At 41.0% G+C, this 72,089-nt stretch overlaps 1 protein-coding gene across 1 annotated transcript; it reads right to left on the reverse strand.

The window, feature by feature from the left end:
- Positions 1–6,784: 6,784 nt before the first annotated feature.
- LOC308286751 (suppressor of tumorigenicity 7 protein-like) lies at positions 6,785–60,409 on the reverse strand (the record flags this gene model as incomplete). Its single annotated transcript, XM_080727873.1, has 15 exons — positions 6,785–6,950; positions 14,173–14,312; positions 15,592–15,684; positions 18,644–18,794; positions 46,647–46,749; positions 51,846–51,918; positions 52,035–52,149; positions 53,176–53,276; positions 53,696–53,784; positions 54,171–54,249; positions 55,841–55,956; positions 56,686–56,740; positions 57,095–57,254; positions 58,505–58,587; positions 60,241–60,409. 15 exons carry the CDS (start codon positions 60,407–60,409, stop codon positions 6,855–6,857), a joined length of 1,623 nt encoding a protein of 540 aa, XP_080583999.1. The 3' UTR covers positions 6,785–6,854.
- Between the last annotated feature and the right edge of the window lie 11,680 nt (positions 60,410–72,089).

Consider the following 72,089-nt stretch of genomic DNA (forward strand, 5'->3'; position numbering starts at 1 on the left):
ATCCTTGTGTGATTTCTTTTAAATTAACAACTTGAACCCTCGCATCCCTATTCCGAGGAGAACTTTAGCCAAAAATAGCAGATCTCCAAGCTCTCAACGCCTCACACTGTGAGGCGTTGAGAGCTTTTAGATCGGCTATTTTCGGCAAATAGTTTTGGTGGAGAAGTAAAAAAGAGCAGACCAAGTACATAGTGAAAAGTCAAAAATATACAAAATATCGACGATTTAAGTGGTTAAATGTGGGAAAATACACATTAACATTAATCCAGTCAAACAAGTCTATGAATCTATCATTGAAATCGATGAAAATCTGCATCACACATTTATACAATATGTAGAGGGGGTCCCTGCTTCATCTCTCTCTCAGCTAAGGGGTCCTTGGCCTGAAAACATTGAAGCCCCCTGACAGTGATGCGATTCACCGGGAGGATGTAACACATGCAGAGGAACACACTCCCCCTGCCAGTTCCGCTCCTTGCTGAACAGGTACCACAACCAACCTGTGGGAGTCATTAGTGCAGCTACAGAGATTCCCACCCAGGAACCCTGCCACAGGGATTCCATATCGCCCACAGTCTCCACAGTGGCGATCCGGTTCAATTTAACCCAGATGCCCTTTTTAAACCAGCTTTCTCGTGCTTAATTTGTACTTCACGTTTATCGCTTCAAAATCTCTCAATTTCCGCAAGCAACAGCGTTGTGAGATGAATTGAAAATTACGCTGTACTATTGCCAGCAACATTTACCCTGAACTATGATACAATTTGGGACAAGCTGACACATATATATATATATATATATATATATACACACACACACGCGCACACACTCTATTATAAGTGATCCCTGTAGCCTATAGTTGCACACACAGGGGCCATCCCACAGTCCTGTGTTCTTCTTGAATTTAAAATGGAAAATGGTAACTGAAAAGATTTGAATCACATGAATGCAAAAAAAAAGAACACGCAACACTCAGGCACATGCATAAAAAAACATTGAATCACATAATGCGCGCGGGCGCACGCACGCACGTACACACACACACACACACACACACACTTACCTGTTGACCTCTAGGAGGCCAGACCGTGTCATTGTTCAGATAGGAGAGTTTATAGTAACCCATACAGGTGATGACCTTGCAGGGACATGAGTGGCAGGGCTCCCACAGTCCAGAGGCTTCGTGGTGTATTAGCACGCTGTCTGTCCGGGTGAGATTACCGGCCTGGCGGCAGAGGATTAGCACATAAAAACCTTTATCTAATGAGTCAACTGTCAAGAATGCATCTCTCCACTGGAGTTATTTAGCATTTTGTTTATGTACTCTGTATGTACTGTATATGTACAGTAGGTATATGTAGGTTGTGGTTTCCAAGAGAATGAGGAGATAAAAGGATGCCTAGTGCCATTATCGAGTATGGCTGGTTGGTTTCTCACAATAGTCCAAGAACGAAAATTCTTTCACTGGAGATTCCAGTTACCAGTGTAGCACTTCTATGGTTACATAATGTACATGTATGAGTCATACATGATTGACAACTCCTGGCTTCTGGAGTTAGATAGATCTGTTTGTTTTGTACCCATTTGCCGAGTCCTAATTGTCTAACTACAGGGGTCTTCACTTTCAGGTCTGTATGCATTGCTTTGGAGGCATTGTGAGCATTTCCTATTCTCTACAACAGTGGTTCTCAACCTGTGGATCGGGACCGCCTGGGGGGTCTTTTTTAGTTTGTATTAAGTTTATAGAGGGTATCTGCACATTCTAAAGTGAAAATTGAAGGACTTTTTAATACCTCTAAAATATCAAATTAAACATTGGCCAAATTGTCAAATATTAGAGGCAGAAACAGAACCGTGTTATACAAAATGTAATGCCTCGACTCTTAGTGCTCGTCAGGGTGGGGGGTCCCCAGTTAAAATATGATTATTTTGGGGGTCGCGGCCTGAAAAGGTTGATAACCACTGCTCTACAGAACATTTCCATTGTTGCTGCTTGCCAATTCAGCCTCAAGTATAGGAAGTATAACTATGGAAGTATCACTGGATGTCATTGTACCGTTCTGCTGAGGGTACTAGTGTGGTATAATTAGAACTAGGAGCATGGTGAGTTTTAAGGAAGAAGCGAGCCGACACTACCCTGTTAGGAGACAATAATAATGTACACCTCACTTCACTTTTTTTTTTAACAATCAAATCAATTTATCAGCTCCTTGTAAAGTTCACTCAACAAAGTGTTCGGCACTACATGGTCTGTTTTGCACCTGTTGTGCAGTCTTGGCACCTATAGCTGCAGTATGAAGACTATATATATAGATTTAACATCCTCAGATTCAACGTACTTATTTGGGAAATACCCCAAAAATATGAAATATGTAAGAGAACACTAGAATCTGACAAAACTTTAAAACATGGGAGCCCCAGTATTTCACCAGGCAGAGGCTTACTACACAAAGGCTGAGCTGGCTCAGGTTTGAATACGATTTTGTAGCAAAGGGCATTTGCTGCACGTCATCTCTTCTCTCCCCCCGCCTTTCCTCTTCTCTATTCAAATAAAGCAGAACATTGTAAAAATAAATTGAAACACAACCCATGGCATTACATTCAAACACCAATTTATTGTGAGTTTTGTTTGCAACTCATCCAATGGTAGTTACATCAGGTCAACTATGCTCTCCCATCTTCAGCATTCATCTTTGCTTCCAGTCTCACCAGAATACGATGCATATCATGAGACATTTTCCATGTCTAAAACATAAAACATTCAATATCACTTGTTGGATGATGGAGTGGACATGTCAAACAGTCTTTGTGGCATTGATAGAAAAATGTTAAAAGTCAGAACAAAACTATTAGTAAGACAATTCAGTTTGCACCATGGTAACCATACGTTGACAGGGTACTTCCTAAATACAGAAATCAACATGTCACTTAGTCACTTCTTGGCTGGTTTAACTACACAATAAATGCCACTGGACAATTGACCATATTCACACGGAAATGTCATACCAAGTAGGACGTTAGAGACAAGTATGATCTAAGAGCAAAATGGCCACCGAGTGAATATCAACTTCAACTTTATTGTCACATCACAGGCCAGATATAAAAGGTGTGGGTGAAATTATTTTGTGTAAGCTTCCTATAATAATAATTGAGTTCCCACTTCTTTGTGGTATTTCTTTGTCACTGATTAATGTGAAATGTGTCCTCTGCAATCCATTTTACCCATCCCCACTCTTACAATACAGTGCCCCATGGAGCAGTTATGCTCAGGTAGACTGAGTGGTCCGAGGGTTGAACCGGGGACCTTCTGATTCCTAGAGAGCCTACCCAATAGCATTCAGCTACTGCCAGCCCTCTTACGAATTGCAGTATGCAATTGCAAAATGGTCAATTGTCAGAATTGCCAATTGATAAATTGTGTAACAACTTACATTTCAGAATGCATAAACACAAAGAGTACATTATGCTTATCGCTCTAAAATATCAGAAGTTGAACTTGTATGGCCAACACAGTTGAGATCATCTCTAGGTACAGTGCCACATCAGTGTGCTAAGCTAATGACATAGAAGGCACTTTGACTACACCAGCATCACGTATGTAGTGAAGAGTTGTCCGTTCTTCATCAGTAAACCTCCTGCTAGTTCCTGGGTTGACGGCTTTCATACAGACATGAGCTTTTCTTTTTTCTTTTTTATTGTTGTAACTGCACATGAACCCTAGCATCCCTATTCTGGGCATGTCATAGGTGAACATTCATTCGTACTGTAGTAAACAGCAGATCCACAAGCTCACATGTCGCAATGTATTGTGCTTGTAGGTTGGCTATTTTCAATGAAGAGATTGGGACAAGGATAGAACCTTGAGGGACTCTGGTTGACTCACTTCATTACTTGAAGGACAACATTTACTCGAAATATACGGGGCCCAGTGAGAATTTTGTACTGCCAATCACTTTGTAATTGTTTTTAATGAGAACCCTTTAATACTGTGTAAGCTGTCCCTCTATATGACCATGTTGCTGTTTTTATGTAATGTGCACATCTAAAGTTTAAACCTTATATACTTTGTTGATGAACAAAGTATATTTTTTAGGCCCCTCTTTTTTTCCCCTCTACACCAAATCTCTAGCCCAATTTTGACGATTTACGAGCTCACGATCAATCGTGTAGTCAACTTGTGGTTACGCCGTTTTCGCCAAAATGTTTGCCTGTTATGACAAGCCCAGAAAATGGACGCTATATTCATGTGGTCAAGTACAGCACCGCAGTGGAGTTATTGTTGTGCCACAGGCGTGCTCTACAGAATGCAAATTTCTGTATAACCAATGCCTCAAGTTATTACCTCCTGGCCACATATACTGTACAGTACAGTAACCAGTGGTTTTCAAACCTTTTATGTCAAGGACCCACAATTTAGTAAATTGTACTGTAACTGGCCGCGCACCTCCATCTGAAAATACTTTGTGCCAGGGACTCCTGAAAATACTTTGTGCCAGGGACTCCCATACAAGCTTGTGTTGTTAAAAAGTATCAAAAATACTTTAAACTTTCACCTTTTTTTTTAAGATTTTTTAGAAAATAGCCAATTTAATTTATATCGAGTTAAAGTGGTTGAACAGATTTTTATACAACATTAACTTATATACCTGGGGAACACCCCTGGAAGGTCCCCGGACCCCACTTTTGAGAACCACTGCAGTAACAACATCGATTAGCGGCACTAAAGCCTTGAGTGAGCCTTAACATGACTAGCACCTTGTTTCCATTGAGCTCTGTGATGTCTGTATTTAGAACATTTATTTATGAGAACGTCCATGATCGCCGAGTGCTTGTGCAACCGCTCCTTCCATTTTTACCCCCCCCCCCCCCCCCAGGCGCATTTGCCTTGAGTGCGTTAGAAGAATTTTACTTTTTTTTATGGATTTCGGAGAGACTGTAAGCATTGTGAGAAGCAGAAGACAGTCATTAGGTTCAGGTTCTTGAATGTGTAACATAATTAATATTTTACTTATAGGAGCGCTTTCAGGGTACCCAGTTGTACTTTACAGTAATTAAACATTATCAATACATCCATAAAATGAATGCATTTCCTCGTGTTGAACACTAGAGGCTTTTCGCCCTTAAGGCGTCTTATTGGTGTACATTAAACCGGAATTACAGAGTTAAATGGAAACGAGGTGTAACCCTCTTTGCATTTGGATAGGCAGGGTTGGGGGTGAGGGTGCCAGTGAGGTGAAAGGGGGTTGCAGGGGGGGGCTGAGGTGTGATCATGCCATGGCAACAACTGTTGAACCACAGAGGGGCGTTGTATATACACTGCAGGCACTTCAAGGCTGTAAATCACAGCTCTGTTTTTAGGAGGGTCTCGCAAACATTAAATCTGTCTAGCGGGATGAGCCGACCGTGACACCAGGGATTCTGTCCCACGTGGAATCTGGGATCTCATGTATATGGAATGAGATCTCAAAACTCTCTGTTGCACATATACTGTGATCAATTGTTCCTTTTCAAAAGCTTTGGACAATACCGTAAAAAGGTGGAGTAAGTGATATCTTTTTTTTGTTAGTGTTAAATAGCTCTGTATTCTGATAGTAATCATTGCTATAGAGTGTTTGTTCAGTAAGAGGGGTCTCTTTGGTGAGCATCCGTCACTCCAAATGGCCTAGAGGGCGGCGCCATTTCCCCTCCTGCTGGTTGCAGAAGAAGTTTCACTCCGTTTAAGGCTGTGGTTATTTGACACGGTTTTATTACCGTAGTAAATCATTTTCATAAACAATTCGTTTTCAGTCGCTAATTTGACGTTTTCTTATCATCATCATGATATTCATTTTGGTAAATTATGATACCATAATTGTTTTAGTAATTATAAAGAAGGGTTTTGCATCTACTGGTTCTACCGAGTTAAGACCCACCCTCAGAAACCAATGAATGGGTGACGTCACGGCTGTCCATTATTCTTTACAGCCCATGATTTGACCCAATCACGAGAGATAATTCATACTGGATAAACAAGTGAAATCGGAAGTAATGACACAAAGGAGTGAGCAGACAAAATTGGGACTGGAATGCTACAGAATTGAATCTATAAAAGGGTCATATTTCCTCAAGCTGAAATTGGAAAACCAACTGAAAATGCATTTTTCTGGACAACGAGGAGAGGCCTATTACTGAATGAAAAAACATCATAGCAATGATTACTATCTGAATATAGAGCTCTAACCTTTTAACAAAAAAAAAACAAAAAAAAAAGTTTTAATAAAAGAATACCACTTACCCTACCTTTGACAGTGACAGCAGGAGGTCAGGTAGATCACGATATAATAATAATAATAATAATAATAATCATCATTTCATATGATAAAATGTCCAGATTCAGACATTCACACAATCCCAATTTCCCACCGTTCTCCGGCGTTAACATAATGACAGATGAATGAGTGTGTGAAATCCTTGTGAATGGTATTTGCTAAAATCTGTTCCTGGAGAAGGAACAGGCTGCAGTGTGGGAGAGCATCTTAGGACTGGTATTGCTGTGTTGATACAACCTCAGCCAACATAATCAGTAACAATGCGACGAGTGGACACAAAAAACTCAGGGTTAATGGAACTCAGAAGAGCGTACGACTGGAACCAAATGGACCCGTAAGGGTCCATTTGGTTCCAGTTGCACGCTCTTCTGAGTTAAATTAACACTAAGGATTTACTGTGCAGCAATGCTGAAGACAGGAGAGCAAACATGTTTTTTCCTTCTTTTCTGTGCGTTTGGAGTGTTGTTGGAGTGTGTGCGTGTGTGTGTGTGTGTGTGTGTGTGTGTGTGTGTGTGTGTGTGTGTGTAGACACTGGGCGGGCGGAGGTCAGATTCGAGTCAGCTGGTGCCAAAAAGTGGGCGGTATGAAGCTTTCCATCTTGTCTGCGAAGAAACCCAGGGGTGCAAAGAGGGTGCTGAAGAACTGAAAGCAAAAGAACAGCACAAGTCTTAAAACTAAATCAGAGAAATCTCTTCCCAGCTCCCCAACCATAATCCTTAAAACCTACTTATTAACGTGGCCCATTCTGCTATTTGGCTTGGAGCGTACATTCTCTGGCTCAAAGCGCACAGTAAAAAGTTACGTTTCAAAATGCATAGTGCTCGCTTTTTTGGCATTTTTTATGCAAGCGTGATTATTATTAAACCCACTTGGTCTAACCACCAGAGTCTGTTCTTCTTTGCTCTGCTCTTTTGCAACCTGAATGCAGAGAACCACAACCATGCCACGCTGAGGTCTCGGTTCTCCAGTTCAAACCGTCAACAATGGCTATGGTTCTCTGAAACTCACTGGATCGTAAATATACACTTTTAATGTGTTTATGAAGCAATCTGTTTCACTGAAGAACACGCGGGCGGCTCTGTCTGGGAGACCGTGGGACTGTTGACCTCGCTCGAGGCTGCATGATCTCTAAACGTAGGAGAAAGTCTCTGACTCACAGACATGAATGGAGAAAACAAACTCAACAAAAGTAATACGGAAAGAAGACAAGTTTTCTTGATGACATGGAGATGACTGTTTAACCTTTGACCAGTACTTTACATCATCTTTGCTTTGTTATACCACCGGAAAAAAACTCCAGGGAGTTCCAGGAAAACTCTTGATACAACTAACATTTTTGTTTTCATTCATTTGCATCTATGAGCATGACATGAAACAATTAAGCGAGGATGGAAAGCAGACACTGACATAAAGCCTTACTGTACAGGCCTGTGCTCCAGTAGAGCAGCTTCATTTCTAAACAACAGCCTGCCAACAATGTCCTGAGAGTTATTAAATGAGAATGAATGAGATATTTTAGTTCCAAGTAACCATCAACCGGTATGTTGTACTGTACATATGCACCACAGTGTATTCCTTGGGGAAAATATAACAAATTGGAAACCTTTGGTGTCCATCTTCAACTGCTTATCCGGAGTCAGGTGGCAGTGGCAACAGTTTCAGCAGAGCGCTGACAACCTTTGGTGAAATATACTGTATGTCTCAGAACACTGGGGGAGAGCAAAGCCAACCAATGTTGCTCTTGTTCCTTGAAATGCATTCAGCTACAACAGTATTTTTAAAGCGGATGTGGTACACCCAGATTTTAGAACAGGCACAATGCGGTGAATCGCTGTAAACCACAGCCTCGCGTGGATTATTGCTAGTATAAATACAGTAAATTATGGCAAATCGTAATTTTGGCATATCGTAATTTTTGGATATGCTACAGTACAAGAATTTTTACAAGAAAGTAGTCCCCCACTCCCCCTGAATAGAGTTAAGAAACATTTAAACTTGACCTTTAATATCTCTAAGTCTGAGGCCATGGTTCTCAGCAGGGAACCGATGGATTGTGCAGTCCAAGTAGGGAATGAGACATTACCCCAGGTGAAGGAGTTTAAGTATCTCGGGGTCTTGTTCACAAGTGAGAGAAAGGGGAAGACGGAGAAGGAGATCAGCCGGAGAATCGGAGCAGCAGGAGCGGTTTTGCATTCGCTGAATCGCACTGTTGTGAAGAAAAAAGAGTTGAGCCTTAAGGCAAAGCTCTCTGTCTTTCGAGCAATCTTCGTTCCCACTCTCACCTATGGTCATGAAGTGTGGGTCATGACCGAAAGTATAAGGTCTCGGGTACAAGCGGCCGAAATGAGTTTTCTCAGAAGGGTGGCTGGTATCTCCCTTAGAGATAGGGTGAGAAGTTCAATCACCCGAGAGAGACTTGGAGTAGAACCCCTGCTCCTTCACTTGGAAAGGAGTCAGCTTAGGTGATTCGGGCATCTAGTACGGATGCCCCCCAAGCGCCTTCCTAGGAAGGTCCTCGATGCAAGTCCCACTGGGAGGAGATCCCGTGGCAGACCTAAGACCAGATGGAAGGATTATATCTCCAGACTGGCCTGGGAACGCCTCGGTATACTCCCAGAGGGAGTGGAGGAAGTTGCGCAGGATAAGGAAATCTGGAAGTCTCAGTTGGAACTGTTACCCCCGCGACCCGATTCCGGATAAGCGGTTGAAGATGGATGGATGGATGGATGGAACTGCATGGACTATTTGTCGCCTAAAACGTAATCAGAAACTGATTCATGCAAATCAAAATTCACAACAATATCAGAGATTTGGAAACAATTTGTTGGTTACAGTAATACAGATTACAGGTACATGTCACATGTGTGTGTAGACTGCTTCAGATGCCACTCAGCCAACCATAATCAAGGACCAGAACTATAGGTTTTATAATGCCCAATATCTGACAAAAAACATATACTCCTGCCCTGTGTGATGCCTTAGTTCAGTGGTTCTCAATTTTTCAGGCCGCGACCCCCCAGATCAGCTATTTTCACAATGTCTGCCTCTAATATTTCACAATTTGTCCAATGTTTAATTTCCCATTTTAGAGATATTAAAAAGTCCTTAAATTGTCACTTTAGAAATGTGCAGATATCCTCTATACACTTAAACATCGTGTTGGCTTGTTTACTGTTGAGTGAGAAAACAATGTTGCACATTAAGTTAATCATCTGGGGACCCCCCAAAATTATTTGGCGACCCCCCTGGAGGTCCCGACCCACAGGTTGAGAACCACTGCCTTAACTGTGGCATCTCAAACCCGATTTATAATTTAGCACGCCAGTGTCGTGCACTGAAAAGCTGATCTACAAGATCGAAACTCGCACCGCACGCATTCCGGCAAGAAAGTATACAGAGCCCTTCTCCTGGAGCAGCAGATTCAGAGAAATCTCTGTCTTTCCTCAGAGGGCAGCGAGGGCCTCCGTCTCTCTCTCAGGCTTTACACAAACCAGGCTCACCTTGTCTGCTGTAAAAGTCCCGTCTATTCTACACACAACCTTTTCCATAACAAAAAGGATGAGCTCTAGATGTTCTTGGTGGCCTTGTTTTCGCTACACGCCTGTGTAAAGGGAGATCCTAATAAACAGGGTGACCATAACAGAGGATTAGCCAGATGGGGTGGGTGGGTGGGGGGAGTCTAGCCAAACCAGCTAAAAAGAGGACGAAGCAACTACGCATTTCATAAACAAACAATAAAAGGAAATTGTGCATACATTCGCGGCTTGGAACTTGTGAAGGTTGCACGCCACACCGTTGTGATTTCTGTGGTGATAAGCTTGCATTGTTGATCTGTACTTAGTGGTAGTTTTGATTGGACTACAAACCTGAGGGGATACAGTGGCTTTGTGGGCCTACGACTCCCATGAGCCTCTAGTGCTACTGACAGTGACAGAAGGCAGCGGTAACCGCCAGAGCTAAAAAGGTTCAGGTTACAAAGGAGCAAAGGAAAGTAAAAACATAGATTTGAAACACAGATAACCCTATTTACACAGAGCTGAGCCAAGCCGAAATGGCAAAGCTGCAAATGATCAGCCAAGCTAAACACAGACTCAACCTGGGACCATTTAGAAAGCAGTCAAGAGAACAAACCACGACAAAAATGAGAATGTATCAAATACAATTTAAGGCTGTCTAATAATGGTATTAGCGAGTGGGTTTAATCATTTACCACCATTTGGTAATTTGGTACTAGTATTCAAATACTCATGAATACAGATGAAATGGTTAGGAAAATAATCATTTATTGGAGCCCAGAACTTCATTCAATTTCAAGGCCTATACTTCTTTTGTTTCTTTTTTTTTAATCCTATGCTTAGTTGACCATACATCCCAAGGGCTCTACACTTGGCCTAATAGCCGATCTACAAACTTGTAGAGCAGCTATGAAATAGAAAATAGAAACCACAATGGAAATGAGCTCTCAAGCTTTTCTTTTTAAATGTGTAAATAATATGTTCATGTATTGTGCATTTTCCCTCAATAAACATTTAAATCAATCAATCAATAGATACAATACTTACTGCTAAGCCTGTCACAATGATTACATAATCGTCTAATTGCAATTATTTGAGATAATCACAATTAATTTGTCATAATCGTTTCCATGTTCCATGTACTTAAACAAAAAGCAGAACTAGCTGATCTACAAGCTTACAATGCACCACTTTGTCTATTTTTACCTTTTTTTGTATAAAATGTATAAATGTCAGTAATACATTTCTTTGTACACTTCAGTTATTTGACATATCTTCCCTGTGCAACTTTTGATTACAAAGTCTAAACCGCTTTTTTGGAGTGGTGTAAGCGCTGACTGAGTGTGTATGTACAGTATCATGTATGTGGCTGAGTGTGTATGTTACTATTTATACGTATGTCTCTTTGTATAAGTATACTCATACGCTGCAATACCGCTGGGTGACCAAGTGGCGCTGTTGAGCGGAGACAACGCACACACATACACACAGGGCAGGGCTGTTGAGCATCCTACAGGGCCATACACACGCAAATGGGGTCTCACCTATAACTATCAGTCTCACGTCTCTCTGTGCTGGGCTCTGCCGATATATTATAAAGGCCTGTCCATACTTTGACCGAAACCGAAGATTTCGTAAAGAGTTCAGAAATTTGCACGTCGGAAAACACAACTCACCGAACATTTCGGAGATACTATGGACAGGCCTTAACGCTATGCTCTACTGTGGCTTCTGGTGAGGTGCTACATTGGCTTCTCTTTGTAATGAAGAGTGTTACCGAGTTGTCACAGCGTTTGTGGTCAAAGGACTGTTTATTTGGATGCAAGCAGCTGTTTTCTACTGAATGCACTTTGTTTTATTCCTTGAAATATTTATTTTAAGGGAGATTATTTGCCGTTTTGCCAGGAATTCAGTTCAGTCAGAGATAGGATTTGGCCCCAATGCAGCTCAGACAGGCTTGTATATTTGTTACTGTTAGTCAGTAGTAAGAAGTACAACACTACTGCCCTGAGTAAATACAAAATATATTTTTCTTTTAAAAAGGAGGGGAAAGAAACATGCAGCTATTATATCTATCACTGTGTTATCCACAAATGGAAAAAACTGTTTGAATAAAGGAGAGTATGTTACTCTAAGGCTAAGCCTAAAAAGAATTTACTTGTTTCACTTGTCTTGAAGTTTCTTGACTGGTGCTGAACTGTGCTCAGTGAATCTAGTTCCGATCTGGGTCGGGTGCCTGCCCTCTCCATTCTGAGGGGGTCGTGGGGGGGCTGGGGATTGATTGCTTCGCTCATCATGTATTAATCTTTCCTACATACATGTTATTGCCTGAGCTTGTTATGTTTATTCTTTTGTTTTTGTTGTTCCAGTTTGTTTGTCTCTTTTTCCTTTTCTTGTATAGTGTTGTGTGTTGTATAGTGTGTTGTTGTCCAAATAATGTATGTTTGAAAATGTAATAAACATATTATTCAAAAAAAAAAAATAATAATTTACTTTTGTCAAATACAATTTTCACCTCTCATTCTTTAGAAATTTGGAACCAAAATAGGGAACCATTAGGGACCGGAACCGATAAGCAGAACCGGAACTAGACTCATAAAAGTCCTAATGATACCAATCCCTATGCACAGCTCACTTCACATGGGTGTGATTTTCATTCATATGTTCAATGCCATAAACACAATTAAATTGTTAATCGTTAAATTGTCTTTTAGTTCTACTGTTATCTCTTCTCCACATTTGTTGTTGACATAATTGTCAATATATTTTTTTGTATCGTTTTTATTTTCGTTTTTTTTTTTCAGTGGAAAAAAAAGGTAGTCGACGAAGATTTTTCGCCATCGTTTAAGTCAACAAAATCAACACTAATGTGTAATAGGGATGCGAATCTCGACCACTGAGGCGATACGATACGGACCTCGATACACTGCCAGCGATACGATATAATTGCGATACATTGAAATCCTGCCGATACGATACATCGCGATCCACCCCTGTTCCCGATACGATGCGATACGATTCACGATTCACCACGATTCAAGCCCAAATCCCCAAATTTACAAAACATAGCGACTAAACATTTATGAAATTTAAATTCAAGGCAATTTATTGTTTCACTGTAGTACTAGGCTCTGTCTAACAACCCAACATAGGCCTATAGTATTCTGGGAGAACACAAAGCTGCTGGCTATTGTAGAATTGTTAACTAATCATATAGAAGGCCTATGTCATTATTAGTAGGCCTATATGTCTTCAACTGGGAGTCAGGGACCCCAATCCAGGGTTATTACAGGGGGCCTGCCAAATATTTGTGTGATACAGTAGGCTATAATGCCTAGCCTACAGCGAAGGTCCCTGCTTGATCTCTGTCTGAGCTAAGGGGTCCTTGACCTGAAAAACAATAAAGTCCCTCCCTGGTTTGTATTATTATATTATATTATATTATATTATATTATATTATATTATATTATATTATATTATATTTAATCCAGGATTATGCAATTTTTATAGCCAAAATGTTTTAAAACAGACCTACAAGCTCACAACGCGTCGCATCCACAACGCATTGTGAGCTTGTAGGTCTGCTATTTTAGGTGCGACACCCTTGTACTCCGATGTATAAATTAGGCTTCTTTCCCATGCAGAGCAGAACTAGCAGCAGAGAAAGTGAGAGAGTTGCTTGCATCAACAGGAAAGTTGTAGAACAGTGACAAATACTTTGTTTTAAACGCAAGCAGTAGTCCTACAACACCCAGCAACATTGTTGTTGTGTGTGTGCAGTTAATATAGCGCAGAAGATGATCTCAATCAATTGTCCGTCGGAGATTCGCTAAGAAACGGCTGTTGATTACATATCACTCGATCAGCCTGTGCTACTCTGTGACAACAAATCAGCGCAGCGGACTTGGATGTTATAAAGCTAAGTACTGTACAACTATCTTTTTAACCCGTGGGGCTGCTAGTTCGTCTGTTGATTCACTCGCATTTCGCTGCACTGTCTGTCTCCCTGGTTGCCTGCATGCAGAGTGCAGATGTTGTCTGTCTGTCCGAGTCGCAGCTCGCGTTAAAGACTGGCTTTTGGGGAGGGGGTTGAACGGCTGATGATGGTGCATTCATGGCGCCTCGGAAACACAGGATAGAATGAAATACTATATGGAAGAACCGATACAATCGCGGAATATACCGATCCAGACACTCACGGCACGATCCATCACGATTTCGGCCGTCTATTGTACCGGTACACACTGAATGTACCGATTCAACCGTATCGCGGACGTTTGTATCGCGATTACGATCCGTACCGGTATATCTTCGCATCCCTAATGTGTAATGGTGACAGCCCTACTTACTGCTTTGGCAAAGACGCCCATCAGCTCTGGGAACTGGTGTGTCAGCAAGGCCAACATGGCAGTGAAGGAGCAGAGGCCAGCTGTGAAGAGGATGAAGAACGGAAGCTCTTTCTTTGGGTACACAGACACCTCATGGAATGCTGAACAGGGGAAGAAATTAACAAAAAGAGAGAAAGTTAAAGCAAGGGTCTTCAACAAGGGGTCCGGGACCCCTAGGGGGTCCTCAGGGTTACTACAGGGGGTCCTCCAAATCTTTGTGGGATTGAAGCATTTTTTTCTCCTTATTTTATATTAACCACTTGAACAATAGCGTCCATATTCTGAGAACTTATGCCAAAAATGGCCGATCTACAAGCTCACAGCGCCTCGCAGCGTCCATATTCTGAGAACTTTAGCCAAAAATAGCAGATCTAAAAGCTCACAACACCTCGCGCTGCGAGGCGTTGTGAGCTTGTAGATCGGCTATTTTTGGCACAGAGGTTTAGTGTAGAGGAGAAAAGAGGAGACTAAGTACAGAGTGAAGTTTATTAAGTATTGACGGTTCAAGTGGTTAAATATCTGAAAACACAAATCTACATGAATCCAAAATGCACTGATGATTGTGCCGTCAAACTATGGGTTTTGGGGGTCCCTGCTTCATCTCTCTCTCGACTAAGGGGTCCTTGGCCTGAAAATGTTGAAGGCCCCTGATTCAAAGAGTGGCATTTGAAATAAGCAGGCAAAAAGGACAAAAAATTATCTAAAAATAACGTCTGAGAAGATGACACAAGGCAATAATAATCTCAATCGTTTCCACTGATTTCATTAAACTACACAAATTAAAATGTTTTAAATTTAACTTTTTATGGAATGAAAACTCACACTAATGGCTAATTAATGACCGATTAATTGCACATGCAATTAGCCAGTAGCTATGCCCCTCCCCTAAAAGCTTTTGTCCAATGCTAGCTTAGCAACCGGCAGCTTGCCAAGGCTGTTGCCAAGGCAAACCTTGGCAAGCAGGAAGTTATTCTAAGCTAGCATTGGACAAAAGCTTTTTGGGAGGGGCATAGCTACTGGCTAATTGCACATTTTAGACAGAGGGGTTTGCGGAATTGCTTCCCCTGATTGTATATTTTTTTGAACAGCAGTCTATGAGAAGTGGTTCTTAAACGTTTTTAGGTAAGGTCCCCCCAAATTGAAATGTATTTGGCCATCTTTGAAAATAGCTTGTACAACAGATGTACAATAGCTTCCAATGTGTCGGGTCAAGAATATGGGCTAAAAGTGATTAAACCGATTGTGATGCTTTATTAGCCAATTGCTTGTTATTAGCCAATAAGCTAAATTGTTTCCCCCGGGACCCCACTTTGAGAACCAGTGGTCCATGAAACATTTATAGACTGTGTGTAACTTGTGGTTTCTCTCAGCAGTACTCACAGGGCAGCAGTTCCCTGTCTGCTGTCTCTGTGCATCCTGGGTAGGGGTAGAACAGGTGACCCTTCTCTAGAGGGTAGGGAATTATCCGGAAGGCTGGAGACAGAGAAAACACACAGGAATGACATGACAGACCAGTCACTTTACAGCAGTGGTTCTCAACCTTTTCAGGCCGTGACCCCCAAAATAATCATATTTGAACAGGAGACCCCCCACCCTGACGAGCTCCAAGAGTTGAGGAATTACATTTTTTATAACACTGTTCTATATGTGAAAATAGCCGATCTACATGCTCACAACGCCTCGCAACGCGAGGCGTTGTGAGCATGTAGATCGGCTATTTTCACAATTTGTAGTTTTAGATGTATTAAAAAGGTCACTTTAGAAATGTGCAGATACCCTCTATACACTTAAACTTTATGTTGGTTTGTTTACTGTTGAATGAGAAAACAATGTTAACATTTAGCTAAACATCTGGGGACCCCCCAAAATAATTTGGGGACCCCCCTGGGGGTCCCGACCCAAAGGTTGAGAACCCCTGCTTTACAGTACAGACAGTTAAAGTGACCAAAAAAATGCAACATTTATTACACCAAGCAAGGAATGTTATGTTTGACATAATTCTAGAGGTATAATAAAATGTTACAGTTTGATGACAGTGAGCGCTGAATGCCACATCAAGGTCAACCAAAACAATGGTTGACTATTGGATTTACATCGCAGCCATTAAATGCCATGCAACAGTAGTTTTGGTAGCCAAATCTGGTTTAGTGTTGCATTAAGAATCCATATTTTGGCCCCAGGGAGACCAGCCTTCATGTGGTTAGGAGAGTGATTCCCACCCACCCTTTTCTGGATCAGGGACCTTGATATTCTTGAGTGTTATGCCAATTATTTGGGGGCCATCAACGTGCAATACACTTGCAGACCACAGGATGGGTTAGGACAGGGGTTGACACTAAGCTCTCAGAGGCACTTGCCCGAAAAGTAAATTGTCCATTGTAAGGTGATTGGTAAGATTTTAATTACTGCTCAATTTAACACTTATTTCTTTACTTTCTGGGGCTGTGCGATAAAAGATTTCATACACTATACGTCCAAATACAAATACCAAATACCTGCATAGCTATGATTGAATATGTCTGTGGTTTCACACTTCCACAGACCAGAAAATGGAGCGCGCTGGCCATGTTCAGGTGTTCAGAAAGATATCTGGTATTGTGTTTATAGACAAGTGCGTCCCCTCTCAAATGAGCACTTGCCCTTCACCTGCCCGAAAGTTTTATTTACCTGCCGGGGGCAGGTGGGCAAGTCTTAGTGTCAATGCCTGTTAGGATGTTACAATGTTGAGTACACATAGGTGTCGGGTGGAAACCTCTTATGTCCAAAACCGTTACTTTTCAGGTAACGGAAGGAAGATTTTCCAAAAATAGTGAAAATAGACGATCTACAAGCTCACAACACGTCTTAGATCGGGTATGTGTCCTTGACACTATTGTTTGATGAAGTAGAGCATTAAAGGGATATTTAACTTAAGTACCATGCATAGTAGTACTTAAGAACCGCAGGAATACACAAGAAACGGAGGGGGAGAGTAATTTAATCCGGTCTCTCCGTAGCTCCGGACGTAATTGTCTCTCTCCGTAACCTTACGGACAACACTCAACCTGACGGACTAAAACCGATAAAAACGTACGTACACATGAACTACCCGTGGCGAACTTGTGTCAACCGTGGGGGCAGTAGAGGGAGAAATGTTTCGTCTTTTTTTCTTGTATCCATTTCGTAGGAGGAAGTAAAAAAAACAAACAAAAAAAATCACAAGTACACGCTGAACAGTGAACAGGCCAGGACGCAGACCCGAATGTCAGCCTAATCAGCGCTCTCTACCAGCTGAGCTCTCTCGAATGCGTCTCTCTCCACTCCCGTGCACGCGATTTTTGCGGGTATTGGGGTGTTTTTTTTTTTTTTCCCTTTAAATTTTTATCCCACAATTTTGTAACCCATTTTTTCACCCAGTGCTAATTGCCTATGTAATCCTGGGCTCTGCTCTCCCTCTGCCGCGCCTGGGGAGACAACGGACTGACCTCATGCTTCCTTCTATGCATGAGGAGTCCAAGTTGCTTCTTTTCACCTGACAGTGGAGATTTCCCTGGTTTGGACGTAGCGCGTGGAAGGAACACGTTATTCCAACCAGTTCCTTTCCCCTCCATCAGGCGCCTCGGCTGGCCAGGGGGAGGCATTATTGAGACCAGGATTACGTGCATGTTTTTGTGAGGGTATCAACCCTAGGAGACACGGAGAGAACATGCAAACTCCACACAGAAAGGCCCTATCGCCAACCCCACCTAGGGTGTGGGCGCTGATGACGCGGAGGAGGAACACGCCGCCAGCGCCCACAGCATCCCCCGGCGGGAGTATTGGGGTGTTTTTAGTCGGTTTTGGGTCTGTTTGGGTGGCTACCGTGGCTCATTAACTGTCGGCGGCGCCCCCCTTGAGATTGCGCTCTTGGCGGTCGCAACGGCATGTGTCCACGCTCATCCAGTCCTTTTTATATTATACCCAGACAGCACATTGACTAGCGCCGATGGTTAGTGTCGTTCAATACGAGTGTATCCTCCAGTCCAAGGGTGTCTATAAACCTCTCTGTCAACAATGTAGGCGCTATGTATGTAGCATGTGCTCATTGGGAAGATGAATTTGGGTGCCATCTAGTGGATATAGTATGTACATATAGGCTTTATTGAACCTTGTAACACAGAGACCGTACGGTACTATGAATGTCAACGCAATTACCGTACGTACTGTCTCACCCCCAAACGTACACAAAATCAACCATACGTAACTATAAATGGCCCTTTAATTTTTTTTAAGTGAAATATCACTTTAAGTGAAGGATAATTTGAGTGAAAGGCATAGTCTTTTTTTTCTCTCTTAAATTTTTATACCACGATTTTGCAACCCATTTTTCACCCGCTGTCAATCTTATCTAATGTAATCCTGGGCGCTACACTCCCTCTGCAAAAGGTGAAAATGTGAGAGGTGCTGTACGTACTGCCCTCCCAGGTGCAGTGCAGTAGATTTAAGGCTCCCTCTGCTCTCTTCCAGTGCTGCAGGTGGAAGAAGGCGTAGGCCACCGCCTCACTGTCGCCCCTCTTCAGGATGTGCTCTGGAGGCAGGATCAGGCTCTTCATCTCTAATAAATACTGCAAGGAGAGAGAGAGGCACAATGAATGCTCTGGTCGTCACTACTCCTTTCTACGGCGTGGCTCTGCAACAGGCTAGCCGTCTGAGACAGGGACACAAACGGAGGTAATCTCTCAAAACGCTGGACCGATGAGTGCCAAACTTTCATTAACCCATTTAGGCCTGGAATTATTGAATGCTTTAACCAGTGAAAAGATTCGTTAGCAGATCTGCAAGCAGATCTACAAGCTCGCCGCGGCATTCGGTGCCGCGCTGTGAGCTTGTATATCTGCTATTTTTGAAAAAGTCGTGAAAATATGTGCAAATCTTTGAATATATGTATTTTCCAAGCGAAATAACTCAAATTTTGCTTCTGGGTGGTCCCTGGAACTAGATATTTTGAGATAGGGGTCCGTGGTCAAATACATATCATTTTGGGGGTCCTTCACATGAAAAGGTTTGAGAACCACTGACACTGTAGTCTCTCAAGAACAGACTAACTGAGCCCCATTTTAACTTTGACGATGGCTAGCCAGATTGCTGACATAGAAACATAGGTTTTTCAAAAAGTCTTAGAAGGATTCAAAAGACACTTATAGAATCGGGTCGAAATTCTAATTTTCACGATTTAAAAAGAATAGCAGATCTACAAGCTTGCAGCGCGGCACTCGGTGCCGCACTGTGAGCTTGTATATCTGCTATTTTTCAATAGTTAAAGCATAAAATGATACGCAATAATGTGTACCTGTTCTAAATGGGTGGTTAATGCACACTGCCAGTACTGAAGTCATTATTTTTCACACGTGATGTGTTTTAATAATTGAAATATTTAACATACATTTTATAATGGGAGTCAATGGGGCTGTGATCACGTGGAAACCTTGCCTGTTTTTGTTATTTTTGTCATACAGTATGTCATAGATATTTCATAGATGACTGGTGTAACAGGCTGGTCACACAAAGTCTTAAATATTTGGCAATACAAAGAGTGCACTATCAGGCAGGTTCACTTTGCTACGAATGTGTACAGCCTAAAATATAAGTAGTGATTCTTCAACCCACTGTGCAAGACCAATTCCCCTTGGAACAAATCTATTCTATGGATTCACTGTATCATCATCAATACAAATAAATGGTGTCATTTGTCTGTCTGTATGCACTGTACTAACCAATATACTGTATGTACTTCTGTTTTTGTATAGTTGAAGACATAGTGAACGGCAGCATGTTTTTTTGGGGCATACACAGTATTTGTGATGGACCATAATGAATTTCCCAAAGATGGGAAATGAAGCCTGTTACCCAACACTAAATCAGTCTAAAAGTGAAACTGGGGGGAACGGAGAGGCAAGCTGTTGCTTCCAGGGTGGTTACGAGAAACAAATTAAACATCTCAGACAAGGTGGTGAGAGAGAACACAGCAGGTTGGAAATAGGCTGGGAAAACCTCTCATTGATAATCTAGTTTGTGTATCTCCCGTTGTCATTTCACCTCCTGTTAGTTTATTTCCCCATCACGGTATACGCTGTACTTGGACATTGTGAAGCGTCAATGGATTCATTCACTTTTCAGCACCTCATTTACTTTAAGTATATCCCATTGTGCAATTCCCTTCCTCGCCCAATTCCCAGCAGACCAAAAAACACATTTTCCTAATGTGAGGTATTTTGCGGAGGGGCTTGTGTTGCAATTGTTCTAGATGGGGGGAGGGGGGAGACGTAAGACACGCTGTGTGTGTGTGTGTGTGTGTGTGTGTGTGTGTGTGTGTGTGTGTGTGTGTGTGTGTGTGTGTGTGTGTGTGTGTGTGTGTGTTATTGTTCCAGTACAGTATATTCATTCCATGAATGTGTAACCCCCCCTCCCTCCCCCTGCTGTGTGTGTGTTTGGCTCAGTGGATGGGTCAGTCCACCCACTGTGCTGACACAGGCGTGCATCGCAGAACCACAATCCATAGAACAGATACGCCTTGTGAAACCACTTGGGACTGTGGTGCACCAAATGAAAGCAGTTGGTTTGACCGTACTCCACTGAATACAGGATTCTGTTTCTTTATCTGAAACGTTTTGCTCCAAACACATCGATCATTTAAAAATAAGGAGGCAATTACTCGGGTGACATTTGAGCAACAGGTTACCAAAAGCCTTGATTGACAAAATAACAAACACATTTACAGACTGGATTCCATTTCAGAGTCGAATAAGGACCCACAGCTAACGAGGATCACAGTAACAGAGATTTCAAATAATAGGAAACTGTGGATTGGGGTGACCCAGTGAGAGTTGCATATTATTATTACCTTCTCCCAAAGACTTTGGTGAACATGTCCACTCTATATCTTTTACATCTGTGGCTCCCAGGGTGGTGGGGGCCTGTGTTAAGCTAATCCACTGTGTGGGGCGAGGGCCCCACTAGGCCAGATTCCCAGGCAGGCTGCTTCATAGTGCCCTGGGTCTCAGACTGACACTTTGGGAAGGTTACCCCACAGCTAATCCTGTCTAATCCCCACCATGGTCACTGGCTCAGCTGGCTGGCCAGCCAACCAGTAAGCCAAATTGGCCAAACAGTTGGCTTCTCCGCCAGCCACACAGACGACCAAGCCAGTCATTGAAGCAGCCATCAAGCCTGCTCTTGGTGAAGCCATCTCACAGTCACTTAACTAAGAACCCCCTATGGCCAAGCCATGCTGGTCCCTGGACCGCTGCCTCTAAAGCCCTGTGAAAACAGGCTCAGCCAGGCTGGCTGGTTGCCTCCATGCTTACTGAGGCTGGCGGTCCCCTTCACCCGTTTCATCCTCTCTTGCCCCACTCCCTTTTTCACAGCCCAGCCTGCAGTCTTCAACCCTCTATCCTCTCCATTATCACAAGCCCAGCCTATCACACCATTTCTTCCCCCCCGTGCCTTTGCATCACCTCTGACCCCCAGACGTCAGCCATTTCCACAGGTGCAGCAAAGCCGGCCAGCCAGCCAGCCGGCCTGCCTGGCTCCCTTCTCTACTCTGTAATCCTGCCACACTCCCCATCTTTCCTGCACCAACTCGAGCAGGCAGAGTGCCAGATAGTGTGTGTCATGCAACCTCACCCGTCTCCCTCACCCTTATAACCCTTCTCCCAGCCAGGGTACCTGGTGTATCCTGCCTCCTCCTGGCCCCATTTCCCTTTCCCTACCGGTGTCTTTTCTCTCCGATTGTTACAAGGCTTAGGCAGCAAGAAGAGACTGTCAGAAGATGATGCGATAGGCCCTCACTCCTCCGTTCCAGAGACAGGGCTGACACCATTCATCCTCCTGGCCCTTCTGTCTTCCTCCCTCTCATCTGACACCTCTAACTACCTCTGGCCTCTGCCTCCCCAGTTGCTGCCCATGGAAGGCAGCCAGACAGTCCGCCAGTCACAGAGAAAACAAGCCCAGTGGGCTCCGTCACACAGTACCATAGGGCCACCGTGAAGGCAGCTTCTCAAGGTCTCAAGATGGACCAGGGTGACTGGAATGATATATCGTTGTTAACAAAACAATTCACATTAACAAGAAGCATAAATTAACAGCCTAACACACAAGGAGTACAAGGAGATTTAGAACTAATCTTATGAACAAACATACCAATAGAGCCAGTGATTAAAGAAATAATCTTATGAACCACTAGAGCCAGTGAGCAGAAAATGTGCCAATATAGTCTGAAGACCATTACGCCGGTCTTGTGTTCATTAATGTGCACTGCCCCGACCAAATAAATACATAAAGTAAAGTAAGTAAAGCTGGCCTGAGTCTAAAGATAATTTACACTGGAGTGGTTTTCAACCTTTTTTGAGCTTTAGACCACTTGCATATTTCAAATAATATTCAAGGACCACCTGTGACCCCACCCCACCTCCCCCACAATTGTTTTTGGAGCGGTGCTCCTAGAAGGAGCTAAGCTCCAACATCTGGCTTTGTCTAGGCCCTGAAGCGTGGCCTACATCTGGCCTACATCTTGGCACAAAGCACTAAAGTTTGTTGTACGCCCCGTCGCCCCCACACTTCTGGGCTCTGAAATAAAATTTGTATCCCGACCTGAAAATGCATTTCCTGTCAGAGACATTAACAGCTCTATTTGTGTCCATGCCTTACCCCTTATCCCTAAACTTCTTTGCCTTTTTGTTTTACAATTTTGAAAAACTTTTTAAAAAACTTCAAATAGCCAAGCTACAGCGACACGTTGTGAGCTTGTAGACCAGCTATTTGAACTCGTTACAAATGTTTTTCAAAATAGTAAAAAAAAAAGCAAAGAAGTTTAGGGATGGACTAAAAATAGGGCCCATAGACTCTTGTACAATCATTCTAGTCTATAGTGATGACTGATGAGTGATTGAGTACTAGCAGAATGTAGCTATTTAACATCTATTTTTCACATTTATTTATACTTGGTAATACAGTTGAGAGGCAAGCCCTAATTTCCACTATTTATTTTCCATTTGCCCATGGACCAGCTGCAATTATGACATGGACCACTAGTGGTCCGTGAACCACTGGATGATAAACAGTGATTTAGAGCAGGGGTTTTCAAAGTGGGTGACGGGGCACCCTGGCGTGACGCCAGATAATTTGATAATATTTGGAATTTATGTGGACACTTGGAAAAAATTTTAGTATCATTTTAAACTTTTGAAGTACAAAGTTATTTTCAGTCAGTTCTAACCAAAATGGCTATTATCTCAACATTTTCTTCGCAACATAATCACTAAAATATCGTCACTGTCGGGAAGAAACCTCGTATCTCCAAGTTTCAAATGTGTACGTCTTTTGGTAAAGCAAAGCCCTGCTTCATCATACAAGACTGTCGCACAAAACTAGTGAAAACAGCCGATCTACGATGCGAGGCGTTGTGTGCTTGATCTGCTGTATTCACTAGTTTAGTACATTTTATAGATGATAAATACAAAACAAACAATTTTTGACATACAAGATTTCCACCCGACAACGACGATATGCTATAAATATAAGGTGCGGGGAGTGAAAATGATATTGTAGGGGTGCCTCGGATAAAAAAAAATATTTATGGCGTGCTCTGAGACAAAAGTTTGGGAACCTCTGATTTAGAGAGACGGATGGGCAGCTGTCCTTGCTGGCATGTCATACCATTAGTCCTGGTGACACCTCAGCCCTCTGCTTTCATCCCCCCTCCTCCTCCTGTCCCTGCTCCACCGCCTCTTTGATGAAGAGATTGAGTTTCATACGCTCTGCTTTTATCCTGAGGCAGTCATAAGCTCACAGCATAACTTGTAAGCTGCCTTCTGATTATAATCTGCCATGTTTAGCCTCCGCACAATGGCAACAATGACATCAACCTTGTAGTTGTTCTTTCTGACACACACACACCTATAAGGAGGAACAGGTGTACAGGTGTTGGAATAGAAACACAAGACCTCAGAAGAACTGTTGGAAGATGAATGTGCGCGCACACGCACACACACACACGCACACGCACACACACACACACACACACACACACACACACACACACACACACACACACACACACACACACACACGTCTTCATAGTTCGCTGTACAACAGGTTTGCTCAACTACATCAACATTATGTTCTTTCCGATGAGGAGAACTTTCGGATAATGAAAGAATAGGCTTTACTGAAGGAGAGATAAAAATACATGATCTGCATTCTGCTCCAAAGCAGCCTGTGAAAACAATTCCATGAGTAGAATAGAGGGCAGTGTTTTGCGGGAGGGCAGTTGGTGACGTCACAGTAGGTGTACGTGCGTGTGCGCGTGCATGTGCATGTGCGTGCGTGCGTGCGTGCGTGCGTGCGTGCGTGCGTGCGTGCGTGCGTGCGTGCGTGCGTGCGTGCGTGCGTGCGCGTGTGTGTGTGTGTGTGTGTGTTTCAAAAGTGAATAAAGGGCCCATGTTGGGGTGTATTGTTTGGTGTTCATTCTTAAAGACAGTGGGTGTTTTATTGTTTTTCTAAAGGAGGGCTTTAGCGTGACTGTAATTATTGAATGGAGAGGAGGGCAGCCCGGGTTGTGCTCCTTGTGGGATGGGGAAACCAATGGCTTTTTCCTGAGGGCAGTTTACAGATCAGCCTAGGGTTCTATTCCTTGTAGGATGGGGAAATGGGATGGTTTTTGGATTAATAGCATTGTGACTCCTCTGTCATAAAAGTGTGTGTACACATTGGTGAATGGAGGGTCACCGTGTTGGGGGAAGATTGTGGCTCTCTTATGTATGACTTTAGTCTCATTCTGTATGTACTGGGGACAGTGGGTATGGCTGGATGGAAATGCTGCAGCTTGTGTGATGTCCTCAACAGGGAGAGAGGATGGATCAGTTTACCTAACTATGTTCCTGTACCCAGCATGGGTTAGGCTAACTATACAGTAGGTCCAAGCCAGTAGAAGAATGGTCACACATCAGGGGGTGGTGTAAAACAATGATAGGCCTACTGTTAAGCTCAGTGACCACAACACAGGGTGTGTAGAAACAGGGCATGCACTTTTTTAGTGGACAATGCACTATATATTTTTCCAGTATGCACACGTGGATATATTATAGACAGCTATTACCTAACCAAATGTAAGAAATTCCATGAATGAAAATAAAAGAATAAGTAAGTAATAAAAACAGCCGATCTACCTGCACACAGAACGAGGCGACGTGGAGAGAGAGAGTAAGATGTCAGAGTGGGGTAGAGACGGACAGATCTACAGTACAATTATTGCTTGTAGTTAGGCTATGTTGATCGTTTTGGGGGGCAAACATATAATTTATCGATTGGGTCTCGAGATAAATAAATACCATTTAAATAAAAAACGTTTGGTAGCAATTAGTATACACAGAGTTTTAAAAGGTTATAGTGCAAATAATATTAACAGACCAGTAAATATTTAGTTATTATTTGTTTTTACATTAGCAAGCCTTAACTAACTATGTCATGGTGGCTGACATGAATTTCGCAGTCAAACCTTAACATAGTTACAATGGTTATCACTAACAATACTCATTAGTGGAGTTTTGCAGTCGTACAGTAGAGTACATAAAATCAGAACTAGTCTTTAACCCTCAAATAAAGCCAAATGATTCAAGTCACAAAGAGTGACTGATAGGAGTGTGATGTGTAATGTGTAATGTTAGGTTTGTACGTATAATCACTAGAGTATAGAGAGCATTTACGTGTCAGGGGTCAGGCCTGTAAATCCAGGGGTTCAAACTAGTCAAAATAGATGATATACAGTATATCCATGTCAGTGTCAAATTGTTCACCAAAACCTCATTCTTGCATGCTATTCTTAAAATTCTATAATGTAATATTATAACACACACACATTTCATCCTTCAACACGATTTGAAAAGCTTTGAAAAACTATGTAGTTCTGTATTTAAAGAAAAAATGTGTTACACATGCTCTTACAGAAATTATACGAAAACAGCAGATCCACAATCTCACAATTAGTTTACTCTTTACTGTCACTTGACAACAATAACAATGTCTGAGGGATGTAGATTCTTTCTGTTTTTTTTCTTCCTATTTATATATTTTCAATACATGATAGGGACCATAGTAATAATCAGACAACTTATTGTTTATTTCCTGGGTGTTCTGTAGGGCTAACTACGTTTGTAATTAGCCTGTACCATCCATGAGCCTCACACCATGTACGGTAGTACATTTACAGTAAAACGTTTAAGCCCATGCATAAGCTTACTATTTAGTGTTTTATCTATGACATTATTGTATTTCACTGGCTGTATAGCGGACAGGTATAGAGGATCAGCTATGCATTTACACTATACTTGTCTATTTTCCTCTCACTACATATTTGTTTTCCCACTACAATTAAAAAAGCTCACAGTCATACACATCAACATAACTACAAAAGCCAGTACAACATCAACAAAACATCAACACCCGTACACATTACAACAGGACAACGCCAAAACACATGATACCAAAAAGTCACAATATTTTACTAACAATGTGGTCAATAAACTAGTTCCAACAACAACCGTTAATCCTATAAGACATCTGGTAACATAAGGCTATAATATATGGTATAGCCAGTTTGAATAGTAGTTTGACTGAATGCATGAAGGATTTATTGAAGTTTATATGAAGTTTGCATATACGAATGGGTGCAGTTTCATAACAGTACAGTTAATTCACAGGTACAAGGACAACTAAAACCAGATCGTAGTATGGTTTTTAGCTTATTTTCACGGGAAATCTTTCTTTATCTCTTCCCATACTGGGAGTTGAACCCGAGCTGCTGGGTTGAAAACCAGGAATATTAACCGATAGACCATATGGGATGCAGATCGTACAAACTGTATACACTATATCAATCATAAAGTGTAGAGGACCAAGTATACAACACAACTATGCAACATCTACAGGCCTGCATAATACCTAATCAACTAGTGTATATTCAGCACAAATATACACCAACAGAAATCATCAGCATTGTCACTGCACATTGGGAGTAGCACACAAACATAACACACAAAACATAAAAAAAACATAACTCTTGCATTCACGTGAAGACAATACACAATATGTTCTAATAATAAAGTGTTCAACAGACTTTTGCTCAACAGCCTTTTAATATCAATTGACTGTGTAAATAACTGAAAGTTTTTTTTTTTCTTCTTTTGCATAGGTGATGGGAAAGTATCGTTTCAATGTATAGTTTGGATATTTGTTTTTGTCACTTTACTGTTAAGTTAATGATAGCATCATGGTCTACGTATGGTCATAGCTATGGATATGCATCTTTATGTATAACCTTGTTTATCTGAACTCAATCTGGAGTAAGAGTGTTTTCTAAATGCCAAAACACTTCCCTAATACAAAGCAAAATATGATGATATCCTAGAAAACACATTAACATCAAACATCACCTACATCAAATTGTGTCTACAGTACACTATCTACACTACAGTATACTGTGTATACTAAAACGTGTAAGATTCACCATTGCATTTCGTGAAATGAAAACCTACTGTACGTTTTTAGAAGCGTGAATAAACTTTAACTATGCCTAAAACAACATAAAAACTTAGATGAAATTTTGTTGTAGAGTCACACACTATCTTATCTCATGCATGTGGCTATATGCTAGACGTCACAGAAGGGGCTTCTAGCGAGCAGCGGGGTCTTCTTTTAACATCTCACTCACATAATATCTCTATCACCTTTCACTCAATCTATGACCAACACTGTATTTCTCTGTCAATTCACAATGCTACAATTTGTTTCTCCTAAGCCAATAACAATTTTTTACTGTGTACTCAGTACACCATTAATCAAAATCTGTAACTTATGTGACAATAAAACTGCATATGATTCTATAAACATATGTCATTACTAATTATTTAAGTGAATAACACATTTGTAATTCATCCGGTAGTTTATTATACAGGGGGGAAATGCAAGTCATTCAAGGATTGAAAATGGTTGGTGTAAAACAGTAGCTGGTTTTGACTACACACACACACAAATCATTTCTTTTTTCTCCCTGAAATTTGTGTTGTTCACATTAAAATTGTACACACTACACTCATACTAGGCCATGGGTAGGCAGTTTAGCCATATGTAACAGTACAGGTATATACATTTGGTAAAATATAAAATATAATATACAAGATTGCATGAACACCATAGATTCCAACTTCTTTCTTATTTTATTCAATGTATTGTATTTTTATTTTGTGTGCGAATAGGTTTATTTTATGTAAACTAGATGGTATCAAGGTATAAATATATTGCACCAGTTATTTTATCAGTTGTCGTGGGGAGGGTCGGTTTAGCCTATTGCAATTATCCAGATCCCTCCTACATTAAATTTCATTGGTTGGTCAACGTTCGGTCTCTCTAATACCCGCCTCTCTCGGGATCCTTTTTCTTTAAATATGAGGAAGACCAATTCTTACCACCAAAAATGGACTCTCACCGTCTGAATTACCAGGGCGAGGATAAGCTGATATGGAATCTTTCTAATGAACGTAAATTACGATGCCATTTCTCGTCACCCATGCACCTTTTTCCATTTGTTGATCTGTATACAGTGGAAGATGGGGAAACATTGTTTGCAGATTTGCATCATGTGAGAGTATATGCATCTGAATTTGAGAGGTTTGAGACTGCCATCATGGATTTCACTGATTATCTGCTCTGGGGGAGATGGGCCAAAGATGACTACATCAAACCATCGGATATGGTGAAAGTGGATGAAGCGATGCCTACTCGTTTATCAGACGGAGAAGCCTTCCTTATCGACTGTTCACGATCATATTTATGGTTGTTGGTAAGATTCAAGTCAATGGGACCAACTTATGAAAGACCGACGACTGTAATGGACAAAGAAATGTATTTTCCAATCCGTTTAGCCTTTCATGCTGGTGATTTGTGGCTTCTGCAGGACGTGCTGAAATTAATCAATGGGTTTTTCAGCAAAGCAAAAGAGACTCGCAAGATGATGTTGCTGGATGATCGCCTGAATGGTGTAAATCGTACGAACTACCTCTCTACAAAGAAACCAAGACGCGTCCCCCTGGTGCACGATAAAAAACTCTTGAATGAACCTAATCACAATCATCCCTCTGGATCTACTCTGTTTTCAATGGACCATAAGCCCGGTTGGATTGATTCCATAAAAGTACCTGAAAATTCCAAAAAGTCACAACCATCTGGAGCTACTCTGTTTTCAATGTACAATAAACCGGGGTGGGCTGATTTTATAAAACCACCTGAAGATACGCAGTGGTCAAGGGGCAACTGTAATAGTGTAAGACCTGTGTTGGATCATGAGCTAGAAACCGATGGGTCATAGTAACAATAGGCCTACCATACATGTGTCCTCTCCTGTTGATTTGAGAGCATCATAGTCTGCTTGAATCATATGATGTGTTGAATGTTCAATGTGTTTCCCTAGATTGTGTATCCACATTTTATTTCCATATTATATTAATTGTAACATGCGTGTAACATGTCTGTAAAGATGTATCATGTTCTCTTGTCAAAATAAAACATATAAAAACATATCTTTTTTCGGTAATAAAGATAAATATATAAATAACAGATTAAATATATAATATATATGATTTACACTAGTAATTATACCTAATATAGTTAGCTATTAGCTATTTCTCAACAAAGAAACCTCTTTGTTTTCAATCTACTTCTGCTCCTCCTCCTCTTACCCCTTACTGGTCCACCCTCCTATGCCTCTTCCTCTCGTAAGATACACCACGCCTATTCCTTTCACAAGATATAAGGGACTCTTAGAGAGTAGAATATTATGATTTCACCAGTCACCATGGAAAAAGCTGCTGAAAGAAGGGATGAAACCAACTCTAGCGGTATTCTACCAGTGGAAACTGTAGAATGCGATCCTATGCACGATTCCAAATCTGAAACTGATGATGAATATTGTCCATGCCCGGGTGTACCTCCTCCATCACCTCTGGGCTACTCTACACCTTACTTCTCACCACCGCTTCCAACATCTTATCCAGAGAAGGGTGACAAAGTCCTGCAGTTGTCCACTGTGAAAGAGGAAGGAGCTCCCAGTGCGAGTAATGGGGTAAATTTACCATATGGATGGTCAGCAACTGATATGATCAGAGAAAACTCTAAAAAACTTCAATGCATACTGGAGCATGATATACTTTATCTCCTCCAGTTGGCTTTTGGACATGAAGAACATTTGATGGATCATGGGGCCTACAATAAGATCAAGCACATGGTGTACAATAACCCAGATAGTTCACAGACAATTCAAGCACTCTTGGAAATAATTATGGACAATGGTGAAACTGTGTGCAGTGAGTTCCTATGTCTGCTACAAGCGTCAAATGCAATAGAAACATATCCTGATCTACAGCACATGTCATGGTACAGTCGTCCAAACGTGATTGGCAATGGATGTGTGACAGCAAAAGATATGATACGGAAAAACAGTTTAGAACTTAGAAAAATACTGCTTCCAGATATCAAATATGTCATCCAGTGTGTTTTTGAAGAAAGCCTACTGGTGTTTGGAGAGTACCGGGACCTCATGCAAATGTCTTATTCGGGTGCATCATATAGGCTCATTGATAGTATCATGGACAAGGGTGAAAAGATTTGCCAAGTGTTCCTGTCTCTGCTAAAACACGCAAAACTTACAGACAGGTTTCCTGATCTGAAGAAATTGCCTTGGTACGGTCTTCCACCAATGGTTTTTGAAACAGAGAGGGAAGGATTTCGTTTCATGCCGGGAATGTCGTTTACAGAGATTTTAAGGGTAAACAAGCCAAAACTGCAAGAAATCATCATGTCAGATATGGAATTTTTCATCGATTGTGCTTTCCAATCGGATCTTGTTGGCAATGTGGGCTACAGACAACTCAGGGACACTCACTCGCCCTACACAGCAGCTGTTGAGCTTTTGGACAAAATGCTCTGCAAGGGTGAAGAATTCTGTTATGGGTTCATTGCTATGCTACAAAATAATGAAGTAACAGCAATTAGACCTGAATTGAAGGCCCTGCCTTATGCAGCACAACCCCAAGGACGCCCTGGATACATGGCTTGCACAGATGCAGTCAGAAGAGCACAAGACAGTATAAGAAAAAACAAGTCAACACTTCAAAACACCCTGATGTCAGATATTGACAATCTCTTCAAGCTTATTTCGCTTATCTGTGAACGAAAACTAATCACACAACAGGATAGATATCGTATCTCAGCGGACCCAGCCACTGAACTTGTGGACTTAATTATGGGCAAGGGTGAATCAACGTGCAATGCTTTCCTGGATATTCTGAAAACAAGAAATGTAATAAAGATGTTTCCTGCTCTGAAGACAATCCCATGGGACAATTCTAGTGACCATGTGAAACAACAGCAAAAAAGGAAGCCTGTGCTTACAACCAAATCAGATGACAACATCATGAAGCCAGAAACAAAGAAAAGAAAATGTGACACAACATAATGTGATGAACAAAGTCATTCCTTTCTGGATAAACTCACCATCTGTAGAACCAAGTACTGAACTATAGAATAATAATGATATGTCTAAACAAAGAAACCTCTTTGTTTTCAATCTGCTTCTGCCCCCTCCTCCTCATACCCCTTACTGGTCCACCCTCCTACGTCTCTTCCTCTCGCAAGACACACCACGCCTATTCCTCTCACAATATATAAGGGTATTATTGCTCGTAATGTGGTCTTTACCAGTCATCATGGAGGAATCTGCTGAAAGAAGCGAAGAAGTTGACAAACCCAACTCTAGCTGTATTCTACCAGTGGAAACTGTAGAACGTGAGCCATGGGCAGAACCCAATGGCAGCGACACGGACGATGAATACTATGCCCTTGCATGTGGTCCTTCACCTCCATCATCACCAATATTTTTTCAGTATCTGGCGTTAGACCCTGTTCCACCGTCTTCACCGGTGAATTACTCTACACCTTACTCCTTCTCACCAATGCTTTCGCTTTCACCACCATCTCCAGTGAATTCAACCCTGACTCTGGATCACGGAGATGGTCTGGGCAATGTAGAGCTTCTGGAAATTATAAAAGTATGCATCATCAAGCTACTGAATGTGGTAATAATTGATCTGTGGAAAGATGAATGTGACGGCTGCCAAGCAGATCATCCTAGTCAGACCCAACACCAGTGCCTCAATCCAATCCCTAAATATTATGTCTTCACAAACTTTAAAGAATTAATGAAAAGACTTTGGACTGATCGATTCATTTCGGGGATCATGCGTGTTCTGGAAACCCAAGGAACTGTCACTACCACATCTCGAGTGCAAGGGATATGTGAAGCTTTTCTATATGAGCTGAAGAATGTGGATGTAATTCAGACAAAAATCAAAGAGGCTGTTGATAATAATCATGTGCTTGGCGGAAACAAGAAGAAGCGTGATGTGTTGAACGAGCTTGTTACATTTTGGAGTAACACACCACCTGATACCCCAAGCTCTGACACTGGTAATTATTTGAGAAAGTAGAGACAATAGTTTTACAGCATATATTGTATGTTTTATTCATGTTTAAAAGGTATTCTTTTCTTGACCACTTCTCCTCCTCTCCAGTGCATTCCCACCCCTCTCCAGCAAATATACCCCTGGCTCTGGACCAACCCGATGGACTGGTTAGCACCGTGTTTATGGATATTGTAAAAGCATGCATTGATAAGCTTTTAACTGTTGTACTAAGTAATGACCGGGATCTTACATTAGTCTGTTGTTGTTTGACACATAATTGGTGCGATGGGGCGCAAACTAGTTATCCGGTGTCACGTTATTATGTATTTGCTCATTATAAAGAATTTATCAAAATGCTATGGACAGAGCGATTTATTTCAGGAATCATGCATGTGTTAGAAACTCGTGGTATTATTACTACAGAAGCGAGAGTGCAAGGTGTCTGCGAAGTCTTTCTTAATGAACTGAGGTTAGATATCGCAGCTGATGAAATGGGTGATGATGTGACACACCATAATGTAATGAACAAACTCATTCCTTTCTGGATAAACTCACCATCTGTAGAACCAAGTACTGAGCTATAGTATTGCTAGAGAATTCATGAATCATTTATTCAAATACAATGTTACAGGGAAGAAAGTGCATAGCCTATATTGTATAGTGTCCACATTCATTACAGTGTTCATACAATCTTGTAAGCATTAAAAAAAGAAAAACATAGCTTTACCACATAGTATTTTTTTTGTATGATGATTCCGCCAGTTATGTTGTTTATCATTATCATTGTATATATGTGTACATGTTTTCTTCTCAAAATAAAAAATATCAACTACATTATACTAAATATTTGGTCATAATAGTTTTTTTTTAAAGAATGTTGGTTATATTGTAATAATGTTGAAATTTGTTTTGTTTCACTAGACAGGTACATTTTACCTCACTTCTTATGCAGCCAAAAGTGTTGTTGGCATAATTTTAATAATTAAAATAGGTGAATAAAACTAATACTAATGATTCAGCATTGATTGGTTGATTGGATACTTTAATATAAGTTTGGATAGGATAAGAATCAGAAAATGAAGTGTTCCAGAAAATTATTTGAGAAAGTAGTTTGAGAGAATAGTTTTGCAGTATATAATGTATACTGTTTATAAGTGTGTTATATTCATATTTTAAAGTTGGAAATAAATTCTTCTTTTCTCCTCATCACCAACGCTTTCATGGCCCTCCCCAGTGACATCACCACTGGATCTGGATCAACCTGCAACTTTGCTTGGTTCACGCTTTCTGCGTATTATAAAAGTATGCGTAGCAATGCTAGTGGATTCTGTAATAACTGATCTATGGAAAGAGGATTGTGACGGTTGTGAAATAGATCATCCCAGCCCAGCCCAACACCAGTGTCTATCCCAACCATCAAGATATTTTTTCAATCATTTTGAAGAATTAATGAAAAGACTGTGGACTGAGCGATTTATTTCAGGAATCATGCATGTGTTGGAAACTCGTGGTATTATTACAACAACATCCAGAGTGCAAGGAGTGTGTGAAACTTTTCTACACGAATTGAAGGGTGTTAAAGATATTCCAGGATATATCAAGGCGATTGTTAATGCCAATCTGGTATTGGGTAAAGACAAGAAAACGTGTGCAGTTCTGAATGAGCTTGTTACATTCTGGAGGAACTCACCATCTGTAGAACTACATAATTATTAGATAAAGTATAAACACCTTAATAATTGATGCATACATTGTTACTAGGAATAAATTATATTTTCGATTTGTTATGCATATATTTGTACACCACTTTCAGTAGCTATGGTGTTCATGCAGTCTTGTATATTATATTTTATATTTTAACAAATGTATATACCTGTACTGTTACATATGGCTAAACTGCCACACATGGCCTAGTATGAGTGTACTATGTACAATTTTAATGTGAACAACACAAATTTCAGGGAGAAAAAAAAGAAATGATTTGTGTGTGTAGTCAAAACCAGCTACTGTTTTACACCAACCATTTTCAATCCTTGAATGACTTGCATTTCCCCCTGTATAATAAACTACCGGATGAATTACAAATGTGTTATTCAGTTAAATAATTAGTAATGACCTATGTTTATAGAATCATATGCCGTTTTATTGTCACATAAGTTACAGATTTTGATCGTCGCAGTTTTACATGCGAGTGCTGCCTGTGACCACTTTTACATTGCATCTAATGAGCTGTCGGTTTATTTTGGCCCCGGTTCTTATCAGTGTGACACCAAATTTCCATATTATATTAATCCCGTGAAGCACTATTTGTTTTAAATTACATTTTACATCTGTTAATAGCATAGAACAATTTATTCACTGGGATCAATAAAGCTTTGACCCTGACGTGATTTGAACACGCAACCTTCTGATCTGGAGTCAGACGCGCTACCGTTGTGCCACAGAGTCCCATATCAAATTAATGTTGGGGGATCCCAATATGACAGTAAAAAAAAAGAGTCTTGTGACCATATTCTAAAAATATTAGATGTATTTGCAAAATGTGCTGAAAGCAGCGGTTGTCTCACTTGCCTGACAACTAACTAGCTAGGACCCACTGCCACTAGAAGCACCTACTGTGACGTGTAGCATATAGCCACATGCATGAGCTAAGATAGTGTGTGACTCTACAACAAAATTTCAAGAAAGGGTCCTTTTTACTTAACTGGAGCTCAGTTAGTCTGTTCTTGAGAGACTACTATGTCAGTGGTTCTCAAACCATTTCATGCGAAGGACCCCCTAAATGATATGTATTTGGCCACGGACCCCCATCTCAAAATATCTAGTTCCAGGGACCACCCAGAAGCAAAATTTGAGTTACAAACGTTCGCTTTAAAAATACATATATTCAAAGATTTGCACACATTTTCACGACTAGCAGATCTACAAGCTTGCACCATTTTCTTTAGGCAGGTGGTCCGCGAAGTATTAGCTGGGGGTCCGCAGTACCCAAGTTGGGGTTCACTGTGCTAAGCTGTTGTGGTGAGGCGATAGCCGTCCTGGCGTTCCTCTGACTTAATCTGTACCGCACTTGAGCTAGGGAATTTTGGGCCCAGTCAGTGCTGAATTCTACATGGTCAACCACAACATATTACTAGACTAGACAGACTGGAAAACTGGGTGGGGCTGCTTTACATTTAGATAACATCTGAGTGTGAAAGAAAAAAAACCTGCAGAGTTCTGCATGGCTCCATTCTGGGACCTCTTCTGTTCAACACCTACATGCTTCCACTGGCTTAGATAATGGAAAACAATAAAAATACTTTATGTTACCATCATTATGCGACACACACATTTACATAACTACTGTACATCATCAGGGGAATATGGTCCAATACAAACACTGAGTAAATTCAATGAAGAACGACTAGATGTTTCTTAAATAAAACAAAACAAAGACAAAACTGAAGTTATTATTACGGAGCCATGGAAGAACAATTAAAAGGGTAATGTAATGTTAAAAACCACAACCAAAGCCAGAAAAAAGGAAGAGCCATCCTCTTGGGAGCATAAAGGTACACAGATGCCATGGCCTTCCAGCAAGCAGTGGTGGAAAAAGTACGCACATATTTTACTTAAGTAAAAGTATCAATACTGCAATGTAGAAATACTCTGTTAGGGTGCCCACACGCGAAAATACCTAGAGTGGAATCCGCCAATGCATTTCAATGAGAATGGAGCGTTTTTTGCCAGTAGAGGATTTCTGCAAAAAATGCTCCATTCTCATTGAAATGCATTGGGGGATTCCACTCTAGGCATTTTGGTGTGAGGGCACCCTTACAAGTAAAAGTCTGAAATCCAAAAGTAAAAGTACTAAAAAAATGTTTGAAAATAGCAGATCTACCAGCGCAGATCGGCAATTTTCAAACAGCCAAGGTATAAAATAGTGCTAAAGTAGTATATGTATGTTTTATAGCCTAATATTATAATTTATATCTGCAAAGTAACTAGTAAATGTTCTCCAAAGATTGTAGTGGAGTAAAAGTACAATATTTGCCTCTGAGATGTACTGGATTAGAAGTAAAAGTACTGAAAATTGGAAATACTCAAGTAAAGTACAAATACCTCAAAATTGTACTTAAGTACAGTACTTGAGTAAATGGACTTAGTTACTTTATACCACTGCCAGCAAGTAGATATAGAGTTATAACGTTTGGTACCAGAGTGTTATATGTGATGGACAGACACGGCTATCCTTAGAGCCCTGCAAGCTACCGTCTGGCAGCTAAAGCTTGAATCAGGCATCATCCATCTCAATTCAGAACAAACCCTAGACAGCAACTTTGTTTCAATTTACAAAGCAAAAAGGCAATTTCAGCCCTAAACCATGTTAATTCTCTGGGTTTTCTGAGCCTTGGGAGGCTACCTGCATGAGGGAATGGTGACCAGAATGAAGTCAGATGAGAAACTGCTTTCCAAAATGGAGCAAATTAGAATGTTGAGATTGTGTCTCACTAGCCATGTTTCCATAAGCTTTGGGAATTAGAGAATGGGAATTAGAGAATTATCCGAAATTCGCATTAAGCGAATTTAGCCCGTTTCCATTTGCGGGTGTCATTCGAATTAGCGACGGTCGCATGAGTTGATCGGGCTGATTTTTTCAGACCGATCCGAGACGTGAGCACTGCACGTCTGACTGCTGTGACTCGATCGCTGCACAGGATGCGAGCTGCTGTGAGCTTGTTGATCGGTCACTTTTGGCACGCAACACCGTGTGATGAGGAAGGGTTAGCCACGGATGGCTTGACTCCGGGAGGTGAAAACGGGAGGAATTTACACACGGTCCGTGTCACTCCGTGTGTAACAAACAACCGGTTTATTTTTGTGGGCTAACACTATACAATGGACGTTAAGCGGCAGGGGAAAGTGTTAAGTTGGAGGACGATATGGACCCAGAACGCCATAATGTATTCGCATTTATTGTCTGACCTGTTTCCATTCACAAATGCGCATTTAGTTTATTCGATTAAGCCTCAAAATCCACCTCCTCCAAGCGGATAAAAGTTTTTGCGGATAATTAAAGTTTATTCGAATTTTGAATTGTTTCCATAAAGATATTTAAGCGCAAAAGGCTTAATGCGCATTAAGAGGCTTTATGGAAACGCCACTACTGTGAGTGCAATAAAAAGTCACAGTGGACTGGGGAGTAAATACAAGTGCAGATTGTCCGGCAGAAACCTTGTATCTTCATATTTCAACTTATGTCTTTTCATAATTTAACCCATTCAGGCCAGGAACACATTTTAGTGTATGGGAGTAGGTAGCAATATATTTGTTTTTGTAGGCTAATTTCTGATTTAGGCCTAACTATAGGTTAGGCCTAAAGGGAGCCGTGTCATTGTTCCGACGTCCCGTTGTTCAGATGTCCCATTAGTTCGACAGTACCTAATCCTAACCTTAACTCTAACCTCAGTAAAACTATGCCTAAACTTAACCCTGACCACCTTCGGAGTAATGAGATGTCGGACTTATGGGCAGTCCCTATTTAAAGAGCCATTTCATTGTATGACATTGACAAGTACAAGTAGCGAAAATAGCCGTTCCATAAGCTCACAACGCATCGTGATGCAACACATTGCGAGCTTAAAGATCAGCTATTTCTGCTATCAATTACATTCTCTGAAAGTGTGTTTTATAAATATTTAACCAATGCAAAAGTATTAACGAGAGCTTATGACTAATAATTAATTGGAACACAGGTTTATTCTTTTCCCCCCCCCATTTCCATTTCCTGAAAAGCAACACTTTTGGACATACAGTACGATGTTTCCACCTGACAGTAACTAAATGTAAAGCAGAGACTCAGGTGTATGCAACACTTGATCGGCCATGGCGGCATCAGGCAGGACTGACAGCTTCTTAAAGGCTTCCTACAAGAGAATCTGATTGGAACAGACTGACACATGTAGGGGAAGGGCAAGAGGAGCAGGTGGAGGAGAGGGGGTAAAAAACAAGGGACTGGGTGGGAGGGAAATGGAGATGGAGGTCCAGAGACGAGGAGGAGAAGCAAGACAAGGGCCTTGGGGGAGGAGAAAATAAGGAAAGCATGTCTAGATAAGCAATGAAACAGCTGGGGTGGTGAGTTAGGCGTGCGTCAGTCAGTGCGCTCACAATCAACTCATGTGATGTAGCCTGGCGTGGTATCCACAGAAGTCCCAGAGCCTGCTCTGCCGCGCACGTGCACACACACACACACACACACACACACACGCAGACACACACACACACACATACACACACACCAACTGACCTCCCAGTGTGTCCAATAAATCATCCATTCATTACTCCACTTGTCCATAGGTGGCGATGTAAACGGGAGTAGGTTGGTCACATTGATGAGTTACTTGGGTGCATGTACTGTGTATTTACTGTATGTGCGTGCGTGCGTGCATGTGTGTCTGTGTCCATACAATATATGCATGCAGGGATGGTAAGAGGTGTGGAATAAACTCCCTGTCGCACTTGGAACAACGGACTCACTTGCTAGCTTTCGCCGTGGACTGAAGACTCACCTTTTCAGACTCCACCTAAACCCATAGCACTACTGAAACACTCAATGACCATACAGGAAGCTAGTTAGCATTTGTTTTTTAGGTTTTTAGAATCCCTTTTTTCTTTACTGATTATATTGTTTTTTTTAGACTGATATTCATTTGCATTTGTTATATTGTTGTTGATGTTCTGACATGTTATCTTGTTTATTATAGTGATGTATTATCTGCTTATTGTAAATCGCTTTGGATTAAAAGTGTCTGCTAAATGCCTAAACTGTAAATTGTAAACTGTAGAATTGTTATATGTAGAAAGTGAAGAAGGAATAACAAACCATCAAACCAAACTAACCTTTTACAGAATATATTAGTTTATCTCACAAAAGCTGAAGGTAAATGTGCAACAACTTTAGAAAGTCTGTTATATGAACTCCTGGTGAACTTGTCCCTGATGTGACAATGAGTAAGATAGACAACTAGACAACGGGCAGCCCTACAGTAAGCTCCAAAAGCATTAGTAATAGAGGTTCACTCATCATTCACTCAGACCTGACAAATTAATACAAAACAAACATCCCCTCCCTCAACAGTGTCAGGGGATTTTTCATATTAACTTAGTCAAAAACCTACCGCAGCTACATTCAAATTACGTCAAGAACATAATTAGTGAAATGCTAGATAGCTAGAAGATCTGGGCTCACCCAGTGATTCAGAAAAAATGCCTTTTGAAATCAATCTGAGAAACCAAATCAACAGTTATCCATCAACAAGTTGTCAACAAGTGTTTGGGTTTCTCAGAATCAGTGCATGGCCCAAAGTTGAGCAACTGTGAATGATGAAAGAGAGAAGATATTTCTCCCTCAATTTGAATGAAATAATACATTTTGGAGTGGCGTGACTAATTTTTCAGCGACACTGTTATACAACGAAGTATAAAACAGGGCTTAAGTAGTTAATGATGCTAATCAAATAAAAAACTAATCAACTGAATAATTGCTAAGAAAATAATCCATAACTGCAGCCCTAGATATCTCTCACAGTAGATCAGAAAGGAAGATTAAAAAAAAAGAAAAGTACAAGGATCTGCGGCCTGCGGGGGGCTACTGTCTGGCCCCCACTAACCCCAGTAATAATGGTGGCATAAGAGCAGCAACAACACTAGTATATCGTCGTCGTTGGGTGGAAACCTCGTATCTCCAAATTTGTGCGTTCTTTCGCAAAGTAAAGCCCTGCTTCATCATACAAGGCCGTCGCACAAAAGTAGTGAAAACAGCCGATCTACAAGCACACAACGCCTCGCGGTGGGAGGCGTTGTGTGCTTGTAGATCGGCTGTTTTCACTAGTTTAAATCATTTTTAAAATGATAAATGCAAAACGAACGGTTTTGGACATACAAGATTTTCACCCGACAACGACGATATCTGAACTGTCGCTGGAGTAGCGGGAACGCCACCGTCGTCCCAAGCAATGCTGTGGCCCTCGGCTTGGCACCCTAGACATAATTCGGCCCTTGGGGGAAACTAATTGGCGAACCCTGATCTAAGGTATCAAAAACTATGAACTTGATATCAGGAATTTGCTACTCTTGGGAATAGATCCTTTCTGGCCTCACCGGACCATATTTGAGTGTCAATGGCTCAACGACAGGGAGGCTAAGAGAGCCACAGAGGACTACAGAGGGTAAGAGAGGAGATGTTGGCAGATGAGAGAGAGAATGAACTGAAGACAGGTGATGAGAGAGGAGAGGAGAGGGACCCTGGGCACTGTTAGACACCGAGGATGAGGGTCCTCACTTCAAAGTCTGGATCAAAGGACTGACTGACTTTCCCCCATGCTGCTGCAGCAGCACACACACACACACACACACACACACACACACACACACACACACACACACACACACACACACACACACACACACACACACACACACACACACACACACACACACACACACACACACACACACACACACACACACACACACACACACACACACACACACACACACACACACACACACACACACGAGGACTATAAGAGAAGAAACACCAACACACTACAAAGGCTAAATGGAGACAAAACTCAGCAGAAAATAGGTGATGTGTGTGTGTGTGTGTGTGTGTGTGTGTGTGTGTGTGTGTGTGTGTGTGTGTGTGTGTGTGTGTGTGTGTGTGTGTGTCATCAGAGCCTGATCCCTGTGGGAAGAGAAGTGAAGGGTTGTGCATCCCAAAGCCCAGCCGTGGCAATACATTGCAATCCTATGTAGTACTGCCACAACTCTTCTGTAGCTAACTTCTGACTGGGATACAATACAAATGGGTTTTCATAACAACTTGCAATTCAAGTTCATTACAAAATAAGAGCAAAGTAAAACAATATACAGAAACGCCCCAAAAAGACAAACTGGGCCATGACTAATTTTTTACTCACATTTCACTGTGTTTCTGAATCATCTACTGCATGGTGCCATAGCTGCTTGAAAACTAGGACAAACAAGCTACTCCGTTTATGCAGTCCCTTATTCTTTGTGCAAATCACACAGTGTTTAATTGCCAACCACAGCAAGGAAGAATGGACAAATGCACACCAGGTGATGCAAACCTCCATGCTAGTCTCAAAGCAGCTACACTACAGTAATATAATTATGCAGAGCCACACTGACACCTGCTGGTAGGAAAGGGACAAGAAATGGGCGCTGAGGACTATTAACCCTGGAATCATTTTATACTTTTAAAAATAGAAAATTAAGTCGAGAAAATGTGTGCAAATCTTTGAACATACCGTATGTATTATTTGTAACTCAAATTTTGCTTCTGGGGGCCTCTGGAACTACTGTAAATATTTTGAGATGGGGGGACTGTGGCCAAATACATATCATTTTGGGGGTTAGGATGACATGAATAGTTTTGAGCAACACTGACATAGAAACATTGTTTTTTTTTTTCTACAGAAACCTGTTAGGATTTAGGAGACATTTATAGAATCGGGTCAATATATTAAAGTGATCCCTGGCTAATACGACAAATATGCCTTAACTCTTATACTGCTTTGAACGTTCCTGTTCGCCCCAATCCCCAAGAGACTTCCGTGCCGATACGGCCGTTCGTTCGTTTGATGTTTTTTATGGATTATGATAAAAGCGGTCCTTGCACAACTTTTGAATGCATAATTGGTCGTTGGTGTCGTTTTGAGGACAGCCGGAAACCCTTCATAAAAAAAAGAAGTAAACAGACTGTCCTGGCTCCGCCTGCCCAGTAGAGAGCGACTCTGAGCCTGCCTAGCTGTTAGACTTGAGGGACTATATTGTTTTTTCATTGGACTGTTAGTAGAGAGAGAGAGAAACGTTGGTAAAAGCGATCATTTTGTCGGAAATCAGTTGTTTTATAGTATTAGTAGTATAGTAATTGTAGTAGGTAGTAGTATTTAGCAGTACTAGAATATTGAGATGTATTAGGCCAAGTAGTTGGCCAACTCAGCCTCAACTTGCTGGTATCATTCCGCCGCCGAAGCGCGACCCAACCCCCCCGGGCCGAGGGGCAGCAGCCAGCAGCAGATCCACGGATAGAAACAAACTTTTGTTAGAATTAGGATTACACAACCTACCCATGTTGTTGACCCAGGACCAGCGAATGGTGGTGGTGGTCGTGATGATGATGATGATGATGATGATGATGATGATGATGATGATGAAGAAGAAGAAGAGAAAAAGATCACTGTAGCCGTTGGTATTGAACATAAAAAGATTCCATTTCTTGGTGCTGTTGGTCGTGATGATGAAGATGGTGCCAGTCGCGAAGAACCGGGGTCCAAAAGTGGATAAGAGCCTCATATTGTGGAAACCGATCCCGACGGAGCTCGACCCCCGTGCAGGATGGATCCGCGCCCGGCACAGGGGCTCACATCGCCGCAGCAGCAGAGACGATGCACCGCCGCGTCGCCACCGCGAAGAGACAGACGAAGAATGGCTTCCGCGAGACCCCTCGGAGAACAGATGCCATGATTCTACAGTCCAAAGTGGTAAGACGTAAATCCAGTGCATGTATACTGTATGTGATAAAATCGCAGGGCCGCGACCCTCTAGTGTGATAAAATCGCTTCAGGCGTTCTTTCCACCGCATCCGTGATGAAGCCCTGCAGGCTCAAGGCTCAAGCCGAGGCTTGTCAATCAGACCATGGTCTGATTGATCTCTATTGCGAATAAACCAGTGGGATCCGGTCTAGAGCCCGCCTACTGCATCCGGCTATTTACACGTACACATACATGCAAGAATTGTTTCCGTATCCGGACCGGATCAGCAATTTGATCCAAGCATAGAGTTAAGATCCAAGTGCATGAGTTTGTTTTTGTCGCTATACAGGACACACGTGGAGTTCCTATCACGCGCGTGCACTGCACAGCTACTATGATTTTTTATTTGATGGGAATTTAGGATTTATTGGCTTAGTTTGTGTGTGCGTGCGTACGATGCGTGTGTGTGAGAGAGGGAGAGGTTTCTTTAGTCTACATCTCTGATGATGATGATGTAGCCTTTCAATTCAATTCAAAGGAGCTTTATTGGCATGAGAAAACATACGTTTACATTGCCAAAGCAAGTGTTACAAATACAAACTGTTGAAAATGGGGAACATATATACAGTTGGAGGGAGTACAGCTTTGTGTAAACAGAGCTATGTTGCATTGTGACATTTTATATATTATACATACAGGGTATAAAGGGCATTTCACTGTGACAGTAAATGCATGGTAACTATTTACTATATCTGCATTTTATGTATTACATATGAACTTATTGTAAGTCACTCATATTTGCTAATGTCAAAATTGTAAATTGATTTGTTTACATATAAACTATTTGATATTTTCCTGGCTTTAGATGATGAGTCGGATGGAGAGGTGCCGGGGACTCCTTGTGTTCTTAGGTCTATACCGTTTGAAGGTAAGGAGAAAACAAAAACTGATGCATTTTGTATAATTCTATAGCATTTTAGAGTAGATACAGCTATCTGTTTGTTCAATGCTTTTATCATTTACATCATAATGTCATGGACCTGTCTGAGACATGCTGGGTGTGTAAATAATTGATTTCATTTTGTGCACATCATGTTTACTAGTTTATATTTTACTACTGTGATTTCAGAAGAGTCGAGTGCAGCACAGCCTACTTCTTCATTGCCACATCGTGGTCATCCAAGGACAAGGATAGGTAAAGAACACCTTTTTTCTGTAAATCAGACTTAGCACCAGACGCGTTGTGAGCTTGTAGATCGGCTATTTTCAGCACACAACCAAGTGTAAAATCAGTCATTACGATGCCATCAAGGCCTGCCAAAATAGATTTTAGTCGACTAAATCAACTGTAGATTTAGTTACCTAAAATCTTATGATGATCAGTCAACTAAAACTAGACTAAAACTAAAAGACATTTTATTCAAAAGACTACGACTGAAACAAAATCAAAATTTGCTGTCAAAAACAACACTGCTTACTCGTAGTAATTATGTATTTGTATAATTTACAGATCGACCATGGGCTCGTGTACGTGGTAGGTGTAGGGGTGCAGAGTTCAGCAGACCCGGAGGAGCCTGGCTGGAGTGAAACAGAATGGAGCCAAGAGTCCCAAGATCCAGTGGACTACCTGGAACTGATAACACAGGTCCAGATGCAAAGAGTGGTGACAGGATGTTCAAAATACGCCCAGTTCTAGATTATCTCCAAAATCCGTGAACTGTACAAACCAAACCAAGATATTTCCATTGATAGGTACACTTTTATTCAAAGGGCGCCTAAATTTCAAGGTCTACAATCCACAGAAACCAGTGAAATATGGGATAAAATCTTATATTCTCTGTGATTCAGGTACAGGTTACTGTTTCAATATGAAACCCTACTGTGGAGAATCTGTTTCCCTGCTTGAGACGGTTGAATCACACACACACACACACACACACACAAACACGCACGCACGCACGCACGCACGCACGCACGCACGCACACACGCACACATACACTCTGTAGACATGTAGTGGTTGAGGCCTGTGTAAGTGCAGGTAGGCCACAACCTTTTTCCATTTGCAGTATTACAATTGAGTTCTAGTGTCTAAAATGTTGTTTTATATTTTATTTTCATTTTCATCAATCATTTGTACTGTACTTCAACCTAAAAAGAACCCTGAAAGCAGAAGCAGGATTCAGGCTGAATCTCATGTCACTGTGTCAATGTTCTGCACTGCTCCTTACTACTGCTCTTACTTCTCTTACACACTAAAAGTGTGTAAAAAGCACTTGTTTTTATTTTTTTGAATTTGTTTGTAAACAACCACTGAGCACAGGTGTGATGTTACTGTGTGATTTTACTGCCAACAGTAAAGGATAAAGAGAGATTTCTGCCTGAAAATGTTTCCTTCACAAAAATGCATTTTTCTCAGCTTTATGTTCTCAAAGAGCTGTTTTTTAGTCCATATTCAGCAGCTTCTAGCTAATGAATAGAACATGATAAAGACACGAAATCTTTTTCTGTTGCAAAGTAGACATTCTATTCTTCGTTGCCATATAATTGTTGTCTTTATAGTCAAAGCCAATTTTCTCCAGTAGGCCTTCAAAGATGAGCGACAATTCTCAAATTTAGCTGGCAGTGGATGGAGCTTTTTGTTAAATTCTGTGGCAGTAAGAGAGTTAATACATTATAATTGTCCTCTATAACTGCAAAGTAAAATTAAAAACACTTTAAATATTTTATTTCTTCTAGAAATAGCTAATCTTTAACTTAACAGGGTCGCAAGTTGATGATGTCATAAATGTCATGTGTGATCTATCCCTATGGAATTTATGGCATGCATGTGAAAATAAAAACAAACTTAATATTTCCTATGGTTAATATGAGCATCAAATCAATATTTCAAATGTGTTTTTTGCACATGAATGCCGTAAATTCCATAGGGATAGATCACACATGACATTTATGACATCATCAACTTGCGACAGGCATTTCCCCTATTGAGTGAAAGATTCATTATTTCTAGGAGAAATAAAATATTTAAGGTGTTTTTAATTTTACATTGTAGTTATAGAGGACTATTATAATGTATTAAGGCATATTTGTCGTATTAGCCAGGGATCACTTTAAAAGAATTGCGCTAATTGTCGCGATTTTTCAAAAATAGCAGATCTACAAGCTCGCAGCGCGCCACTCGGTGGCGCGCTGCGAGCTTGTATATCTGCTATTTTTTAATAGTTAAAGCATAAAATAATGGTTAAAGTAATGATGCGTGATAATGCGTTCCAGGAACTACAGTAAATGGGTGGTCCCATCAACAGCAGGTAGCAGCCAGCCTGACTGTCTGTCTGTCAATAGGTGTCTGACTCTGAATGACTGACCTTTGGCACGTGTGGGTTGAACTCCACCGCTCTGTGTATGGCCTCCACGGCATTCATCTCTGCTGTGCTCAGGCCCCGCCGAGATGCTGCCTCCGGGGAGAACCTGAGACGATTGAAAACACATACCGTACAGGTTATACTGTACATCACATCAAATCACACTCTTTTAGAGATGGGCCGATTGCAAAATTCTTGGTCGATACAGATCCACCGGTTTTATGAAGGTCTGACCTGCCAAAACCGATTTTTCCGATACCGATTTCTTTAGCTAAGAACTAGAAAATAGGGTTGCTCATTGGGGCTTTTAAGCTGTGACATCATTTTGTAGGCAGAGGAGAATCTGCCCCCAGAGCATTTTCTGTCCCTTGCTATTTAAAAAAACAACGACTAAAAAATAACGACTAAAGTATAATTCTAACACTTTCCTTTCAACAACAAAGAGAAGAAAAATGTGTAAATAGTAAAAATAGTAAAAAGATTCACGGAAACTGGGGGCAGAAATTCTCCTCTGCCTACAAAATGATGTCATACTTAACAGCCCCATACCCTTTTTTTCAGGCCAAGTAGGCCTACAAGACATACTTCAATTTGAGTACCAATAAGCTAGAAGAACACTAATGCCAAATCAATCACAATAGTACAATATCCAAAATCACAGACAATATCCAGCCTAATATGACCATCTGGACTAGGCAGGGGGAAAGCAGGTGCCGCATGTATTTTTTTCCCCCTTCTTTTTGGAGACGACATTGACACACTGACACAGGATAATGGAATATATCCTTACATTGCAAAGGTAATCAGCACCATCTGTATTCTGTAGGCTGCCACTAAGTAGACTGGCTGCTACTTGCTAATGTTTACTTTAGTCACAGGACCAGAGCATCATATCATGCTGTGCAGTGCCATAGACACAATTGGCATAAAACCGGTATTTATGATTCGGACGGTTTGATATCATACCTGCCGATTTTTGATATTGGCCGATTCCGATTTCCATCCCTACACTCTTTATTAGTGTGGTTGCCTACAGGGCAACCGGACTATTGTTTTTGTCCGGCTTTATTATTAGCGTGGTTGCATATAAGGAAATCAGACACCAGTAAGACTCCCTACAAATAGGCCAAAAGTTTGTTTTACCAATTATTACACTCTATGTGAAGATTTACATCAACAAATCCCAAGTACTATGCAGAACGACCCATTTCAAGTTTTTAATGTACAACAATATTTAGAAAATAGGTCTACAAGCTCACAATGCTACGCATTGTCCTCGTCCCTTATATTCCCATAGGTTATATGGAGATCTCAGTGTTTGTCAGTCCTTGTTCATTTATGCCCATATATGGACATCTCTATATCTACTGTAACAGTCCTTGTCCCTTTATGCCCGGAGATCTCTTAACTGTAAGTCCTTGTCCCTTTTATGCCCATATATGGATATTCCTGATGTCATCAGTATATGAACATATATGGGCTTTCTGATATGCCCATATATGGAGATCTCTTAACTGTAAGCCCTTGTCCCTTTTATGCCCATATATGGATATCCCTGATGTCATCCGTATATGCCCATATATGGGCTTTCTAATATGCCCATATATGGAGATCTCTGTATCTCCATATATGGGTATAAAAGGATACTTCAGGTCTGACATCAGGTTTGTTTATATTGGGTTGCTAGGTTTGACATCACAAACTCCATGGGCCATCTGACCTAGAAATCTATATTTGGGCATAGATGACTCATCGTGACCTCATCATGATTTCAATCGCTATAAAAGGACTCTCAGTGACATACACTCTCCACAGATAAAGCAGTCAACCAGCCTACCAGTCAACCCATTCTTTGATTACTTTGTACAACTAGATTAACTTTTCAATGGCATCCCCACTGGAATTGACCGAAATGTACGACAGACAATGCCGGTCTTATACCAGGAAAGAAGCATTTCTTCGACTCAGACCTTATCGCCAGGGTTGGCTTATAGCAGCTGTCGGTAGATAATGCCGGTCTTATATAAGGGTCATTTGTGTACGGTGTGATTTGCCATGGTTACTCATTGAAGTTGAATCTCCATATATGGAGATAACCTACGCATCACACTTAAGCCCTTTGCACACAGGACAGTTGCGTTTTTTTCGTTTGCGGCATGAATAAAACGCATTGGATTTGGTGTGCAAGGCTGTGCGGGATCGGCGCTGCGGATCCAAAAAGGAGTCATAAAAGGAGTGATGAGTTTTTTACCGCATGCGACAAGACGCACGAATCGAACTGGGTTCGATCGAGAAAAAAACGCACGGCGGCAGCCACTCGTCGCACGGCTAATTCGGAGCCGGTGTGCATGAGGTCATAGAGAATAATTGTTTTCTTTTCAAAAAATTATATTGTCCGTTTTATCCGTGCGGTTAAACGCGCCTGTGTGCAAAGGGCTTAAGTCTGACCTCACCAGCCCATATTTGGGCATGAGCAACTTATGTCTCCATATATGGAGATATGATGACATCACACAGTCCTCAGCCGATGATGTGGCGTGATGTCATTGCGACCGTAAGGTCGCAGTTTAGTTGCGACCGTAAGGTCGCAGTTTAGTATGAAAACCTCCACCGGCCGTCCGTTGGTCACACGTGCGGTCGACCGCACGTCACACGTGCGGTCGACGTGTGATGAGGTCACGATGAGTCATCTATGCCCAAATATAGATTTCTAGGTCAGATGGCCCATAGAGTTTGTGATGTCAAACCTAGCAACCCAATATAAACAAACCTGATGTCAGACCTGAAGTATCCTTTTATACCCATATATGGAGATACAGAGATCTCCATATATGGGCATATTAGAAAGCCCATATATGGGCATATACGGATGACATCAGGGATATCCATATATGGGCATAAAAGGGACAAGGGCTTACAGTTAAGAGATCTCCATATATGGGCATATCAGAAAGCCCATATATTTTCATATACTGATGACATCAGGAATATCCATATATGGGCATAAAAGGGACAAGGACTTACAGTTAAGAGATCTCCATATATGGGCATAAAGGGACAAGGACTGTTACAGTAGATATAGAGATGTCCATATATGGGCATAAATGAACAAGGACTGACAAACACTGAGATCTCCATATAACCTATGGGAATATAAGGGACGAGGACTGTCAGCTTGTAGACCTATTTTCTAAATATTGTTGTACATTAAAAACTTGAAATGGGTCGTTCTGCATAGTACTTGGGATTTGTTGATGTAAATGTTCACATAGAGTGTAATAATTGGTAAAACAAACTTTTGGCCTATTTGTGGAGATAAGCGACCAACGGTCGCTTATCTCCTGATTAGGGAGTCTTACTGGTATGAAAACCTCCACCGGCCGTCCGTCGGTCACACGTGCGGTCGACCGCACGTCACACGTGCGGTCGACGTGTGATGAGGTCACGATGAGTCATCTATGCCCAAATATAGATTTCTAGGTCAGATGGCCCATAGAGTTTGTGATGTCAAACCTAGCAACCCAATATAAACAAACCTGATGTCAGACCTGAAGTATCCTTTTATACCCATATATGGAGATACAGAGATCTCCATATATGGGCATATTAGAAAGCCCATATATGGGCATATACGGATGACATCAGGGATATCCATATATGGGCATAAAAGGGACAAGGGCTTACAGTTAAGAGATCTCCGGCATATCAGAAAGCCCATATATGTTCATATACTGATGACATCAGGAATATCCATATATGGGCATAAAAGGGACAAGGACTTACAGTTAAGAGATCTCCATATATGGGCATAAAGGGACAAGGACTGTTACAGTAGATATAGAGATGTCCATATATGGGCATAAATGAACAAGGACTGACAAACACTGAGATCTCCATATAACCTATGGGAATATAAGGGACGAGGACTGTCAGCTTGTAGACCTATTTTCTAAATATTGTTGTACATTAAAAACTTGAAATGGGTCGTTCTGCATAGTACTTGGGATTTGTTGATGTTCACATAGAGTGTAATAATTGGTAAAACAAACTTTTGGCCTATTTGTGGAGATAAGCGACCAACGGTCGCTTATCTCCCGATTAGGGAGTCTTACTGGTACAATACACAAACGAGCCCAGATATGAGCAGGGCAAAGGTGTGACGTGTGACGTGTGACGTGTGACCGACCGACCAACCGACCGACCGACCGACCGACCGACCGACCGACCGACCGACCGACGGCCGGTGGAGGTTTTGATACTAAACTGCGACCTTACGGTCGCAACTATTGTTCTTGTCCAGCTTTATTTCAACTAGAGTAACCTTTTTCCGTAGACTTTTCTGTAACCCCAAAACCCCCAAAAGTCCATTGAGTTCAATGGACTTTTTCTGTCCCTTTTGGACAATAAAATGGATTTGAGGATTGGTCAAGATTCACGTGACATCACAATATACAGTATAGGCAACCACACTTGCAATTTCCCAGAATTGCACTTTTCTAATTTATAGTTGGAACCTCAACTCACAACTCAAACCTTATAGTGGGAAAAGTTACAATTAACCACTGAAGCCACTTTTTGGTGCAATGAACAGAAAAAAGAAGAGAGAAAAAGGCAAGTTTTTGTAACGACAGGCCAAAAACAGGTGGCGCCAGGTTGATATGAAATTTGCCCCCTGGGGGCGCCCGCTGGCGCATACCACTTAGGCATTGCCACATAGGCATGGATGCCTGCCGGCGGCGCCGGTTCGATTCCCATCCAGACGACCTTTGCCGCATGTCACTCCCCCCATTTCCTGTCAGTCTACTGTCCTATCAATAAAGGCATAAAAGCCCAAAAACAAATCTTTGGAGAAAAACATTTTTTTTTTGGCCCCTGCGTTTACCCATCCAAACTTTATTTAGGAGCAGTGTGAAAGTTCAAATAATACAGCAGCCAGAAGCGGTTAGGGGTTAAATGTCTTGCTCAGGGACACTTCAACACTAGACTGGGCAGATCAAGCAAACCTTCTGATTACCAGACAGCCTCTCTACTCACTCGCCTAGGCATTATGAATTAACAGTAGAATATTCTCTCATGGAGAGGAACATACAGTACATACTGTACATCAACACACATAACACAAGCCAAAACGTATAAGGCTTACGTCATTATCCATGACAGACATACTTGCAACAATATCACCCTATCATGAAACATACGTACTTATCTGATACGGCGCGCGCTTTCAGGAGCGCAGATGTGTAGCATATTGTGGCTGATTTTGGCAAGCTGATGTCTGCAGAAAAGGAACATATGTGAAATGAGCCATTTCAAAGATACTAGTGTTAATGCTGGTGTGGACATGGGATGTTTGACATTGGAAAGATGGATAACTGATCAACACGGTCTTACCATCATATTTGGCAAGGACTGCTTGCACGTCAGCGTAGGCCTGCAGCTCTAGCAGCGCCTCCAAGAGGTTTTCATGTATATTTAACATTCCCAACAGTGGGAATTCTTTCATTAACTGTAAAGGGATGGGGGAAAAAAAGAATGCCAGATGATGGTGGAACGCATTACAAAATGTATAACATGATTCATGAACATACTATTTGTCCATATGGTCACTGTGTTGTCATTGGCTTGACTATGTATTGCCTCTTGATACACTGTGGGTTTCTCAGCCTATTAATTTCACTGGCAGTACACCCAGACAGCTCTGCTGACCTCCTCATTGGAAACGTGAAATACCCAAACCTTGAGAATACCATGCAAGATTTGCCATCTTTCACATGCATGATACTTAAATCACATGCAAACAGTCACTTTTTTTCACACAAAATCCAAAATAGCTGTCTGATGACTGGCTGCGACGGTGTCATTTTTTAAATCAAACCAAATCAAAACTAATATTGGTATGCAAGGTCCTTTTAGCTGAAAGCAATTTAATGTACTTGATTTGAAAAGCATAATTTTTATTCCAAAGGTTGTTGTTGTTGTTTTTACATACTGTATATAAAGTATACTGTAGTTACCGGTAGTATTCCAACATGACATCGTCGTATAATACCCAACCCCACAGGCATAAAAGGACACTGGTACTTCAAAGAGACCGGATAAAAAATACATATACTGGCTGAAGCCTGATTTATACTCCCATCCCAAGACGGAGAATAAATTAAGTTTAAAATCTGAAAAATACAGAACGCAAACGCAGACACTTCAAGGTACACAAGAACACGAGGTGTGGTGTGCTGCAGTGAGAGCTTCTATAGCAGGCAACAGAAAGAGGCTCTCTTCTTGGATTTTAGTTCTCTTCGACTCCATCTTTCATAACAAATGTAACTGTGTGATAGATATTATTGCTTCCACTGGTGCATAAGAGCACACACTGTGTATGTTCACCAGGGACGTGCGTTTGTGTTGTTGGCCGAGTCAAGCGTTGTCATTTTCGTTTGCGTACTTGCATGGAGTACGTTTCAGGTTCAAGTCATGTGATGGCACACTGTGCCAGCCAGCACTGAATCCTTGGACACTACAATGTTACACTCACATCTCTCATCATTTTGACTGCTTCCTTAATACGACCCAGTTTGCGTGCACACATGGCCAGTCTGCGTTTGATGTACACCAGCAGGTTAATATCTTTTCCAGCTATGGATGCAAAATGAAAATATTCCACATTATTAATCCAATATTTATACATTTTAGGCATACACGTTGTAGACATCAATTCAGAGAAACATTTTAATTTAGATGATATTATATAATAGACATTAAAGGGATACTATCACATGTATGTTCATGGCTATCATAGTCTTTAGTAATCACAAAATGTTTTATTCAATCCACATTGACAGAGAAATGTCTGTCTTTTCCAGCTCAACGTCGACAATGATTTGGAAAAACTCCAGGGACTGCTCAGTTTTATAAATGCCAATGGTGCATATACTACATAAGCCTTATAACAAATGTTGAAAATCATGATAGTGTATCCCTTTTTTATCTCTATTTCTGCATCCACAAAAGGTCACTAGCACAGTATAGATAATACAATGTTACAAGACTCTTACCACTTTTCAGGGCTTGTTTGAAGAGACGCTCTGCCTCCGTTATTGTGGTGGCCTCCTCCTCTGCTAGGAGAACATAGGCTGCAGCACATCTATGAGGCGCACACACACACACACACACACACACACACACACACACACACACACACACACACACACACACACACACACACACACACACACACACACACACACACACACACACACACACACACACACACACACACACACACACACACACACACACACACACACACACACACACACACACACACACACACAGCTTATACCACTTCCCTTTTTCACTCTATACAAATATCTTTGCTGAAAATAGGCAAACCATACAAGCTCACTTGGAGCTTAATTGTAGAACAGCTATTTTCTCAGAATGTTGTCTCCAGAATAGGGACGTAAAGGTTCATGTGGTTAAGAGATAGGAGACAGAGCAGAACAACAGACACACAGACACTGTACTCACTCATGGTTCATTTCTATGGCCTGGTAAGCTGCTCTGATTCTGGCTTGAGGGTTCCTTTCTCTCCAGGCCTTTTGCATCACTGTGATAACAAGATGCAGCAGCATTATTATAGAACTGCCAAGTCAAACTTTCAGTGGCACAAAACAAGATACATTTCACAAGGGAAGAAATCTAATGATGTGGATCTTGGGATCCACATGAGAACGACTTGGCTCCTCGTGGATCTCGGACTTCATGTGGGCAGCCTGTGACTTCAGTCATCTTAGTAGTTACTAGTTAGTCTATGACAGTGGTTCTCTAGCTTAATCATTTCAAGAACCGCCATATTGATGTATACATATATATATATATATATATGGCTGCGGCCCGCAGTCTGAAAATGTTGTCAGAAGAGAAGATTTGCAGTGAGCTTGTGGAATGTGGATCTGCAATTTTTGAATAGCCAACATTCCAAAATATGGACAAAGGGGTTAAAATGTGATGCTATATTAACACTTGCGATGTTAATATAAGAATTACCGCAGTGCAGCGACACCGCCCCGTTATCACGTCTGCAAGTGCTGCAAGTGTCCGGTAGCTGCATCATTTCATTTTGGCAGGAATATTAGGGATAGACACTTGCGAATAAAAGTTAATAATTACATGGTTAAAGTGAAAAATATACTAGCTAAAGATTATTTAAAAAATAACATCTGTGTAATTGAAAAGGTTACAAGACTAATATATCAAAAGGGTATAAAATATGGGTGAAAAGAAAATAGTTTTACTTCTTTGGCCTACTGGCAGTATGCACAAGGAATTTGGAGCTGATCAGTCTAGAGGTTTATGAGATGAGGTTATCGCGCACACGCAAGCACGCACACACTTCCTGATGCTGGCGGCCAAGTTGCATCATGGGATACAGCGGTCGCGGAAGTGCCTGTTTACCTGGTAACCATGGCAACCAGGGTAAGACGTCTCAGAGCGTCTTAGCGCGGACTTGGCACTCCACAGGGGGTAAACACTAAGACGTTTGGGGACGTTTTACGCACTCAAAGTGTTAAGCAAGCGTTGGAACTCAGATTAGCAGACGGCTAGCCTCCTGCAGAGCCACACCGTAAAAAGGCTACTAATGACACGGGCAAAATTGTGAATGCTTAAAATCTGTAAAAAAAAAAAAAAAAAAATCACATCCTTGGAGAGGATGTGACACACACTACTTCCCATTCCCTCAAGGTAAACTAGGGATGCATACAGCCTGCAGTAGGGATGGGACGATGAGTGATATTATCGTTTATCGTATCGTGGAGATTTAATTTATCGTGATATCGTCCTCCGTCATGTTCTGGGATCAATTCACCTTTTATTTGCCGAGCTGCATATCCGGTACCACTTAAACCCTCTATAATTGGTAAAAGGTACTTATAATATACTTACTTGATACAGTCTTTTTTCACTCTCTATCAAATGTCTTTGCCAAAAAATAGCCGATTCTACAAGCTCACAACGCGTCGCAACGCGAAGCTTGTAGATCTGCTATTTTTTGGCAAATGTTCCGCCCCAGGATAATGGATTTTTATCGCGATATCGTAAATCGCGATTTCTTTTGTCACAATAATCGTGATATGACATTTTCATATCGTCCCATCCCTAGCCTGCAGCCCTGCACGTCTTCACCCATGGGAACTCACCAGCATCCTCTGGCCTCAGCTGCTGAGTGTCTCCAGTAAAGAAGGTCTGATGGTCTTGCGCAGACAGGTTCATGTCATAGTATGTCAAGGGTTCTTTCCCAGTCACCCAGGTGTACCTGCAATACACAGAGGAGTTGCTTGGCACAGTATAGTTTTATGGCAAGCCATAATAACCCTTGATGTGGAATCTTGTGGATATTGCAATATTTGCAGACGTTTTACAAATGGCTCACTAGACTGCATCTGCAACACCAGAATACTTATTAATCGCGGCACATGTAGGCCTGTCACAATTATTACATAATCGTCTAATCGCAATCATTTGACATAATCGCAATTATTTCATCATAATTGTCATAATCGTTTCCATGTTGAAACATTTTCATATATTTTCAAACAATTTGAAAAAGTGGAAATAGCCGATCTGCGAGCTCGTAACGAGCCACATCGCAACATATTGCAAGCTTGTAGATCGGCTATTTCTACTAATGTTCTTTTTTAAATATAAAGTTGTCAAATATGTCAGTCATTCCTTTGTATATTTACAGTAGGTTATGTGTCATATCTGCCATGCGCAACTTCAAACCCTAAAAGCCAAACAGAAATGTAAATGTCAACGACAAAAACACAATTAAATCGTTAATCGCAAATTATTTTAGTGACAATTAATCGTCATGGAAAATGTCATAATCGTGACAGCCCTAGGCGCATGGTGCCCTGCTGGCATGACTTCACGCGGTAATTAAACCCGAGTTCCACAAATGCAACGTGAGACCATCTTCTACATTTTGTAGTGTATTTTAAGCGGGTGAGCAACAGCTTGATAATGACAATGGCAACCATACCTGCTGTATTCAGCTCCTCTGAACAGATTCAAAGGGTTCCTCCAGACTTTACACTCTAAATAAAAGGACAACAATAAAATGTTTAAACAGATCCCCTAATGTTCGAGCAATAATACAGTTTACCCAGGCACAAGGCTGAGTGACATACAGTAGCTCAGCACACGGGTGCCAATATCACAGTTCAACACAACCTCCAGTGTATTACTGCTATTATATCAGTTTCCATTATTCATATTTATGAATCTCTTAACTGCTATTCCACAGAGACTGTAATTCTATATCTGCTGCTATTACAACTGCTTCCTTTTATTGCTACCTTTTCAGTCAGTTGTTCAATTAGTTTGTCAAATGCAGCAACACTGCTCTCTCCGAGTCAAAATGAAGGCAGCGTCAAGAAAACAATACATACCTGAAACACTGGGCCGTGGTTCTGCCTCTCCATTCACTGAGGAGAACAGGCCTGTAGTGGAGCTGCTCTCTACACCACCCAGAAGGGGGCGCAGGTGGCTCACTGACACCTGCTCAATGAATGAGGTCCCGTACTTACGGAAATACCACCATTCAAATATCTGTGTTGAGGAGGAAGTGGAGGGTCAGAATTAGATAGAGGGCACAATGGTTTGATAACATTTCAAGAGTAAATATTCTCTCATTGACTGGAGTTTATTACAAAAGGTAAAACAAAATAAACAAGCATGTGAGAATCCACAGTCCACACAGTTGTTCTTGAGCCCAGTCCACAGTTGCAATACATTGCAGAGAGAAACTGCAGGAGTCTGAATTGCCCTATTGCAGGTAAAGCAGTTTTGGGATTCTGTTGCAAGTGGTTGCAAGTTACAACTCATTGCATTGCAAATCATTGTACATTGTACTAGGGTTGACTTTTGTTGTGGTGTAAACTTTGCCATCCACTTGAGTTAGAACGATCGGTGAGATACTTGTGTATTACTGACGAACATTGACTGTTGGGACACTTTTTGTTTGGTACTGCATTGATTAGTTGTGCTTACCCATTTAGGCCTGAGGCCAATTCTAAGAACACCCTCTTCTGAAAATCTTTGCTACATACTGTACACAAAAATATGATCCCATCCATAATGGGTTAAGTACTGCTATTTGTGCGTCATTCACTGCCAGATTTGGTGTAGCTCCGAAGAAATGGACAACGAGCCATCATTTAATTATCTAACTATAACTTAAGCACAATAAGTATCTCAGGGTAAATGTACATACCAGATTGTAAAACTTTCTATTTAGGGGACATTCACACTTAGGCTGTGAAAGTAAGAAGAACTATACAATCAAACATTGGTTTGATGCGTTCTGTGCGTGTGCTCCTCTCAGCTCTCACTAACGGGGGAACGACTTTGTTCCCCTATTGTGCAGCAGTAATCTGATCCCTGGTCAATGAGTCTATCATAGCAGCAGCACTTCACTCTAGTCTATAGGCTTAGGCTCACACCCACAGCCATCATACACAAATCAACGATTTGTTGTGTATTAGACTAGCTTGTCTGGCACCTAGTTTATCGAGTTAAGTAGCCACTAACCAGCAACAGAATGGTCATTCATTCATTGCTGGAGAGGCAAGCAGAGCATTCAGCCAATACGCAACACAGTGCAGTCGGGTGCGCAGCTAGACCTTGCGCCGGTCGGGGAAAATAAATAAATAGACCAGTCAATCGCAATAGGGTCCCCCAATAGTGGATCTACATTCAGACCCAAATGACTCCCCCCCCCTCCTGTAATGACAAACAGTAGTCCCGAGTCATCTGTGCTTAATTAAATTCATTCATAATGAGTGAGATTGACAACCTACCAGGATGAGTCCAGAGATGAGGGAAGACGTTCCAGTGAGTGCTACATAGAACTTTGGGGTCAGCGTATTGAGAAATACGGATGCTGAAACGATAGAATAGAAATAGGATTACTGAATAAAATGCTTGTCACTTAACCAGTTTCTATTCAATCAAAAGCTTTTAAAAATAAGATGATCTGCAAGCTAGAACATGAGGTTGAAAATCTTTTTCCACCTACAGCAAGGTATGGGTCAGCCATAGCTGAATGGCTAGAGAGACCGCTAGGGAAACAAAAGGTCCCAGGTTTGACTACTGGTCCTGGCATATGATTTTCCCGCATGAATGGAAGTTAGCTTCGCTAAATGGTAGGATAATAATAATAAGTATGTCTGTATTAATTAACATGCTACTCCATACTACATCATATCATTAAGTTCAAGTTGGGTGGCATATAGACCTACCTTTTACCTACCTATTATATTATAATTCTACAATTTAGCGAGACTAAACTTCAATTCATAGGACAATGGGCCAGAAGAGAAAGGGAGGAAATAATCCATACTACATTATATTATTAAGTTGGGTGGCATATAGACGTACTTATTATTATCCTAGAGAAAGGAGGGAAATAATAACTGTGAAAGGCAGCAGCAAATGGAAGGGTGTTTTAAAGGACGGTCTAAAAGAACCAAGAGTGGCTGCTGATGCAAAACAAGATGTTGCAAAGTACATTTTGGTCTGATAATGCCTTCTAATTTACTTGCTTACCCCTGCTCAGGGCGCTTTCATGTAGGAAGGACAACTCTAGTCATTATTATTAAAATATGGATGCCAGAGTGAAAGTGGTTAAAGAGCTGGGGTAGCTCTGGAATGGCTGTGAAATTACATACATTTCAGCTATTACACATGGTATTACACATATGGAATGGGGCACACAATTGACAGGTGTGATTAATTACTCCACACCAGTCAAAACATGAAAACTTGCTTTGGTGAGCACACATGGTATGAGGAACACAATTAACAGGTGCATAAGATGCACCTGTTAATTGTGTTCCTCATACCATGTGTGCTCACCAAAGCAAGTTTTCATGTTCAGTCAACAATCATTGTGAATTTCGTGGACATATTTGATTCAACTTAATTTACTTTCAGCCATAACTTTCAAATGGATAAGAGGGCACTAGCTGACCCCAAGTCACAGCAATTCATTATTGGGTGAGTACAGTGCTACAACTTTTAATGCCGCAGCGATGAGTCTGCTACCTGGGAGAGCATGGGCTGAGTGTGTGTGTATATCAGGCCACCGAAGACATGAAATGTATGTAATATCACAACAAAAACATTCTAGAGTTGGAGTAGACAGAGCTGGGGAGGCGTGCATGCAGGACATTATTAATGAACACAGGTGACGTCTCTAATAATTGCGACTCGTATTCTGCACTGACATAGACATGACTCTGGGAGAAGCAAAGTTAACAATGCATGCACGCAAAGTAACGTTAGCGAGCTACATTTAAAACCCCGTGTGCACTTTAGTTAGCCAAGTGGCTGCACGTGTCTTTGCATCGTTTATTTAATCTGAATCCAAACATAGACCGGGGTTTTTTACTGTGCCGCAGCTGTGCAAAGCTGTCAAACTAACGTTAGCTGTCGCTAGTAGCTGTCAGCTAATGATGGATATCATAGCTGCCTACACACACAGGGCTAGCACTGCAGCTAGCCTGGCTGCATGCATTGCATTGCGTCCATTCACCTGAGCTGAGCGCTTCCTGCAGCTTCAGCGGGCTCCGCAGCACCCACACCATGATGACCGCCGCGCCGAACCAGATGAAGAAGATGTAGGTCCATGACCACGAGAGCCACGACTTTAATTTCTCCGTAAATCCAGCAGATTGAGGATTACTGCTAGTGGTGTCCTCCATGTTTTTTTCCCGGATGTCTGTAAACAGAGGGCTCACGTGATCCGAGGCGTCGGAGTTTTATTTTGAAAAGCGGCCGTGCGTGCCACATAGAGTTGGCGTGCCAGTGACCGCCTCCAAAGTAAAACTTCAGAATAGATACTAGTCAGTTTGCAGTGCTGCTGCTGACTGTTGCTGAACAATAAATACATAGGCCTATACCGGTATGTTAGTAAAATACAGCGTAATAGCCTAATAATAACGAATATTTTACAAACTGAAGATCTGTGATAGAAGATCATTTTCTCCTGGCGAGGGGCCTAGAATGAGTGCAGAACTGAATATTATCAATCAATATCTGACTCCAAGTATTAGGTGAGTAGGCCTACACAAGTAACGCTACTAAACCCCAATCACCTTTTCTATAAATATATATTATACGGTATAGTTTATACCAGTAAGACGCCCTAAGGGCGAGAAGCGACCTCACCCTAAAGGCACACATGCGTGCAGCGTGCACATGTCATGGGCATGTGCACATGCCTGGGTGCTTTCACTGCTTCGACATGTATACCCTTCTGCTGAGCTGGTCGAGTCATCACTGTGATGTCAGAACAGGTCAGCTATATCCATAGCGGCTAGCCTATGGAGTCCGTGAGGTCAGATGTAATCTAGAGGTATTGACCTGTTCCATATATGGAGATCTAGGTCAGTGTTTCTCAAATGGGGGTACGTGTGCCCCTAGGGGTACGCAGAGGTACTACAGGGGGTACTTGAAAGAAACTGGAACGATTTATTTTACTGTTATGTTGTGATAAAACATTGACAAATGTATGTGAAAGTGCTGCTCCGTAAAGCTTTAAACCAAATTAAGTAAGAATCTTACTGTTAGTGAATAGAAAACAGGCTAGGCCTACTCACTTTTATTTTCAACAAATTGACATATAAACTGGACTTTTGATGTCAGTATTTTCTAGTAAAAATGTTGTTGTCGATTAAAGGGGTTACTTGGATTCAGCAATCAGGAAAAGGGGATACTGAAGCCCAAAAAGTTTGAGAACCACTGATCTAGGTGATGATCCAGTCCTCTCCATGTATGGATATCCAGGGTTTGATGAGGTCAGTGTCGTGATCTTCATATATGGATATCCAGGTGATATATATTCAGCAGTCTTGATTTGCAAATGACTTCTGTCTTGACCATATGGAGCCAAATATGGGCTTAATATTGATGACATCAGGGATCTCCATATGATTACCAGAACAGGCTGCCTTGGTCATATATGGAGCATGACAGTCAACAATGTGATGTCACAACAGGTCAGCTATAGACATTGAGGCGTTACTCACTGACGGACAGGATCTGCCGGGTTTCATAGTAAACTTGATATAATATATATATTGATAGAAAAAGTGAGTCCACTTGATAGGGAGCAATGATACAGTATGATGCAATTTGCCCATGGGGCTTTTAAGCCGTGATATCATTTTGTAGGCAGAGGAGAATCTGCCCCCAGAGCATTTTCTGTCCCTCGCTATTTCAAAAAACAACGACTAAAAAATAACGACTAAAGTATAATTCTAACACTTTCCTTTCAACAACAAAGAGAAGAAAAATGTGTAAATAGTAAAAATAGTAAAAAGATTCACGGAAACTGGGGGCAGAAATTCTCCTCTGCCTACAAAATGATGTCATACTTAACAGCCCCATAGGCTTGGATTCAGAGCTTTCTGCTGTTTCTGTAGCTATTTCTGTGTAGGCTACTTCCAGTGGTAGCCAGATAAGTCGCCCTCTTTCAAAGTCGCCCCCAAACTCGTTTCCCAACAGGTCTGTGGCCTTAAGCTATATGTAGAATAGACAAAAATCAAATATTTGCTTCTGGGGGTCCCTGGAACAAAATATCTTGTGATAGGGGTCCGTAGACAAATACATATCATTCTGGGGGTCATTCACATGACAAAGTTTGAGAAACACTGATGGCAACATAAGTTTTTTTCAGAAAATTGTTATGATTTAGAAGACATTTGTAGAATGTGCCTATCAGTAAGGACCCCCAAAATGTGTTTTTGGCCGTGGACCCCCATCTCAAAATATTTTGTTCCACGGATGGACCCCTATTGCAAACTTTTTTGTTCCAGGGACCCCCAGAAGCACAGATTTGATTTTAGTCTAATCTGCATCTAGTTTAAGGCCACAGACCCGTTGGGAAACGAGTCTGCGGCGACTTTGAAAGAGGGAGACTTTTCTGGCATTCCTTCCAGTTTCTGGGTAGAAAATAAATATTTGGCGCCACTCATTACATATTTGTTCACTCTGTTTGATTTCTGCGAGGTGACGTAGGCATATCTTATATATTTATTTATTTGTTTGTTTTATACATTTCCCATCAAAACGACACTTTGTGACTTCGCATTTTCACTGCGGCCAGCTTTCTGTGTATAGTTTCAGAATATAATGATATGCAGTATTATGCACGCTCCACTCCACTAGATTTCTTCTCATATCTAAATTCTGATCAAATAAATAAAGAAGTGGGGGTCCTGACCCTTTAAAGTGCCGCAGAGATCAGTCTGATGACCGCGGGGGCACAAGACCGATCTATGGCTGTGTATTTGGAATATTACACAAAGTGTAATATGTAAGATCACAGACATTCTAGGGCTAGTAATACTATTGCTGAGGACCAGTAGATGAAAGTGAATTTCAGAGGTGAAGCTATAGGACCGAGAGTTAGAGACAGATATTCCCTATCCATATACACAGATAGAATATGCATATCTGCATATTTTTTAATTGCCAAAATGGAACCCATAAAATTGTATCATATTATTGTGAATTATTTAATCTCTCCCTCTGCCTCCTTCCCTCTCTCTCTAAACATATTTTATAATGTAATTTATTATTATATATTTAAATATATAAATAAATATATATTTTTATTGGACGTATTTTAGACATTCACATGACAATTTAACCAATGAGCAGGAACAGTTCATTTACAATGAATGGATCCACTTACTGAAAAGATCCTTCATACCGTGCTTTTTCTGATTTCTTTCTAAAAAAAAGAAAAGAAAAAAAAAAACATTAGCATAGTGTTTAGCAAAACTGTAAAGCCTGTCCCAAACGAACAACTAATTATCCCGCCATTCCTTTCTGGACATTCCATGAAAGAAGGTCAACCCCTGTAGTCTCCAAAATAATACACTTTCAAATTGAAACTCAGTGTTGCAAATTCATCAGCTCGTCATCACCAAATAGGCTACGCATATGTGGGCCTTGAGCTCTTTCATTCTTAGCCAGTGTTCATCATTTCAGCCATAAATGTGCTCAGATTGAATGCCACCCCATGTCAACTCCCTTACAATACTCCCTCCATCCTGCCCTACTATTTATGACCTGTAAGTGGGGCCCTTCACACATAAATCTTTTATGCAGTGTGCTTGTATATGGACTGTGGGTGGAGACAGCGTTCTGTATTCTTTGTCTCCTTTCTGCATTTTCTGTATTTATTTCACTGTTTTCAGAAATAACCATTTCACATTTACAGGTGCACCTTCTATGTACTCTGTGTGCATTCTCATATGGACAAGTGAAATGTTTTTTTTGTTGTCTTCCCATGGCCTTTACAAAAATCTGTGAATTCTGCTGTCATTTGCGCTTTCTTGATGCCACTCTATTTCCATGGCACACATTGATAGCTAACCAATCATGTAAAAAGCAAATAATTCAGCCAGCTCCTTTTTTTACAAGATAAATATAGCAGTATAAGATTACAACCTGCAGCACTTTTCACCTTGTGTGATTGGACCTGGTCTCCAAACACAGCAGGGTAAACACGATTTGTTAGATTGCATTCTGGAAGGAGGTCGGAGGAGCCACTGAATGACATGGAATCAGATTTGGTCCATGCTTGCCAATGCCCTTGGGTGTGTTCTGGCTGATGCCGATGGACAAGCACACGCAGGGTTAAAGGGCTGTCATATAAATCAAGCACAATCACTTCAGAGGTGAAAACATGCGTGATGCCAGTGACACAGAAGACAAGAGGGGGAGAGAGGAGGAGGAAGAGAGAGGGGTGAAAGAGAGGGGGAGTAAAGCCTGGTTTAACTATACTTTGTCAGGATGAAAATAGCCAATCTACAAGCTCACAAATGTGATGCGATGCATTGTGAGCTTGTAGATTGGCTATTTTCGGCACGGGACAGTGGCCAGTGGGCAGTGGGGACACTGTCATACAAGGGTAATAAAGAATGGATGGAGAGAAGGAGGGAAACGAGCTGTAGCAAGTCATCGCATCTATTGTCCAAAACCGTTACTTTTCAGGAAATGGGGGGAAAAGAACATGTGTTCCAAATGGATCCAAAGTAGTTATTATTTAGGCCTGTAGGTTAAATATTTATAAAACCCACAGACAGAAGGTTGTAGATCGGCTATATCTGATACGACATTGTCATAAAAGTACCTTATGTACAGTATGAATACAAATATGAAAAAAACATTAAAGAAACCATGATACTATAGATGCGACACCAAGACAGAGAGAGAAACTATCCCCCAACTTTTTCTGGATTAAGGCCCACCTGAAAATCTCAAATGCGTTCATGGCACACCTATCTGACCACTTATAAGTGGTCAGTGGGTGGGCCATGTACATTCTCAAAGCAAGTTTATTTCAATGATTAACCATCTATCCGATGTAGATCAGTAAGTGGAAATAACATAGTATAGCCTAATATACAGTAAGTTCCTATTTATCGGCAGCACAATGAAAACTGCAGAAGTAATGCTTATGTGAAGTAGCCGATGTCTAAATGCCACTTCAGATGATATTAACCAGTGAGTCATAGGTGGTGACTCATTCTCTGAACATTCAACAATGTTGTTATTAGCAACTTGTTCTTCTTGCTGTCTAATAACTTCAAAATACCAGAGAAATTCTGATTCATTGGGAAGTAAAGGTCAAACAGTGCTGTAGCCCTTTACTTAAGTGCAATTTTGAGGTACACGCCACTCACCTCAGAGGCACTTTTTACTCCACTACAATTACTGTATTACTGTACCAATTACTTAGCAATTATGTATTATTAATATAAAATCCTACTTCAGCTGTAATACTTAAGCTGTTTGAAAGTAGTTGATCTACAAGCTCACAAAATGTCACAGTACTTTGGTACTATTATATTTTATGCCAATACTTTTGTTCTTTTACTCAAGTAAATTGTTTGCTACTTTCAAGTAAAATAATCTGAGTACTTCTTTCACCACTGCATTCATCCAGATGACACTGACACACAAAATGCGCACACACGCACTCGCACACGCACGCGCACACACACACACACACACACACACACACACACACACACACACACACACACACACACACACACACACACACACACACACACACACACAGTATGTTCCCAAGAGAGGCAAAAAAAAGTAACATTGACCCAAAAAAGAAAGAAAGCGTTTTCCATGACATACTAGGGGTCTGGAATCATACAACACAGTGCCTTAACTCAAAGTGTGACATGGCCCTGCACACAAAAGGTGAGCCAGTGAGCAGCCATGCAGAAGAGATGCTCCCTCCGCGCTCTGCAGTCACCTGTATGCTTAAGGTTCATTTACAATTTCATGTCTGGTAGCCATCCAGCTATCCTGGTGCTTCATGTAGTGTTTATGTAGCCTTTTCTAATTCTCCCCCTGAAGCTTTTAAGAGGCTTCTAATCATACATAATTGATCAGTGTTTTCACTTAAATGCACCGCATTGCTCATTCTCATTATTACTTAAGAGACTAGCTTTCATAAAGGCTGGACTATGTCCAGTGTTGCGCTCGTCGCATTGTTCACCAGGAGAGCTGGCACGCATGCACACGCGCACACACTTATTGTGTACTTAATAACCTCCAACTCAGGAAATACCGGTACATGCACACATACCCACCTGTGTGCCCAATACACTTTTATTTTTTGTTGATTGTTGACTGCAAATTCTAGTATTTATCATGAATTGTTCATTTGGAAGCAGCCAAGCGGCATGACATTTGTATTGCAAAAATAAAGTATAGAGCAGAGTCACTAGAATATCACATAAGAACATTTTGCTTTACATCAAAACTTCGATCATGACTTTGTGGTATAATGCCGATGAAACCATAGTGTCACAATGTGATATGGTTAGAGATTATGCTGCAATGCACCAGCACTGTATGCACATTGTTTAAAAAATAGTTTTCCTTGTAATGTGTATATGTCTACACATAGTATCTGGTTGGCAGGCTGCCAGCTCTGCATTTGGTGGTCCCTGCTGATGGAAACTTCAAACTTTATGAAACTGGTTCTTGTCTCCCACACCGCTCTCTCTGTGTGAGTTTATATTACTTGTCTCCGAGAGGGGACTCTCCCTCTGCAAGTCATTTCTCTCGAAACACTTCATTTTCAGAAAATTCATGTTCTTTTCTCTTTTCGTTTTTCCTTTTTTGTCAGTGCTTGTTTGACCACATCAGAAAGCTGTGGTGCTGTAGAGAAATGACTTCCTCCATGGCGGCTCACAGATCACGTGGCCACAGTCCATTTGGGTTCTACTACTCTGTAAATCCATGACAAAGAGTGGACATGCTCTGCAGTCTTTGCCTTCTCTGGAAATGAAACTTTCATGATGAATGATGTTTCACACTCATCATCAGGCCATGTTTCCAACCTGCAGATAGTAGTCTTGTGCCTTGCAAATGACTGCAAAGTAGACGATGACAGCCTTTTAAAAAATAAGTTACTGGGTTGTATCAATTAACTCCTGCCATTTTATATTGTTAACATTTTTGCATTTATTCACCTTTATTGTGTTTATTTGTGCTATTTATTTTTTTATTTTTTTGTGAAGCACATTGGAAACTTGTTAAGACAATTTCTATATACAGTAAATAGTGTATTACTACTATTATTTTACTGTATATGGGGTGTCACTTTACATTATACTGTTGATGGGATTGTTCCCTTGTTTCAGTATCATAGTACGTCGTACTAATTATTCACTCCATTGTGACAACTGTAATAGTTTCAGTCGAGTATAGAAAATAATAATGTCCTCTGTATCACGGTGTTGTATCGTACTCTTTTAATTCATAGACTTTCCTTTATTGTGTAAACAACACAAGGACGAAACCTGCACAGCATTCTCAAAGACCACCACAACAACGGCAACAGAAACAGAAGTAGCAACAACAATAACAGCAAAAACAATAATGCATTACAATACGAATACAACAACAATAGCACCTAAGGAAAAAGTGGGTACAGCAAACCACACCAGACAGCCTCCCTATCATTCCTTCCTTCAGGACTGCATACAGTGTTTTTTCATTGTATATAACTCCAGCCGACTGTAGGTATAAATGGAAGTGGCAAAGATGAATAATACATGTGAATTACCTTCATGCAGTCTGGGCCTCCTCCTCCCTTCTCCGCGCTGCAAGAACATCATTTTTAGCGACAATAAAATTCAAGGCAAGGAGTGGTGATGAAAACAAGATATTGTGTGTGCATGCCAGCGCATGTAGAGCAGCAGCAGGTTGAAGGATTATGACACCTTCTAAAGACATGCTTAAGTGTGGTACAAACAACCAACATTGGGTAAATTAAAGTTTGGATGTATACTAAAGGTTTAAGTCACACTAAAAAATCATTGCCATCTTTGAATCTACCCACTCCACTGCGCTGAAGGGTTGACAAATCAGTCTGATATCAGGTAATATAAATCCTGACATTTTAACATTAATTAATAAGGCTGCCATGGCTTGTACTATCGGAGTAAATGTTTAAGGTCATCATTGATATGAGTTCACATTCAAAACATTTTTTATTCACTGCATAGCATAAACACTCAAAAGGAAATAAGTAGTTTTGCCCTTCAATATTGTGGTGTCAAATAGGAATGCACTGTCATGAAATGAAAGGCCAGATTCATAATCCCAATGGAAACAGCTTGTATAGCTGAAAAATTAGGCTGGTGAAATGTTTTCCTCCCTGTAAGTTGCATATTGTATATTTGTGTGAAGTTTCCGTACATTTATATAAATATAATATAATATAAAGTCACTTTGGGCGCCCTTTACTGGAAATTATTATCTCAACATTTCATCTTTCTGTGTTTTTTTGTTTTTTTCATGAATAAATGTATTTTATACTTGTTCATATTATCATGTCACACAATCGTTGCTGGCAGGCAGAAACCTCTTCTCATTGAACTTTTTCAGTTTTTTCGTAAATTAACGCCCTACTTGATCATACTACAGCACAAGAGGACCAAAAGTAGCAGATCCACAAGCTCAGAATATGACATCAAGCGACACGTTTTGAGCATGTAGATCTGCTACTTTTGCAATTTTTGTCTCCACCAGCCGAAGGCATGGGGAGAGTATGTTTTCACCCCTGTCCGTCCTTGTGTCCGTCTGTCCGTCTGTTACCAGCTAATCTCCGGCGCCGTTGGCCCATACGTACTCCCTGGATACCAATTCTGAACCTCTGCCCCAAAATTTCACATGGGCCTGTTCTAGCGCCACCAACCTTTGCCCTGCATTAGTCATATCTGCCTTTTATCCACCTGTTTCCGCGGGAATTTACTGTAGCATTATCTGTGGGACACTTCCGGAGAACAGCAAACATGCAAGCTCACGTTGCATCGCAGATGCAACCGTTGTGAGCTTGTAGATCACACTCGGCTGTGGCGCCGGAAGCTGCCGCACACTTTCTGCGCAATGCACGATGGGACGTTGGAAAGTTGTGGATAGTGTCACCAGGAGGCCGACTTATGTAAAACAGATTTATTTCCTATTATTCCTTGAGATTTTATGCAAAAATCATGCAAATCAGTACACAGTATCTCTATTATGTGATCAAGACGGATCTAGGTCATGTTCACATTGGCCTGTTATAGCGCCACCAGCAGGTCGACTTTTGCCTAACTATTTTTTTGAACAAAATGCCTCAAATCATGCATGCAGCATCACATTGCCATTCAAGGCCAAAGAAGACATGGCACCCTTTTCACATTTAGTGCCACCAGGACCTACCTGGCCTGGTGGAGACCTGTGCTCGGAAGAGCACTGCTTTTAGTTGAATTTAAATCCTGAAAAGTACGAGTTTTGGACATACTGTATGAGGTTTCCACGCAACAGAGACAATATAATTTCTGTCAGAATGACTTGGTGGTTTCACTCTCTCCACTACATTTAACGGGCCTCTGCAGTTACTGCAGTTGAGAATCAGGTAACCTTTATGGGATGATTTCACAGATGAGTCAATGGTGTGAGCTAAGTTTAGAATGCACTCAGCTTTAGATTGTCCTTGAAGTATACAATTAAATAACGGATGCAACAAAATGTCATGGACAAAAACACTCCTTTCATGTCTCAGTCTCAACAAGGTACAAGCTTGAGGAGAGTGAAATTTGAATAGCTTGCTGATATGGAAAGCTTGTTTTCAAAATACTTGTGTAAAATGTTAAATACTATAGGTTTACTAATTACAAATATATATAGTGGGTCTAGTGTATATGTGGTAGTAGACCGACAGTATTGTACACAGTCCATGGTTTATCAAAATGGCAGTATAGACTAGAGTCTAGTAGTCACTAGACTGTCTATACTGATATTTTGACCATGGACTGTGCACCACAAGGCATAATGCATATAAATGTGCAATGAAGCAAAGCACATTTTCTGTAGAAACACTTGTACTCTATATACTATAGCATTAACACGTCTACTATAATAGCCATAACAGCACCTTGTATTTTTTACTAAAGCAGCAACATAGTTTCCCTTTATTATACTATAGCAGTAGTAACATCAACAGTGCAATATTGGGTAGATCACACAGTACAGAGAGACCACAGTGTCAAGTGCCAACCCACTTAATTTTTGTTGCATAGTTTTATGGGGTGCATGTACATTATATCCTGGTTTCAAATATATTTAGAAAGTAATCAAAAAGCTCACAGAGCTTTTTGAAAAAAGTTGTAAAAATAATAAATTGTAGGAGTGTAAAAAACTTGCGACCCATAAAATGGGTCCCGACCCAACAAAATGTGTTACGACGCATTTTGGGAAACACTTGAATGACTTGTTCGACTGAACTGTTGGATCATTGGCTGCAGTGTTCATTTTGACAGCAAAGTTTGATGCAGTAGTTTCAAATTAGTCATCCGAAGTCTTTTCAGTTTTAGTTTAGTTTTAGTTGACTAAATATCATAAGATTTTTGTCAACCAAATCTACAGTTGATTTAGTCGACTAAAATGTATTTGATGGCGTCGTAACTTGTAATGCCTGTTTTGTAGACCGGCTACTGAAAAAAAAACAAGCAGAAAATGACTTAATGTCTTAGTTCTACTGGATCTCTTCTCCACTATCTCTCCTGAACATTAGTGAGTCGTTTTTTATTTGTTGACGAAATTGTCAATATATTTAGTCATAGCTTGGCTTTTATTTCAGTGAAAAAAGGTAGTCGACGAACACTTTTCGTCAAAGTTTTAGTCAAACTGGAGGGTTGATTTTGGGGTTTGTATTGTAAATCACACCGAGATGACATCACACCGGTGTGATTTACAATACAAACCCCAAAATCAATCCTCCAGTTCTAAACAACACAGAAAGGGGGGGAACTTTATTTTTTATTTCCACACAACTCCTCTAAGGTATATTAATGACATGGTTCAATATTGAAAATGGGTGATTTTCCCCTTTAAGGTTACCGATGGCAAGTTGAAAGCCAGCTAGTTTCTCTGCGGTGTGCTTAACCTTTCTCAGCAGAACAGGATGTGTTAGTGGGAGAAAACACTGAGGAGTACAGCTGTCCCCAACTTTTTTCTTTAAAAAAAAGAAGGAAAAAAAACATTACATTACATTAGATTACATTGTAATGTAATGTTTGAAAAACGAAAATGGACAATGACAGACATTACAAGACAATCGCACAAAACACATGCAATGACAGCAATAACAGCACTACCCCTCTCCAGGTTCTTTCATTAGATGTACCAAATTAATATTTGTAATGTATTGTACTCTGAGGTTTTTATTTAGTAAAAATAACAATACCTCAATATTAAATAATCTGTGAAAGGTCCGTATTCAACATTTTATTTGAGTAAAAATACAAAACTATTGGCATTTAAAAGTAAAGTGAAAAAAGAATAAAGTATTCAAATGCGACAAAATTTGTCGATCAGCTATTTTCGAGTATAAAATAGGAACTAAGAGGTTAATGTATGTTTTGTAATAATGATCTGCAAAGTAACTAGTAACTAAAGCTATCAAATTTGTAGTGGAATTTGCCTCTGATACGGAGTAGACAGAGTATCAGAAAATGAAAATACTCCAGTAAAGTAAATGTACCTCAAACTTTTAATTAATTGCAGTACTTGAGTAAATGTACTTAGTTACTTTAGTTTAAACCACTGCTCAGTGTTGCTGGGCCAATCGTATTTGAGGTTTGAGGTTTGGATTCAGAGCCAGACATCATGGGAACCTAGACTCAAAGTGACAGTGAGGGTGGGGGTGGAGAGGGTGGGATGATGGGTTATGTTTCATATCGTGGAGTATCTCTGGAGAATTAAAACAGAATCTGGGGCAATTCAAAGGCAATGTCATAAAGAGTCTCATAATGACACAGAGTGCATCCTCTTTTCTTACATGATGAA

The sequence above is a fragment of the Nannobrachium achirus genome (genome assembly GCF_963921795.1).
Source record: "Nannobrachium achirus genome assembly, chromosome: 6".
Lineage (NCBI taxonomy): Eukaryota > Metazoa > Chordata > Actinopteri > Myctophiformes > Myctophidae > Nannobrachium > Nannobrachium achirus.